The 72089-nt window shown below is 34.1% G+C and overlaps 2 protein-coding genes across 3 annotated transcripts; both read right to left on the bottom strand.

Moving 5' to 3' along the window:
- Window positions 1–33511: 33511 nt before the first annotated feature.
- LOC139872481 (probable E3 ubiquitin-protein ligase RHC1A) lies at window positions 33512–37058 on the bottom strand. 2 transcript variants are annotated; one of them, XM_071860364.1, is made up of 2 exons: window positions 36945–37058; window positions 33512–34654 (listed from the first exon to the last, which is right to left on the bottom strand). In XM_071860364.1, the coding sequence occupies exon 2, from the start codon at window positions 34586–34588 to the stop codon at window positions 33758–33760; it is 831 nt and encodes a 276-aa protein (XP_071716465.1). In that variant the 5' UTR covers window positions 34589–34654; window positions 36945–37058; the 3' UTR covers window positions 33512–33757. The 2 variants fall into 2 exon arrangements, with proteins under 2 accessions (XP_071716465.1, XP_071716466.1); XM_071860365.1 differs by lacking the exon at window positions 36945–37058 and adding an exon at window positions 36712–36787.
- A 906-nt stretch (window positions 37059–37964) lies between these two features.
- On the bottom strand, window positions 37965–44337 carry LOC139871532 (potassium transporter 7-like). Its single transcript, XM_071859233.1, has 10 exons — window positions 43981–44337; window positions 43236–43464; window positions 42833–43081; window positions 42629–42679; window positions 42204–42464; window positions 41939–41991; window positions 41724–41838; window positions 40961–41215; window positions 39780–40302; window positions 37965–38882 (listed from the first exon to the last, which is right to left on the bottom strand). Exons 1-10 carry the CDS (start codon window positions 44284–44286, stop codon window positions 38345–38347), a joined length of 2580 nt encoding a protein of 859 aa, XP_071715334.1. The 5' UTR covers window positions 44287–44337; the 3' UTR covers window positions 37965–38344.
- Between the last annotated feature and the right edge of the window lie 27752 nt (window positions 44338–72089).

Raw genomic sequence — 72089 nt, 5'->3', positions numbered from 1 at the left:
TATTTGGAAACTTTGGTAAAAATTTAATCATTTTCACACAAATCACCCTCAATAATTTAAATTGTTACTAATTTCTTGCAAATGAGGGCATTGCAAGATCTTAAGTGTGGGAAGGGGTTAAATTCTTTCGGATTTTAAAAATTTTTACTTTATACACTTGGTTACCATTAAAAATACTAGTAAAGCAGTAGTTGTATTAGAATCTAGTGCTCTCTGATAAAAAAAGAACAGCCCTAGTCTTATATACTGACTACCCAATTCTAGTAAAATTTTTCAAAATTTTCAATTAAATGAATTCAAAATCATGTTTATACATATTTATGAACGATAAAACTAGGTTTTAACACCGAAATTATTGTTACCTCGGAAAGGACATAAATTAAGAAACAAACTAAAATGTTAAAATTCATTTAAAATGGAATAGAGGACGATAAAAAGGAAAATAAAAGCCAAGTGTGGGAAAATTTACCAAGTTATCTTAAACATATGTCACATATATCTGTAACAAATAACTGAAAATACTTTTGCTTTGGACTAAACTAAACTGTTTTACCCGATGAAAGAAAAGAAGAGATGGATCTACACGATGAATCAATTCCATCATTAAAAGGAAGTAAAGTCTTCCGAAAAAGACACGCGCTTCTTGATTTAGGTCATGAAGTTGTCGTCCAGACCAGCTGTAGGTTGACGAAAAATCTAGAAAAGTCATCACTAAAATCAGCAGGAAATCCACGAACCTCAGCATTAAACAGGGTCGCCATGTGGTCAGATTTATCCTAACCATGAGAAGGATTTATCTCGTACAATGGGGGGGCACCGTGCAAATTAGCTTGATAAGACTAATGAATCAGATCCCCAGAAAGGATAATCTCCTTAAAGATTAAAAATCAGCTTTTAAGACTGATATTACTCAATCCTAGAGATTGACCTTAAAGATTGAGAATTACAAACTCATGGAATTCAATGATATCTAAACTCGAGCTTGAACGAGAAAATATTTTGATCAAAATTACAAACCGATTTGTTTTCTGAAAACCCTATTTTCAATACGTTCATTACCATTGAACATAAAATCCTAGGAATTCACCTGGAATTCATTAGGTCACCTGAACTAAATCGGGTGTCAACCATAAAAACGGTGGTTGCATAGTGGTCAAAGACAGGACCTTGTGCCATACCGAAAAATTATAAGGGTGAGCTTTACTATTGCTCCTACCAAGGATAGTAATTGCGTCCGACACGTTATAGACCATAATTAAAAGCATGTCAGGGGACATTGCCTTAACAGTTGCTTGTTCAACGCTTTCCTTTCAACCGGACGGTAGTTTACCGAAAGGTAATATACGGGACAAGTAAACTGGACGTGTTGCTTTCCAAATACAAGGTTAGCAAGTGGGTGACACAAAACCGCAAGTTTTGAGCTAAAATTTTCAAATCTAAAACCCACCAAACCCACAAAAATATTTTGCAAACACCGGTAAAGGGTTATTCCGGAAAACTTATCTAGGGTAAAAACTAGATTTCAAAAGATCAAATGTTTTCATAAAGATCCAATTTCCTTAATGGATCTAAATTTTATAGTCATGTGGGACTGTAAACCATATCGTTACTACCATTGTTTATACCGCCGTATAGAAATCACTGATGTACAAAGTGTGAAGAATAAAGAAGTGATTCTTGTATTTCAAGACGATATTGCTTGAGGACAAGCAACGCTCAAGTGTGGGAATATTTGATAATGCTAAAAACGAACATATATTTCATAGCATTATTCCTCAAGAAAGACAAGCTTTTAGTTGCAATTGTTCTATTTACAAGTGATATTCGTTTAAATAATAAAAGGTGAAGACAAAAGACATATTCGACGAATTGAAGACGCAAACGACCAAAAAGCTCAAAAGAACAAAAGACAATCAAAGAGGTTCCAATTATTGATAAGAAACGTCTCGAAATTACAAGAGTACAAGATTAAAAACGTAAAGTACAAGATATTAAATTGTACGCAAGGACGTTCGAAAATCCGGAACCGGGACCAGAGTCAACTCTCAACGCTCGACGCAACGGACTAAAAATTACAAGTTAACTAGGTATATAAATATAATATAATATATAATTAATTATATTAATTATATATATATATTATATTTATAAATAAAAACCGTCGGCAGAGAAAGACTCCAAGGACTGAGCTGTAAATTCATTCTCCGCGACCCGCGGAGTTTGAAGAGGATTTTACCGCGAGTCGCGGAGCCCCAAAAATCGAAAATCCCTATAAAGCCAACCGAATTCTGATCACAATTCATAATCTTTTTCTTCTCTTATCATACGTAAACGATATATATATATATATATATATATATATATATATATATATATATATATATATATAATTTATATTTTAATTTTAATTCTAATAATAAGGGTATGTTAGCGAATGTTGTAAGGGTGTAAGTCGAAATTCTGTCCGTGTAACGCTACGCTATTTTTAATCATTGTAAGTTATGTTCAACCTTTTTATATTAATGTCTCGTAGCTAAGTTATTATTATGCTTATTTAAAACGAAGTAATCATGATGTTGGGCTAATTACTAAAATTGGGTAATTGGGCTTTGTACCATAATTGGGGTTTGGACAAAAGAACGACACTTGTGGAAATTAGACTATGGGCTATTAATGGGCTTTATATTTGTTTAACTAAATGATAGTTTGTTAATGTTAATATAAAGATTTACAATTGGGCGTCCCTATAAATTACCATATACACTCAATCGGACACGATGGGCGGGGTATTTATATGTACGAATAATCGTTCATTTAACCGGACACGGGAATGGATTAATAGCCACTAGAATAATTAAAACAGGGGTGAAATTACATTCAAGGGTAATTGGTGTAATTGTTAACAAAGTAGTAAAACCTTGGTTTACACGCAGTCGATAACCTGGTGTATTCATTAAACAAAGTATTAAAACCTTGTTACAATTCGAATCCCCAATTAGTTGGAATATTTAACTTCGGGTATAAGAATAATTTGATGAGGACACTCGCACTTTATATTTATGACTGATGGACTGTTATGGACAAAAACCAGACGGACATATTAAATAATCCAGGACAAAGGACAATTAACCCATGGGCATAAAACTAAAATCAACACGTCAAACATCATGATTACGGAAGTTTAAATAAGCATAATTCTTTTATTTCATATTTAATTTCCTTTATTTTATATTTAATTGCACTTCTAATTATCGCATTTTTTATTGTTATTATATTTAATTGCATTTTTAATTATCGTACTTTTTAATTATCGCAAGTTTATTTTATCGCACTTTTATTATTCGCAATTTCATTATCGTTATTTACTTTACGCTTTAAATTAAGTCTTTTATTTATTTAATATTTTACATTAGGTTTTAACTGCGACTAAAGTTTTAAAATCGACAAACCGGTCATTAAACGGTAAAAACCCCCCTTTATAATAATAATATTACTTATATATATATATATTTGTATTTTTATAAAAGTAAACTAATATAGCGTTACGCTTTGTTTAAAGATTTCCCTGTGGAACGAACCGGACTTACTAAAAACTACACTACTGTACGATTAGGTACACTGCCTATAAGTGTTGTAGCAAGGTTTAAGTATATCCATTCTATAAATAAATAAATATCTTGTGTAAAATTGTATCGTATTTAATAGTTTTTTCTAGTAAAATATAAACTCTTTCGTATACCTTAGCTTTAACATCAGAAGTAAATGACCAAAACACTCAAATGCATAAGTTATATCTGGAGTGGTTTAGTTTATAGATAATTTAAGACTATACTTTGGCAAAAGTACGAGTCACTAAACGTAAAGTACTAGTTTTCTCAGCGTACGAAAATGCGTTCGAAAAACCGGAACCGGGACTTAAGTCGAGTGACGACGTACGACTTATCGGGACAAAAATTACAAGTCAACTATGCACATGAATTTAATATAATATATAATTAATTATATAAATTATATATATTATATATATAATTAAATATTATGTCGACAAACAAGAAAACAAAAGTTTGTGAGCTGGATCAGAGGGCCATGCGATCGCATGGCATATAGGCACAAAACCCATGCGATCGCATGGGGGTCAAAAATCAGAATTCTTCTATAAATAGCCCAGGTTTCTGGCCGAATTTATCCATCTTTCTCTCTATCCTCTCTATTATTATTATTATTATTATTATTATTATTATTATTATTATTATTATTATTATTATTATTATTATTATTATTATTATTAAAATTAATATTATTATTAATAATCTTATGATTATTATTATTAGTATTATTTATACATAAAATATTACGACGGAGTGATGTCCAAATGATTTCAAAACGAGTTTTCGAGCAAGCTAGAGCTAAGGAAATAATGGGTTATTGCCAAGGAGGTTATGAGTAATGTTCGGGGGTATATTTGTGAATCAAACCTAGTGTTTATCATCTCTGTTGCGTCTACGTACTTTCCTACAATATTGAATCTCAATATTGATACGTAAGCACTCATATTTTATCTTTTATATATTAATTGTGTATCCATGTCTAGTGCTCGAGTATATATATATATTTATATATGCTTGTATGCTAAATTTCGTCGTTAAACAGTTTTTAATGAATCACGAATTAAATACATATATTACTAGTAAAAGGTATATGATATACATGTTTTTGGAAAGCTAGCGAAAAATCAATAACTTTTCATTTAGATATCGAATAGTTTCGATGAACGGATTAAAAGTTATGATCAACTGAATTATGATTAATAATAATTGGAATTACTTTTGAAACCGCAATTAAGATTTAAACAACCTGTTTATGAGATTGATAAATTGGATTTTTGAATACTACTAGCCAGGTAAATGAATCCTTATATAAGGCACGTCTCGTTTTGTTGAACTATTATCAAAATTGACTTTTTGAAACGACTTTGGATAACTTTTGTTTGTCGATCTCGAGCATTAGGATTGTGATACACTATGACCTGACCTAGCTTGATAGACATATATTGACCAACATATGTTCTCTAGGTTGAGGACTACGGTTATTTGATATTCCGTGTTTCGATCACATTTTGGTGAACGACTTTATATGCTGCTAAGGTGAGTTTCATATGATCCCTTTTACTCAATATATTTTTGGGCTGAGAATACATGCGACTGTTTATAAATACTGAAAATACTAGATTTATATGCGTGAGTTTCATTGCTCCCTTTTTAATTGCTTTTGCAATCTATATTTTTGGGCTGAGAATACATGCACTTTATTTTAAACGCAATGGATACAAGTACATACTAAATTCTACACCTAGTTTGAACCGAAAATTCCTTAGCTTTGGTAACTAGTAACTGCCAGTTATAAGAACTGGTGGGCGCGAGTAGTTATATATGGATCCATAGGGCTTGACATCCCCGTCTGTTCCAGGTATAGAAAGAAACTCTAGCCTGAACTATAAAACAGACGTATGCTATTTGAAGTTAGTACATGTTGGATTGCGTGTATTGTACATGTTGGTTGCATATTAAATGAGGGGTACTTATTATAGACGTTAAGGCTTGGTTACCAGGGTGCTCATTCTTGTAGAATATTTTGATAAACGTTTCTGGATGAAACAACTGAAATCTTGTGATCCATCTTTATATACAGATTATGTGAAACATACAAACTATGAACTCACCAACCTTTGTGTTGACACTTGTTAGCATGTTTATTCTCAGGTTCCCTAGAAGTCTTCCGCTGTTTGCTTATATGATAGACAAGCTATGTGCATGGAGTCTTACATGACATATTTTTCAAGAAAACGTTGCATTCACCAATTCATCACCATGTACCTTATTTTGACTGCATTGTCAATGAAAGCACTATTGTAAACTATTATATACGATGATTGTCTATATGTAGGAATCATCAAATGTCAAAAACCTTTGATTTAAATATACATTTATGTTGTGCCTTTTCAAAAGAATGCAATGTTTATAAAACGTATCATATAGAGGTCAAATACCTCGCAATGTAATCAATGAATGACGTGTTCGTCCATATGGATTTGGAGCGATCGTCACAAAAAGTTTTCATATCAATAGTTATCATTGTGAAATATATGGAATACAAATGAATTTTTATCCGAAAAAGAAATGAGAAAAATGAAGTTACAAGGTAAAGCTAGATTTGTAACTCAAAACTTCTCTCAAAGACCAGAAATTGATTATAAGAAAACTTATTCTCTTGTTATGGATGAAATTACTTAATCAGCCTGGCAATTTATAAAGATTTAGAAATGCATCTAATGGATGTTATTACTACTTATTTAAATGAATCACTTGATTGTGATATAAACATGAATATACATGAAGGATTTAAGGTATCGGAAGCATCAAATGCAAAATCCAATGAAATTTATTTCATTAAATCACAAAGGTCTTTATATGGGTTGAAACTATTGGATCGCATGTGGTATACCCGATTAAGTGATTACTTGATAAGCAAAGGGTATACAAATAATCTTATTTGCCCATGTGTTTTCATTAAGAAAATAACATCTGGATATGTGATTATAGCTATTTATGTTGATGATCTTAACATCATATGTACAAATAAAGAGATTCATGAAGTCATTCAACTTCTAAAGAAAGAATTTGAAATGAAAGATCTAGGAAAAACCAAGTATTGCTTTGGTTTACAGATTGAGCATATGCCTAATGGTTTACTTGTACATCAAACAAATTATACCAAAAAAGTTTTTTTTAAAACACTTCAATATGGACAAGGCAAAATCATTAAGTACTCCTATGGTGGTTAGATCACTCAATGTTGACACTGATCCATTTCGTCTCCGAGAAGAACATGAAGATATTCTTGGTTCAGAAGTTCCATATCTTAGTGCAATTGGAGCTCTTATGTACCTTACAAATTGTACAAGAACTGACATTTATTTTGCAGTTACTTTGTTGGCAAGGTTTAGCTCAGCTCATACAAAAAGACACTAGAATAGGATCAAATACATATTTCGATACCCTTGAGGAACTGCTGATTTAAAATTATTTTATTCTAACAATTCAAAACAAGATTTGTTTGGTTATATAGATGCAGGTTATTTATCTGATCCACATAAATCAAAATATTAAACTGGATATGTATTCCTAAATTGAGGTACAATAATTTCATGGCGGTTCCAGAAACAAACACTTATTGCTACATCCTCAAATCATACCAAAGTCATTGTATTACATGAAGCTACCTAATAATGTGTTTTGGTTGAGATCAATGACACAAATTGAAATGTTCCGTTCTTATTGATTAAAAACGTTCCATATTAATTGATTTCGTTGCGAGGTTTTGACCTCTATATGAGACGTTTTTCAAAGACTGCATTCATTTTAAAACAAACCATAACCTTTATTTCATCAATAAAGGTTTAAAAAGCTTTACGTAGATTATCAAATAATGATAATCTAAAATATCCTGTTTACACACGACCATTACATAATGGTTTACAATACAAATATGTTACAACAAAATAAGTTTCTTGAATGCAGTTTTTACACAATATCATACAAGCATGGACTCCAAATCTCGTCCTTATTTAAGTATGCGACAGCGGAAGCTCTTAATAATCACCTGAGAATAAACATGCTTAAAACTTCAACAAAAATGTTGGTGAGTTATAGGTCTAACCTATATATATCAAATCATAATAATAGACCACAAGATTTCATATTTCAATACACATCCCATACATAGAGATAAAAATCATTCATATGGTGAACACCTGGTAACCGACATTAACAAGATGCATATATAAGAATATCCCCATCATTCCGGGACACCCTTCGGATATGATATAAATTTCGAAGTACTAAAGCATCTGGTACTTTGGATGGGGTTTGTTAGGCCCAATAGATCTATCTTTAGGATTCGCGTCAATTAGGGTGTCTGTTCCCTAATTCTTAGATTACCAGACTTAATAAAAAGGGGCATATTCGATTTCGATAATTCAACCATAGAATGTAGTTTCACGTACTTGTGTCTATTTTGTAAATCATTTATAAAACCCACATGTATTCTCATCCCAAAAATATTAGATTTTAAAAGTGGGACTATAACTCACTTTCACAGATTTTTACTTCGTCGGGAAGTAAGACTTGGCCACTGGTTGATTCACGAACCTATAACAATATATACATATATATCAAAGTATGTTCAAAATATATTTACAACACTTTTAATATATTTTGATGTTTTAAGTTTATTAAGTCAGCTGTCCTCGTTAGTAACCTACAACTAGTTGTCCACAGTTAGATGTACATAAATAAATCGATAAATATTATCTTGAATTAATCCACGACCCAGTGTATACGTATCTCAGTATTGATCACAACTCAAACTATATATATTTTGGAATCAACCTCAACCCTGTATAGCTAACTCCAACATTCACATATAGAGTGTCTATGGTTGTTCTGAAATATATATAGATGTGTCGACATGATAGGTCAAAACATTGTATACGTGTCTATGGTATCTCAAGATTACATAATATACAATACAAGTTGATTAAGTTATGGTTGGAATAGATTTGTTACCAATTTTCATGTAGCTAAAATGAGAAAAATTATCCAATCTTGTTTTACCCATAACTTCTTCATTTTAAATCCGTTTTGAGTGAATCAAATTGCTATAGTTTCATATTGAACTCTATTTTATGAATCTAAATAGAAAAAGTATAGGTTTATAGTCTGAAAAATAAGTTACAAGTCGTTTTTGTAAAGGTAGTCATTTCAGTCGAAAGAACGACGTCTAGATGAACAATTTAGAAAACATACTTCCACTTTGAGTTTAACCATAATTTTTGGAAATAGTTTCATGTTCATAATAAAAATCATTTTCTCAGAATAACAACTTTTAAATCAAAGTTTATCATAGTTTTTAATTAACTAACCCAAAACAGCCCGCGGTGTAACTACGACGGCGTAAATCCGGTTTTACGGTGTTTTTCGTGTTTCCAGGTTTTAAATCATTAAGTTAGCATATAATATAGATATAGAACATGTGTTTAGTTGATTTTAAAAGTCAAGTTAGAAGGATTAACTTTTGTTTGTGAACAAGTTTAGAATTAACTAAACTATGTTCTAGTGATTACAAGTTTAAACCTTCGAATAAGATAGCTTTATATGTATGAATCGAATGATGTTATGAACATTATTACTACCTTAAGTTCCTTGGATAAACCTACTGGAAAAGAAAAAAATGGATCTAGCTTCAACGGATCCTTGGATGGCTCGAAGTTCTTGAAGCAGAATCATGACACGAAAACAAGTTCAAGTAAGATCATCACTTGAAATAAGATTGTTATAGTTATAGAAATTGAACCAAAGTTTGAATATGATTATTACCTTGTATTATAATGATAACATACTGTAAGAAACAAAGATTTATTGAGGTTGGATGATCACCTTACAAGATTGGAAGTGAGCTAGCAAACTTGAAAGTATTCTTGATTTTATGTAACTAGAACTTTTAGAATTTATAAAGAACACTTAGAACTTGAAGATAGAACTTGAGAGAGATCAATTAGATGAAGAAAATTGAAGAATGAAAGTGTTTGTAGGTGTTTTTGTGTAGCGACCCCGACAAATCGTCAAGTGACGGCGTCGGCTACGTGGGTCCCATTACCTGATTATAAGTCTTTAAGATAACGTTTGACCAAAATATGTCGCCTTCATTTCAAAATAAAGATTGTTTCAAAGTTTACAAGAATTGTTCAACCAAAAGTTAAGTTACAACGTTATAAGTACGATTGAAATCTAGGCGACACGGTTTAAAGTAAAGTCAAAAGACGCTCCATGAAATGCATGTATACTCGACATCGGATGCAAGTATCAAATAGTAAGCGGAAGCGTGTTTCACATATCGTGCAAGACCTGAGAAAAACATAGAAATCTGTCAACGAAAACGTTGGTGAAATCATAGGTTTAAGTAAGTAAGTACAAGTGAACCACAAGATTTGCATCAATGAAATAATAGTAATACATTCCAAAAGTTTGTTTCACGAGCACCCAATTATCAATGCTTAACATTCCTTCCATTGAACCCCATCACTTAGTGCTAGAACATACACTGTTTCTCGAAAATATATTTCATTCGTAAACGGTAGCGAACCGTTTGAATGAGGGTTTGTCAAACCCATATGGATCCATACAACATAAGTTCTCGCTTACACCCAGCAAGTGTAACTAATGATAATCGAATTGAGGATTTTGTTCTAAACTCGTATGTAGAATGTTTGTTTTCCTGTACTTGTGTTCACTTAGTAAAGAAATGTTTATGTTTTCTCATCCCAAATGTAAGTTCAAAAAGAGTAAAAGTGGGACTATGATCTCACCTTTGATTGCAAGAGTGAAATAGTACTTCAACAAGTAAACGTGCAAAGAACAATGCTAGTCTCGACCTAAACAATTAGGTTGTATCAATAACGGTAAACACAAACGGTCAAAGATGTTCAATTAGTCCTATGGCTCGTTGCGAGTTCGGAAAGTGGCTTAGGAGACATCGTCTCACTTAACCCCCAATTGATGATAACCAGAACGGAGGTCGATTTGGAATACACGGGATCCACGCAAATAATCATGAGGTAATGGATACGAGGAAGAGAGTATTGGTTTCCAACCGAAAGTTACTTAGTTCACAATAATCTATACATAAATGTAGGGCAACAATTTCTCCTTAATGAATAGGTTTTGAGTTCCTTAGTTCTATAGGTGTCGAGTCCAATTTCTTAACGCATATCCTCCGATAAAATTTATAGGCACACAATATTTTCCGTCGGTCACTTAAATCGTCTAAGTAGTATCTGGGGGAAAGAGGTGGAATATAAAGAGCACGAGTCAAATCCTTGGTTATAAAACGTCTAACGGTACTCGAATCGAATAAGTATGAAATATACGGTTTGTTGTGAAGAAACGTACCCGTGACTAGTCCATCATCGTCTCGGGCATCCTAGGTGTCGATGTTGTAAGTTCAACGGCGCGCGTTGGTTTTTGCTTTATTCTTTGGGCATTCATTCCTAAAATGACCCGATTGGCCACATTTGTAGCAAATACTCGGCTTTGGTGCGTCGGGCCCTTTTTGAGTGACGGGGGCGGTACTTCCACAATACTTGGCAATATGACCACTACCCTGGCACCGATGGCAAATTAGCTTGCCACATTCACCAAAATGATGCTTGTGGCATTTGTTGCAAAAAGGTCGTGTCCCGGCATAACTTTTCTTGCCGACGGGGGTGAGAGGTTCCTTGGAAAAGTTGTTGTTGTAGTTACTCGATTGGGAGGCTTCCCATTTTCTTTTGTTGTTACCCGGGTGGTTCTCGACCATTCGTACCGGTGCTTCCATTTCATTCACCGTTTCTAAAGTTTGGTGGGCCTTTGTTAAAGCCTCTTGTAGGTTAGTGGGTTGGGATGCCATTACCCCGTGTTGAATGCTCTTAGGGAGGCCATCCATGTAAAGTTCGACTCTTAGGGATTCGGGAGTCATGAGATTTGGACACATCGAGACTAGTTCGGTAAACCGTTGATTATAAGCTCCGAGGTCATTCCCGACCGTTCTTAAATTCCTTAGCCCTTGCTCGAGCCTTCGAGTCTCATCGCGCGGGAAGTATTCGGTGATCATTCTTTCTCTTAATTCGGTCCAAGAGAGTGTAAGGGCTTCATCGATACCCACTGATTGTACATACGTGTTCCACCATGAGAGAGCGATACCGGTAAGAGTGAGGGTGGAAAACTTGACCTTATCTTGGTCCTGACAACCGCTTATGCTAAAAACGGATTCTGTTTGTTCAAACCATCGGGTGAGAGTAACCGGTCCCCCGGTTCCATCGAAAGTGGGAGGATTGTACTTCATGAAGTTCTTGTAGGAGCAACCTTCGATTGAATTACCGGCTTCATGATTGTTGTTGTTAGAAAAGTGATCGGCCACGGCCGTACCCACGGCGGTGGTTATCATTCGTTGAAGAGCTTGTTCTAGAGTTTCGAGAGGAGTATTGTGTTGACCTTGGTGAGCCATTGTTCCTTCATGAGACAAGAATATCGTTGGTTAGTATTTTCAACAATACTAACCGTGGCATGGAATAAGGATAGAGAGAAAATTTCCTTGACTCGCCTTAAATTCTCTATGTCATAATGTCAGAACGTCCATGTGAATCACCGTAATATAATCCCGGAAATTATATTACCCTGATTCTCATGTGCATTTAACATTACCTCATAAAGTCAAGGTGGCGCGTCAACAAAATTTATCAATGTAAGATCAAGATCGAATACGAGTTAGATATGATAGAAGAGTTCGAGTATAAATGCACAAATAGTCAAGTAATTCCTACTTCAGTCTATATGCCGGTTGTAGTCTAGATTCACCTATGTACCCTATGACTCGGGGTGGACACAAATGAACTCTAAATCCCTACAACCAAGGCTCTGATACCACTTGTAGCGACCCCGACAAATCGTCAAGTGACGGCGTCAGCTACGTGGGTCCCATTACCTGATTATAAGTCTTTAAGATAACGTTTGACCAAAATATGTCGCCTTCATTTCAAAATAAAGATTGTTTCAAAGTTTACAAGAATTGTTCAACCAAAAGTTAAGTTACAACGTTATAAGTACGATTGAAATCTAGGCGACACGGTTTAAAGTAAAGTCAAAAGACGCTCCATGAAATGCATGTATACTCGACATCGGATGCAAGTATCAAATAGTAAGCGGAAGCGTGTTTCACATATCGTGCAAGACCTGAGAAAAACATAGAAATCTGTCAACGAAAACGTTGGTGAAATCATAGGTTTAAGTAAGTAAGTACAAGTGAACCACAAGATTTGCATCAATGAAATAATAGTAATACATTCCAAAAGTTTGTTTCACGAGCACCCAATTATCAATGCTTAACATTCCTTCCATTGAACCCCATCACTTAGTGCTAGAACATACACTGTTTCTCAAAAATATATTTCATTCGTAAACGGTAGCGAACCGTTTGAATGAGGGTTTATCAAACCCATATGGATCCATACAACATAAGTTCTCGCTTACACCCGGCAAGTGTAACTAATGATAATCGAATTGAGGATTTTGTTCTAAACTCGTATGTAGAATGTTTGTTTTCCTGTACTTGTGTTCACTTAGTAAAGAAATGTTTATGTTTTCTCATCCCAAATGTAAGTTCAAAAAGAGTAAAAGTGGGACTATGATCTCACCTTTGATTGCAAGAGTGAAATAGTACTTCAACAAGTAAACGTGCAAAGAACAATGCTAGTCTCGACCTAAACAATTAGGTTGTATCAATAACGGTAAACACAAACGGTCAAAGATGTTCAATTAGTCCTATGGCTCGTTACGACTCGATTAATATAGCATGTGAATCAATTTGTCAAGTTTCATGCACGATACAAGTAGTTAAGTATGTTAGAACGATTGTATAATCGTTTGGTTAAGTTTGACTAAAAGTCAAACTTGGTCAAAGTCAAAGTCAACGGGGTCGGGTCGGGTATCCGACAATTTTCCCAAGACGAGAAGTCATATAAGAGCCTAATAGTCAAGTTTCATGTTGAACGGAGTTTTAGTTAAGCGGAAACATTTTTGTGACATTTAAAAACAAAAGAGAGTGGCCTGGGGCTTTTGCGCGGCGCGCACTGGGTTGCGCGGCGCGCACCCAAGTGCAATTTCTGGTCAGAACTCAACCAAGAAGGCAAACATCTGGGATCTCTGATTCTGCGCGGCGCGCGGGTAAATGCGCGGCGCGCAATACCTGGGAATCATGCAGTTTGCAGAAAAATGGTCCAAGTCACGAACCAAAATACAATATAACACATTTCATGCACCGAAAATACTTAAAACGCATAACCTATATCATTAGAAAGGTAATTTGACAAGGAAAACAACTAAGCACATTTCATCAAGCAATTCATCACTAACAACAACCAAAAACCGCATTAAACGTTCATAATCAAAGTTTCAAGTTCTAAAACGCATTTTATGATTCGGGCAACCAATTTACATGTATGATATGCCGTTTCGAAGGTAATCATACACACATTGCAACAAAATTCTTATCTACAATATTTCATAGCATTTGGTGCATCAAAAGTTCATCTAAAGCTTATCAAACCCTAATCCAAGTTCACAAAATCACTAATCATGTTCTTGGAGTTTCCTTAATCAACCTATACATCAAAACGAAGCTAATGATACTAGTAACACTTTTAAAACATGCACTTTAACAATCTAACAACATTTGATCATCCAAAATCAAGGATTTAGCAAGTAATTTTCATATTGAACTAGTTACACCAAAAACAACGAATCGAGCATACAAATTACATACACGACATCACAATGAGCCATAGACACTAATTAACAACTTTATAACTCAAAAATCTCAAGAACACATAAAATTAGTGATTTTAGAAAGTTACCCAAATGAGATGAAGTTGGTATCAAATTGAAGAGGATGAAGAGAGGATCACGAAAATGTAATTTGTTTTGATGTTTGCTTCTCCAATCGGATTTAGATGATGATTTTATGTTTGAGGGTTTTGAGTTCAAAAATGGGAAGTAGAGAGAAAGAGGAGGATGAAGGTGGGAGGTGGAGATGAAATGAATGGATGTGGTAAGTGGGTTGACTAGTTGACCTAGTCAACTAGTTTGCCCATTTGGCAATCTCGGTCCCTCGAGTTTCAAAGCGGGTGCGGGAATTAACCCAACGAATATTTTAAAAACGTTCGAGTAACGGATGACTTTATAATTAGATAACGAGAATATTATGAACGTTAGTTAACGAAAGATACAAATTTGAATAACGAAAGATATTATATAAAAAAAAAAGACGGTTTAAAATAAATTTAACGGAAAATCACGGGATGTTACATTATCCACACCTCAAAATAAATTTCGTCCCGAAATTTAGTTGGAAGTAATAGTCGATGTCTCTTACTCGAGACCTAGTGTAGTAACTCTACGAATGATTGAAGGTACTTTCTTGGACATTCCACGAATCCGGATAGTCGGGGTGTTACGTTGTATTAGGGCTTGGTTTTACGATCCACAAGTTCAGCCGGTTTTCCCTACGAGGAGGAGTTTGTCATCAATAGTTGGTGCATCTAGAAGGATTGCACGTTCCTGTTCCGCAGGACACGTTTCTAAGTTTGTTACACGAAATGTAGGGTAAACGGAAACTTAATTTAGTCGGAAGTTATAAACGATAGGAAGCGGTTCCAATACGCCCCAAGGTTTCAAAAGGTTCGATATTGCGGATATAGCCTTTCTCGATTTTCCAAAAATGGATTACACCTTTCCAAGGTGCGGTTTCTCAATATTACGCGGTTACACACTGGGATTTGTGAGGTTTTCATCTAAGTTTGGTATGACTCTTTTGGGCGACTACGGGTCGTCTCGAGCCCTTCTCGGACTTGGATTATCTCAATTGTTGTTTCTTGGATGAGTTAAGATTCGGTGTTTTGTTTGCCACATGCTTTGGTCCAACGAATAGGGGTATGACATTAGCGGTCATATAGGGTTTCGGAAAGTGCGTGTGAACACACGAGTGGTAACTACTGTTGTAAGAGGGATCTACTAAAAGCGACCATGCAAGTTTGAAACATGTCTTTCGAAGACGTAAATCGTTCGTTTGTTCGGTTCGTCTGTTTGTGGGTGGTACGCGGTACTCATGTCTAAGCGGTCTCCAAGGTTTCTTGTAAAACTAGAAGTGAAACAAGTATTTCGATACGGGATAATTGACAAGGATACACCGTGTTGGAATAGAATCTCTTAAGATATGTTTGAACAAGTCAGTTAGGGTTCACAAAAAAAAAATGTTCGTTAGGACTATTCACCCTCGTGGCGAATACTAATGTAATGTGAGGAGTTTCTCTATCCATGGAGAAATGTTACAAGAAGTTTCTTTAAACGGAAAAGCGAGCGATAAAGATAGGAGTGAAATGAGGACTTAGAATAGGATGAGCTTACATCTCGGGGTTGCCATAACGTGCCTCTAGTTGTCAAAAGTTGAAGTCTGAAAGAGAAACGGGGTAGTACACGTAGTTGTATAGTTCGGGGTTGAATAATAGTTGGACGATTATCAGCAACGCAAGGGCGTTAAGTCAAAGAAGAGTGAAGTATCGTTGGATTGTGTGTTATCTTAAATTCCAGTAATATCAGACGGTAACGGTGAAATAACATAGGTATGTAGTGTGGTACGTGATGACGAGAAAGTTGATCGGATCCACAATTTAGTATTCGAATCCTTCGCGCAAAATAACGAATTTAGCTAGGAAGGTTGGTGTGAAGAATCACGTTCAAGGCTCAGTCATGAAGAGGTTTAAAGTTGTGTAACACAAGAAAAGTCAGAAATGAATCTTCGGTAACAACCGGTGAGATCTAAGATTTTTACGAATACAAGTCTGAGTTGGGAGAGTTTCCTGATTACATGTGGCTTGATTTCGAGATTGATTGTAATGACCTGACCATAAACATCATGGTCTAGAAAATTGGACTTCGTTCAACAGAAATTCTCACTCAGAGACTTTGGTATAGAGTTGCTCTTTTCTCAAAAGTTCGAGCTTAAGATGGTGATGTTGTTCGTTTTCCTTCTTTACTTGAATAAGTTAAGATGTCATCTATAAATACGATAACAAATTAGTCTATATGAATTTGCATACGCGGTTCAAGAGGTTTATGGATACGGGCGAGCCCTAAATAAATCAAACGGTACTAAGAGATATTTACAACTAACATTGCGAGTTCGGAAAGTGGCTTAGGAGACATCGTCTCACTTAACCCCCAATTGATGATAACCAGAACGGAGGTCGATTTGGAATACACGGGATCCACGCAAATAATCATGAGGTAATGGATACGAGGAAGAGAGTATTGGTTTCCAACCGAAAGTTACTTAGTTCACAATAATCTATACATAAATGTAGGGCAACAATTTCTCCTTAATGAATAGGTTTTGAGTTCCTTAGTTCTATAGGTGTCGAGTCCAATTTCTTAACGCATATCCTCCGATAAAATTTATAGGCACACAATATTTTCCGTCGGTCACTTAAATCGTCTAAGTAGTATCTGGGGGAAAGAGGTGGAATATAAAGAGCACGAGTCAAATCCTTGGTTATAAAACGTCTAACGGTACTCGAATCGAATAAGTATGAAATATACGGTTTGTTGTGAAGAAACGTACCCGTGACTAGTCCATCATCGTCTCGGGCATCCTAGGTGTCGATGTTGTAAGTTCAACGGCGCGCGTTGGTTTTTGCTTTATTCTTTGGGCATTCATTCCTAAAATGACCCGATTGGCCACATTTGTAGCAAATACTCGGCTTTGGTGCGTCGGGCCCTTTTTGAGTGATGGGGGCGGTACTTCCACAATACTTGGCAATATGACCACTACCTTGGCACCGATGGCAAATTAGCTTGCCACATTCACCAAAATGATGCTTGTGGCATTTGTTGCAAAAAGGTCGTGTCCCGGCATAACTTTTCTTGCCGACGGGGGTGAGAGGTTCCTTGGAAAAGTTGTTGTTGTAGTTACTCGATTGGGAGGCTTCCCATTTTCTTTTGTTGTTACCCGGGTGGTTCTCGACCATTCGTACCGGTGCTTCCATTTCATTCACCGTTTCTAAAGTTTGGTGGGCCTTTGTTAAAGCCTCTTGTAGGTTAGTGGGTTGGGATGCCATTACCCCGTGTTGAATGCTCTTAGGGAGGCCATCCATGTAAAGTTCGACTCTTAGGGATTCGGGAGTCATGAGATTTGGACACATCGAGACTAGTTCGGTAAACCGTTGATTATAAGCTCCGAGGTCATTCCCGACCGTTCTTAAATTCCTTAGCCCTTGCTCTAGCCTTCGAGTCTCATCGCGCGGGAAGTATTCGGTGATCATTCTTTCTCTTAATTCGGTCCAAGAGAGTGTAAGGGCTTCATCGATACCCACTGATTGTACATACGTGTTCCATCATGAGAGAGCGATACCGGTAAGAGTGAGGGTGGAAAACTTGACCTTATCTTGGTCCTGACAACCGCTTATGCTAAAAACGGATTCTGTTTGTTCAAACCATCGGGTGAGAGTAACCGGTCCCCCGGTTCCATCGAAAGTGGGAGGATTGTACTTCATGAAGTTCTTGTAGGAGCAACCTTCGATTGAATTACCGGCTTCATGATTGTTGTTGTTAGAAAAGTGATCGGCCACGGCCGTACCCACGGCAGTGGTTATCATTCGTTGAAGAGCTTGTTCTAGAGTTTCGAGAGGAGTATTGTGTTGACCTTGGTGAGCCATTGTTCCTTCATGAGACAAGAATATCGTTGGTTAGTATTTTCAACAATACTAACCGTGGCATGGAATAAGGATAGAGAGAAAATTTCCTTGACTCGCCTTAAATTCTCTATGTCATAATGTCAGAACGTCCATGTGAATCACCGTAATATAATCCCGGAAATTATATTACCCTGATTCTCATGTGCATTTAACATTACCTCATAAAGTCAAGGTGGCGCGTCAACAAAATTTATCAACGTAAGATCAAGATCGAATACGAGTTAGATATGATAGAAGAGTTCGAGTATAAATGCACAAATAGTCAAGTAATTCCTACTTCAGTCTATATGCCGGTTGTAGTCTAGATTCACCTATGTACCCTATGACTCGGGGTGGACACAAATGAACTCTAAATCCCTACAACCAAGGCTCTGATACCACTTGTAGCGACCCCGACAAATCGTCAAGTGACAGCGTCGGCTACGTGGGTCCCATTACCTGATTATAAGTCTTTAAGATAACGTTTGACCAAAATATGTCGCCTTCATTTCAAAATAAAGATTGTTTCAAAGTTTACAAGAATTGTTCAACCAAAAGTTAAGTTACAACGTTATAAGTACGATTGAAATCTAGGCGACACGGTTTAAAGTAAAGTCAAAAGACGCTCCATGAAATGCATGTATACTCGACATCGGATGCAAGTATCAAATAGTAAGCGGAAGCGTGTTTCACATATCGTGCAAGACCTGAGAAAAACATAGAAATCTGTCAACGAAAACGTTGGTGAAATCATAGGTTTAAGTAAGTAAGTACAAGTGAACCACAAGATTTGCATCAATGAAATAATAGTAATACATTCCAAAAGTTTGTTTCACGAGCACCCAATTATCAATGCTTAACATTCCTTCCATTGAACCCCATCACTTAGTGCTAGAACATACACTGTTTCTCGAAAATATATTTCATTCGTAAACGGTAGCGAACCGTTTGAATGAGGGTTTGTCAAACCCATATGGATCCATACAACATAAGTTCTCGCTTACACCCGGCAAGTGTAACTAATGATAATCGAATTGAGGATTTTGTTCTAAACTCGTATGTAGAATGTTTGTTTTCCTGTACTTGTGTTCACTTAGTAAAGAAATGTTTATGTTTTCTCATCCCAAATGTAAGTTCAAAAAGAGTAAAAGTGGGACTATGATCTCACCTTTGATTGCAAGAGTGAAATAGTACTTCAACAAGTAAACGTGCAAAGAACAATGCTAGTCTCGACCTAAACAATTAGGTTGTATCAATAACGGTAAACACAAACGGTCAAAGATGTTCAATTAGTCCTATGGCTCGTTACGACTCGATTAATATAGCATGTGAATCAATTTGTCAAGTTTCATGCACGATACAAGTAGTTAAGTATGTTAGAACGATTGTATAATCGTTTGGTTAAGTTTGACTAAAAGTCAAACTTGGTCAAAGTCAAAGTCAACGGGGTCGGGTCGGGTATCCGACAATTTTCCCAAGATGAGAAGTCATATAAGAGCCTAATAGTCAAGTTTCATGTTGAACGGAGTTTTAGTTAAGCGGAAACATTTTTGTGACATTTAAAAACAAAAGAGAGTGGCCTGGGGCTTTTGCGCGGCGCGCACTGGGTTGCGCGGCGCGCACCCAAGTGCAATTTCTGGTCAGAACTCAACCAAGAAGGCAAACATCTGGGATCTCTGATTCTGCGCGGCGCGCGGGTAAATGCGCGGCGCGCAATACCTGGGAATCATGCAGTTTGCAGAAAAATGGTCCAAGTCACGAACCAAAATACAATATAACACATTTCATGCACCGAAAACACTTAAAACGCATAACCTATATCATTAGAAAGGTAATTTGACAAGGAAAACAACTAAGCACATTTCATCAAGCAATTCATCACTAACAACAACCAAAAACCGCATTAAACGTTCATAATCAAAGTTTCAAGTTCTAAAACGTATTTTATGATTCGGGCAACCAATTTACATGTATGATATGCCGTTTCGAAGGTAATCATACACACATTGCAACAAAATTCTTATCTACAATATTTCATAGCATTTGGTGCATCAAAAGTTCATCTAAAGCTTATCAAACCCTAATCCAAGTTCACAAAATCACTAATCATGTTCTTGGAGTTTCCTTAATCAACCTATACATCAAAACGAAGCTAATGATACTAGTAACACTTTTAAAACATGCACTTTAACAATCTAACAACATTTGATCATCCAAAATCAAGGATTTAGCAAGTAATTTTCATATTGAACTAGTTACACCAAAAACAACGAATCGAGCATACAAATTACATACACGACATCACAATGAGCCATAGACACTAATTAACAACTTTATAACTCAAAAATCTCAAGAACACATAAAATTAGTGATTTTAGAAAGTTACCCAAATGAGATGAAGTTGGTATCAAATTGAAGAGGATGAAGAGAGGATCACGAAAATGTAATTTGTTTTGATGTTTGCTTCTCCAATCGGATTTAGATGATGATTTTATGTTTGAGGGTTTTGAGTTCAAAAATGGGAAGTAGAGAGAAAGAGGAGGATGAAGGTGGGAGGTGGAGATGAAATGAATGGATGTGGTAAGTGGGTTGACTAGTTGACCTAGTCAACTAGTTTGCCCATTTGGCAATCTCGGTCCCTCGAGTTTCAAAGCGGGTGCGGGAATTAACCCAACGAATATTTTAAAAACGTTCGAGTAACGGATGACTTTATAATTAGATAACGAGAATATTATGAACGTTAGTTAACGAAAGATACAAATTTGAATAACGAAAGATATTATATAAAAAAAAAGACGGTTTAAAATAAATTTAACGGAAAATCACGGGATGTTACATTTTGTTCGTTAGTGTATGGATTAGATATAAAGGATATGTAATTTTATTTTCATGTAAATAAGTCATGAATGATTACTCATATTTTTGTAATTTTATGAGATATTTCATGCTAGTTGCCAAATGATGGTTCTAACATGTGTTAGGTGACTCACATGGGCTGCTAAGAGCTGATTATTGGAGTGTATATACCAATAGTACATACATCTAAAAGCTGTGTATTGTACGAGTACGAATACGGGTGCATACGAGTAGAATTGTTGATGAAACTGAACGAGGATGTAATTGTAAGCATTTTTGTTAAGTAGAAGTATTTTGATAAGTGTATTGAAGTCTTTCAAAAGTGTATAAATACATATTAAAACACTACATGTATATACATTTTAACTGAGTCGTTAAGTCATCGTTAGTCGTTACATGTAAGTGTTGTTTTGAAACCTTTAGGTTAACGATCTTGTTAAATATTGTTAACCCAATGTTTATAATATCAAATGAGATTTTAAATTATTATATTATCATGATATTATCATGTATGAATATCTCTTAATATGATATATATACATTAAATGTCTTTACAACGATAATCGTTACATATATGTCTCGTTTAAAAATCATTAAGTTAGTAGTCTTGTTTTTACATATGTAGTTCATTGTTAATATACTTAATGATATGTTTACTTATCATAGTATCATTTTAACTATATATATATCCATATATATGTCATCATATAGTTTTTACAAGTTTTAACGTTCATGAATCACCGGTCAACTTGGGTGGTCAATTGTCTATGTGAAACATATTTCAATTAATCAAGTCTTAACAAGTTTGATTGCTTAACATGTTGGAAACATTTAATCATGTAAATATAAATCTCAATTAATATATATATACATGGAAAAGTTCGGGTCACTACAGTACCTACCCGTTAAATAAATTTCGTCCCGAAATTTTAAGCTGTTGAAGGTGTTGACGAATCTTCTGGAAATAGATGCGGGTATTTCTTCTTCATCTAATCTTCACGCTCCCAGGTGAACTTGGGTCCTCTACGATAATTCCATCGAACCTTAACAATTGGTATCTTGTTTTGCTTAAGTCTTTTAACCTCACGATCCATTATTTCGACGGGTTCTTCGATGAATTGAAGTTTTTCGTTGATTTGGATTTCATCTAACGGAATAGTGAGATCTTCTTTAGCAAAACATTTCTTCAAATTCGAGACGTGGAAAGTGTTATGTACAGCCGCAAGTTGTTGAGGTAACTCAAGTCGGTAAGCTACTGGTCCGACACGATCAATAATCTTGAATGGTCCAATATACCTTGGATTTAATTTCCCTCGTCTACCAAATCGAACAACGCCTTTCCAAGGTGCAACTTTAAGCATGACCATCTCTCCAATTTCAAATTCTATATCTTTTCTTTTAATGTCAGCGTAGCTCTTTTGTCGACTTTGGGCGGTTTTCAACCGTTGTTGAATTTGGATGATCTTCTCGGTAGTTTCTTGTATAATCTCCGGACCCGTAATCTGTCTATCCCCCACTTCACTCCAACAAATCGGAGACCTGCACTTTCTACCATAAAGTGCTTCAAACGGTGCCATCTCAATGCTTGAATGGTAGCTGTTGTTGTAGAAAAATTCTGCTAACGGTAGATATCGATCCCAACTGTTTCCGAAATCAATAACACATGCTCGTAGTATGTCTTCAAGCGTTTGTATCGTCCTTTCGCTCTGCCCATCAGTTTGTGGATGATAGGCAGTACTCATGTCTAGACGAGTTCCCAATGCTTGCTGTAATGTCTGCCAGAATCTTGAAATAAATCTGCCATCCCTATCAGAGATAATAGAGATTGGTATTCCATGTCTGGAGACGACTTCCTTCAAATACAGTCGTGCTAACTTCTCCATCTTGTCATATTCTCTTATTGGCAGGAAGTGTGCTGATTTGGTGAGACGATCAACTATTACCCAAATAGTATCAAAACCACTTGCAGTCCTTGGCAATTTAGTGATGAAATCCATGGTAATGTTTTCCCATTTCCATTCCGGGATTTCGGGTTGTTGAAGTAGACCTGATGGTTTCTGATGATCAGCTTTGACCTTAGAACACGTCAAACATTCTCCTACATATTTAGCAACATCGGCTTTCATACCCGGCCACCAAAAATGTTTCTTGAGATCCTTGTACATCTTCCCCGTTCCAGGATGTATTGAGTATCTGGTTTTATGAGCTTCTCTAAGTACCATTTCTCTCATATCTCTAAATTTTGGTACCCAAATCCTTTCAGCCCTATACCGGGTTCCGTCTTCCCGAATATTAAGATGCTTCTCCGATCCTTTGGGTATTTCATCCTTTAAATTTCCCTCTTTTAAAACTCCTTGTTGCGCCTCCTTTATTTGAGTAGTAAGGTTATTATGAATCATTATATTCATAGATTTTACTCGAATGGGTTCTCTGTCCTTCCTGCTCAAGGCATCAGCTACCACATTTGCCTTCCCCGGGTGGTAACGAATCTCAAAGTCGTAATCATTCAACAATTCAATCCACCTACGCTGCCTCATATTCAGTTGTTTCTGATTAAATATGTGTTGAAGACTTTTGTGGTCGGTATATATAATACTTTTGACCCCATATAAGTAGTGCCTCCAAGTCTTTAATGCAAAAACAACCGCGCCTAATTCCAAATCATGTGTCGTATAATTTTGTTCGTGAATCTTCAATTGTCTAGACGCATAAGCAATCACCTTCGTTCGTTGCATTAATACACAACCGAGACCTTGCTTTGATGCGTCACAATAAATCACAAAATCATCATTCCCTTCAGGCAATGACAATATAGGTGCCGTAGTTAGCTTTTTCTTCAATAACTGAAACGCTTTCTCTTGTTCATCATTCCATTCAAATTTCCTCCCTTTATGCGTTAATGCAGTCAAGGGTTTTGCTATTCTGGAAAAGTCTTAGATGAACCTTCTGTAGTAACCAGCTAGTCCTAAAAACTGGCGTATGTGTTTCGGAGTTTTCGGGGTTTCCCACTTTTTAACAGTTTCTATCTTTGCTGGATCCACCTTAATACCTTCTTTGTTCACTATGTGACCGAGGAATTGAACTTCTTCCAACCAAAATGCACACTTTGAAAACTTAGCGTACAATTCTTCCTTCCTCAATACTTCTAACACCTTTCTCAAATGTTCACCGTGTTCTTGGGCATTCTTTGAGTAAATAAGTATGTCATCAATGAAAACAATGACAAACTTGTCAAGGTACGGTCCACACACTCGGTTCATAAGGTCCATGAACACAGCTGGTGTATTAGTTAAACCAAACGGCATGACCATAAACTCGTAATGACCGTAACGTGTTCTGAAAGCAGTCTTTGGAATATCATCTTCTTTCACCCGCATTTGATGATACCCGGAACGTAAGTCAATCCTTGAATAAACAGACGAGCCTTGTAGTTGATCAAATAAGTCGTCGATTCTCGGTAGTGGGTAGCGGTTCTTGATGGTAAGTTTGTTCAACTCTCGGTAGTCGATACACAACCTGAATGTACCATCTTTCTTCTTGACAAACAAAACAGGAGCTCCCCACGGTGATGTGCTTGGCCGAATGAAACCACGCTCTAAAAGTTCTTGTAATTGGCTTTGCAGTTCTTTCATCTCGCTGGGTGCGAGTCTGTAAGGAGCACGAGCTATTGGTGCAGCTCCTGGTACAAGATCTATTTGAAATTCAATGGATCGATGTGGGGGTAATCCCGGTAATTCTTTTGGAAATACATCGGGAAATTTTTTTGCAATGGGAACATCATTATTGCTCTTTTCTTCAGTTTGTACTTTCTCGACGTGTGCTAGAACAGCATAGCAACCTTTTGTTATTAGTTTTTGTGCCTTCAAATTACTAATAAGATGTAGCTTCGTGTTGCCCTTTTCTCCGTACACCATTAAGGGTTTTCCTTTTTCTCGTATAATGCGAATTGCATTTTTGTAACAAACGATCTCTGCTTTCACTTCTTTCAACCAGTCCATACCGATTATCACATCAAAACTCCCTAACTCTACTGGTATCAAATCAATCTTAAATGTTTCGCTAACCAGTTTAATTTCTCGATTCCGACATATATTATCTGCTGAAATTAATTTACCATTTGCTAATTCGAGTAAAAATTTACTATCCAAAGGCGTCAATGGACAACTTAATTTAGCACAAAAATCTCTACTCATATAGCTTCTATCTGCACCCGAATCAAATAAAACGTAAGCAGATTTATTGTCAATAAGAAACGTACCCGTAACAAGCTCCGGGTCTTCCTGTACCTCTGCCGCATTAATATTGAAAACTCTTCCGCGGCCTTATCCATTCGTGTTCTCCTGGTTCGGGCAATTTCTAATAATGTGGCCCGGTTTTCCACATTTATAACAAACTACATTGGCATAACTTGCTCCGACACTACTTGCTCCGCCATTACTCGTTCCGACACCATTTGTTCCTTTCATTCTATTAACCCCTGGTCCGTAGACCTCACACTTCGCCGCGCTATGACCATTTCTTTTACACTTGTTGCAAAATTTGGTGCAGAACCCCGAGTGATACTTTTCACACCTTTGGCATAGCTGCTTCTGATTGTTGTTGTTGTTGAGGTTATTATTGTTGTTGGGATGATTGTTGTAGTTGCTGTTGTTGTTGTTGTTGTTGTTGTTGTTGGGCCGTTTATTGTAGTTGCGATTGATGTTGCGATTGTTGGGATAATTGTTGCGATTTTTGTTGTAATTGCTGTTGTTGTTGTATTGGTGATTCTTATCACCGTTTTCCTCCCACTTTCTTTTGACTTGCTTCACATTAACCTCTTCAGCAGTCTGTTCTTTAATTCTTTCTTCAATCTGGTTCACTAGTTTCTGAGCCATTCTACATGCCTGTTGTATGGAGGCGGGCTCGTGTGAGCTTATATCTTCTTGGATTATTTCCGGTAATCCTTTCACAAACGCGTCGATCTTCTCTTCCTCATCTTCGAATGCTCCCGGACACAATAGGCACAATTCTGTGAATCGTCTTTCGTACGTGGTAATATCAAATCCTTGGGTTCGTAACCCTCTAAGTTCTGTCTTGAGCTTATTGACCTCGGTTCTGGGACGGTACTTCTCGTTCATCAAGTGCTTGAATGCTGACCACGGTAGTGCGTACGCATCGTCTTGTCCCACTTGCTCTAGATAGGTATTCCACCATGTTAACGCAGAACCTGTGAAGGTATGCGTAGCGTACTTCACTTTGTCATCTTCAGTACACTTACTTATGGCAAACACCGATTCGACCTTCTCGGTCCACCGTTTCAATCCGATCGGTCCTTCGGTTCCATCAAATTCCAAAGGTTTGCAGGCAGTGAATTCTTTGTAGGTGCATCCTACACGATTTCCTGTACTGCTAGATCCAAGGTTATTGTTGGTATATAGCGCAGCCTGTACTGCGGCTATATTTGAAGCTAAAAAAGTACGGAATTCCTCTTCATTCATATTCACGGTGTGTCGAGTAGTCGGTGCCATTTCCTTCAAAATAGTCAAATGGAACAAGTTAATCATACAGAATATTAAGAGTAGTTAATAGTATTTCGTAGCATAATATGAACTCATTTATAAAAGCTTTTTCTTCATATTAGCGTTTTATAAGTTTAAATTCGGGTAGTACCTACCCGTTAAGTTCATACTTAGTAGCTAATATACAATTCAACTACTACAATTCTATATGAAAAACTGATTATAGTAATATTTCGCGTTCAAACTTTTACACAATATTTTACAAACTTACAATACCGCTTATTTTACATATAGCATGAAATATAGCACACAATAAATTTGATACAAGATGGTTGTGAAGATAATTCTAGCTAGTGCACAAGTCGTTCAGCAAAGGCAATAAAGATACGTAATTCATACGTCCAGAAACAAGTCATGCATTCTGGTTTTACTAGGATTACTTCCCATCCTTGGTCTTGTGGAACATAACCGTTATGGCCGTTGATAAGACAGCGTGTTGTAACGTCGTCAAAGGGACGAGGGTTACGTAATGTCCAACAGTCCCGTAACAATCTAAAAACCTCATTTCTTACCCCAATTACCGACTCCGTCACTTGTGGGAACGTTTTGTTTAATAGTTGTAGCCCGATGTTCTTGTTCTCACTTTGGTGAGAAGCGAACATTACTAATCCGTAAGCATACCATGCTTCTTTATGTTGCATGTTAGCCGCTTTTTCTAAATCACGAAGTCCAATATTCGGATATATTGAGTCAAAATAATTTTTTAACCCATTGCGTAAAATAGCATTTGGGTTCCCCGCAATATATGCGTCAAAGTAAACACATCGTAACTTATGGATTTCCCAATGTGATATCCCCCATCTTTCGAACGAAAGCCTTTTATAAACCAAGACATTCTTGGAACGTTCTTCGAATGTCTTACAAACTGATCTTGCCTTAAATAGTTGTGCCGAAGAATTCTGACCGACTCTAGACAAGATTTCATCAATCATGTCTCCGGGTAGGTCTCTTAAAATATTGGGTTGTCTATCCATTTTGTGTTTTTATACTGTAAAATAGACAAGAGTTAGATTCATAAAAAAAATACTTATTAATACAAGCAATTTTTACATATATCATAAAGCATAAGCACACTATATTACATATATTACACCACACGAATACAACTATCTTATTCCGACTCGCTTGTTTCTTATTCTTCGGTTTTGGTTCGTTTTGCCAAGTTTCTAGGGATATATGATGTTCCTCTAATACGAGCCGTCGTTTTCCACATTGGTTTAGAAAAACCTGGTGGTTTAGAGGTTCCCGGGTCATTGTTACAACTTAAGGACTTCGGGGGTTGACGATACATATAAAGTTCATCGGGGTTGGAATTAGATTTCTCTATTTTTATGCCCTTTCCCTTATTATTTTCTTTTGCCTTTTTAAATTCAGTTGGGGTAATTTCTATAACATCATCGAAATTCTCTTCAGAATCCGATTCATCGGAGAATTGGTAATCCTCCCAATATTTTGCTTCCTTGGCGGAAACACCATTGACCATAATTAACCTTGGTCGGTTGGTTGAGGATTTTCTTTTACTTAACCGTTTTATTATTTCCCCCACCGGTTCTGATTCTTCTTCCGGTTCCGATTCTTCTTCCGGTTCCGATTCTTCTTCCGGTTCCGACTCTTCTTCCGGTTCCTCTTCGGGAACTTGTGAATCAGTCCACGAATCATTCCAATTTACATTTGACTCTTCATTATTATTAGGTGAGTCAATGGGACTTGTTCTAGAGGTAGACATCTATCACATAATATCAAACGCGTTAAGAGATTAATATATCACATAATATTCACATGTTAAAAATATATAGTTTCCAACAAAATTTGTTAAGCAATCATTTTTCAAGTAAACACGGTCGAAGTCCAGACTCACTAATGCATCCTAACAAACTCGATAAGACACACTAATGCAAAATTCTGGTTCTCTAAGACCAACGCTCGGATACCAACTGAAATGTCCCGTTCTTATTGATTAAAAACGTTCCATATTAATTGATTTCGTTGCGAGGTTTTGACCTCTATATGAGACATTTTTCAAAGACTGCATTCATTTTAAAACAAACCATAACCTTTATTTCATCAATAAAGGTTTAAAAAGCTTTACGTAGATTATCAAATAATGATAATCTAAAATATCCTGTTTACACACGACCATTACATAATGGTTTACAATACAAATATGTTACAACAAAATAAGTTTCTTGAATGCAGATTTTACACAATATCATACAAGCATGGACTCCAAATCTCGTCCTTATTTAAGTATGCGACAGCGGAAGCTCTTAATAATCACCTGAGAATAAACATGCTTAAAACGTCAACAAAAATGTTGGTGAGTTATAGGTTTAACCTATATATATCAAATCATAATAATAGACCACAAGATTTCATATTTCAATACACATCCCATACATAGAGATAAAAATCATTCATATGGTGAACACCTGGTAACCGACATTAACAAGATGCATATATAAGAATATCCCCATCATTCCGGGACACCCTTCGGATATGATATAAATTTTGAAGTACTAAAGCATCCGGTACTTTGGATGGGGTTTGTTAGGCCCAATAGATCTATCTTTAGGATTCGCGTCAATTAGGATGTATGTTCCCTAATTCTTAGATTACCAGACTTAATAAAAAGGGGCATATTCGATTTCGATAATTCAACCATAGAATGTAGTTTCACGTACTTGTGTCTATTTTGTAAATCGTTTATAAAACCTGCATGTATTCTCATCCCAAAAATATTAGATTTTAAAAGTGGGACTATAACTCACTTTCACAGATTTTTACTTCGTCGAAAAGTAAGACTTGGCCACTGGTTGATTCACGAACCTATAACAATTTATACATATATATCAAAGTATGTTCAAAATATATTTACAACACTTTTAATATATTTTGATGTTTTAAGTTTATTAAGTCAGCTGTCCTCGTTAGTAACCTACAACTAGTTATCCACAGTTAGATGTACAGAAATAAATCATTCAATATTATCTTGAATCAATCCACGACCCGGTGTATACGTATCTCAGTATTGATCACAACTCAAACTATATATATTTTGGAATCAACCTCAACCCTGTATAGCTAACTCCAACATTCACATATAGAGTGTCTATGGTTGTTCCGAAATATATATAGATGTGTCGACATGATAGGTCGAAACATTGTATACGTGTCTATGGTATCTCAAGATTACATAATATACAATACAAGTTGATTAAGTTATGGTTGGAATAGATTTGTTACCAATTTTCACGTAGCTAAAATGAGAAAAATTATCCAATCTTGTTTTACCCATAACTTCTTCATTTTAAATCCGTTTTGAGTGAATCAAATTGCTATGGTTTCATATTGAAATCTATTTTATGAATCTAAACAGAAAAAGTATAGGTTTATAGTCGAAAAAATAAGTTACAAGTCGTTTTTGTAAAGGTAGTCATTTCAGTCGAAAGAACGACGTCTAGATGACCATTTTAGAAAACATACTTCCACTTTGAGTTTAACCATAATTTTTGGAAATAGTTTCATGTTCATAATAAAAATCATTTTCTCAGAATAAAAACTTTTAAATCAAAGTTTATCATAGTTTTTAATTAACTAACCCAAAACAGCCCGCGGTGTTACTACGACGGCGTAAATCCGGTTTTACGGTATTTTTCGTGTTTCCAGGTTTTAAATCATTAAGTTAGCATATCATATAGATATAGAACATGTGTTTAGTTGATTTTAAAAGTCAAGTTAGAAGGATTAACTTTTGTTTGCGAACAAGTTTAGAATTAACTAAACTATGTTCTAGTGATTACAAGTTTAAACCTTCGAATAAGATAGCTTTATATGTATGAATCGAATGATGTTATAAACATCATTACTACCTTAAGTTCCTTGGATAAACCTACTGGAAAATAGAAAAATGGATCTAGCTTCAACGGATCCTTGGATGGCTCGAAGTTCTTGAAGCAGAATCATGACACGAAAACAAGTTCAAGTAAGATCATCACTTGAAATAAGATTGTTATAGTTATAGAAATTGAACCAAAGTTTGAATATGATTATTACCTTATATTATAATGATAACCTACTGTAAGAAACAAAGATTTCTTGAGGTTGGATGATCACCTTACAAGATTGGAAGTGAGCTAGCAAACTTGAAAGTATTCTTGATTTTATGTAACTAGAACTTGTAGAATTTATGAAGAACACTTAGAACTTAAAGATAGAACTTGAGAGAGATCAATTAGATGAAGAAAATTGAAGAATGAAAGTGTTTGTAGGTGTTTTTGGTCGTTGGTGTATGGATTAGATATAAAGGATATGTAATTTTGTTTTCATGTAAATAAGTCATGAATGATTACTCATATTTTTGTAATTTTATGAGATATTTCATGCTAGTTGCCAAATGATGGTTCCCACATGTGTTAGGTGACTCACATGGGCTGCTAAGAGCTGATCATTGGAGTGTATATACCAATAGTACATACATCTAAAAGTTGTGTATTGTACGAGTATGAATACGGGTGCATACGAGTAGAATTGTTGATGAAACTGAACGAGGATGTAATTGTAAGCATTTTTGTTAAGTAGAAGTATTTTGATAAGTGTATTGAAGTCTTTCAAAAGTGTATAAATACATATTAAAACACTACATGTATATACATTTTAACTGAGTCGTTAAGTCATCGTTAGTCGTTACATGTAAGTGTTGTTTTGAAACCTTTAGGTTAACGATCTTGTTAAATGTTGTTAACCCAATGTTTATAATATCAAAATTGATTTTAAATTATTATATTATCATGATATTATTATGTATGAATATCTCTTAATATGATATATATACATTAAATGTCTTTACAACGATAATCGTTACATATATGTCTCGTTTAAAAATCATTAAGTTAGTAGTCTTGTTTTTATATATGTAGTTCATTGTTAATATACTTAATGATATGTTTACTTATCATAGTATCATGTTAACTATATATATATCCATATATATGTCATCATATAGTTTTTACAAGTTTTAACGTTCGTGAATCACCGGTCAACTTGGGTGGTCAATTGTCTATGTGAAACATATTTCAATTAATCAAGTCTTAACAAGTTTGATTGCTTAACATGTTGGAAACATTTAATCATGTAAATATCAATCTCAATTAATATATATATACATGGAAAAGTTCGGGTCACTACACAAATCATTATTGATTCTTGTGGACTAGAACGCTATAAAAGCCCAACAACTATCTATGAAGATAATTCAGCTTGCATAGTACAAATGAAAGAAGAGTATCAAAAGTGACAGAACAAAACATAAATGCTGACGAGGCGCTAAAACCATAGACGGTCTTAAAGGTCATAAGTTTGATGGAAAAGAATGGTATGTTGGTAAGGCTCAGAAAAGGACTGAAAGGGAATAGGAATTGAAACAACGGTTTGAGCAAACTATGGAGGAGGCTGTAGACAAATCACAGGGGCTAAACTTGTACATAAAAGATTTAGATGATATAGTTTCAGATGAAAACCTTAGATTCTTTTATATACTCAAGATCTCATAAAAGACAACTAGATTAAAATGAGATACGTTCAATTAACAACTCTGCTGATCTTTATACCAAAGCACTGTCAACTGCTGTCTTCAGAACACACGTTCACAATATTGGCATGAGGCAAGTTCAAAAGATGTGAGGACTCAACAATATCTACTTGCAACTTTATGCTGCACTCTTTTTCCCTTGGCTAAAGTTTTTATCCCACTGGGTTTTTCTTTAGCAAGGCAGTACTAGTTGTTTTTTTCAATAAAATTGTCATCCAAGGGAGAGTGTTGTGAAAAGATGTTATCCCAAAAGTCAAAAGTGGATGACAACTTTTACATATCACTATTTCACATGCTTCATAATTGAAGAATCTCAAATGTACAGATAATTTTAGTAGTATATATATCGAGTAAATGTAACCATATGAGGTGCACCATTCTTACATATATATGAAATATATACTCCTCTCTCTCTCCATTACTACTCTTTAATATTTAAGTATTGTATAAGCTTAGGCAAATGGTAGTAATAAACTACTAAATTACAACACTTTGTTCATTTTAGAGAACAATACCCATAACATCTCATTTTAGGAACTGTACGTATGTTATTGTTGCACTTAGATGTCCATTAGTTGACTAAATTTTCTATTTACAAATTGTCTTTTAAAAAGGATTTGACGAATGTCTACTCATTTGTATTTTGCACTTTTTATTTTGCAAAATTATATTGACCACCACATCAGTTCAAAGGAGCAAATTACTCTTCGAGATACTTTGTATGGTGTTGTGTTTTCTACATTCAAACCATAGGGACATACAACACCAATTGTAATATTTTTCTTGGATTCATTCCACTCTATATGCATATTAGCAGCATAGTATCAGTTTCAACACTCGCTTTGCATAAACAGGAAGTCAAGACATCCGCCGCAACCAAACTAGTTATGACTTATCACCATCTCATACATTTTTAAGGATTGTTACTTTTATTAATAATCTTTCTTTAAATATTAATTTTAATAAAATTTATTTTTACAAATAATCGATGCAATGACAAAGTTCTCGAGGTTGTTTAACACTGATTTAATCATTTTATTACCAAGTGAAACATGTCTTTGAGCCTTTGGACGAGTGAATGTGAGATAACCATCCTACAATCACCAATTGTTAACGTACCAATAAAATGTTGTAGATTAAGTTTTTTACCTCTACTCTCTAGAAAGGAAAATGCTCATATGAGTTACAACCATTTACATGGGTTACAAATATGATTATAATTTAAATTATATATATAAAAACATACAGATGATCAAAGCCTAACCAAAACCAAAACCAAAACCAAACCAACTTCAAAGATTCAATTTTTATGTCACTGGCCAACAGATAAGTACAGACCCAAAGCATCTATTGTAATTACTTGCTGCATCTAGTTTTAATTCACGAGCGAAAAGGCCACAAAAACGACAACGGGCTCCTCCTCCCCCTACTCGGTCCGCTACTCTCTTCACCGCCACCATCACCACCGCTACTGCTTCCCCTAGTTGTACCCTGAGATGGCAGCTCGAGCCGACACACGGGGCAAGAATTATGCTGAACTAACCACGGCTCGATGCAGCCTGAATGGTAGATATGATCGCACGGCATTTGCCTAGCCTCAGATCCCAATTCAAATTTATCTTTACAAACCGGACAATGAGAATCGGTATTAAGGTGTCTATTCGAGATCTTAATAGTGGGCATAGAATCGATTGCCGAACGCGTTGCTGGTGGTGGGCCCTGCCTACTATCGTTCACCGTAAGTTGTTCGATCAGTTCTTGTAACCCAGGGCCCATTAAAATGTTGCTTACATTAGACCGCCTTGGACCTGGCGGTGCACCATTGAAGAAGAACTCAAATCTATCATTGGCTGACATTTGACCTGGGGTTTGACCGTCAAAAATGAACCATGGAACCACACCATGTTCAGGAACGAGCCCGGACCGTCTTCTTATATCAAAATTAGGGTTTCTTCCAGCCATTCTTTGTCTTATTAACTCGGCAAAAGCATCCATGATTCTATTTCTTGGGTCTGGAAACGGTTCCATGAACCCGTAATCGGAAGGCTCGTGTGCATGAGCAGGCCCAATGTCTTGATGCTCAGGTTCAATCACCTCACTTAGTTCTTGCACGAATCCTCCAGAGCAATACGAGCAAACAGGATTACGACCCCGAAGACGGACTGGTCGCTGGCATCGGTAGCACCAATGTGTATTACCGCCACTTGACATTTTTTGTTAGTGGCGGGTGTTCACATACAAGGTTCAAAATCTCAGACCTAAAGACTAAAATGTATCCTGCATTGAAGGAAAAAAGGGTTGTTAATATTTTATTATCGAAATTTCAAAGCAAAGGCGCACATAAACCAAAGTTGGACCATTTTAAACGATTCCAGTTCCGGTTTAGACCTGGTATGGCAACCAGATCGTAAACTTGATACAGACTTTAGGTTTCATAGTTGAAACAAATGGATCCTAGACGCTGGCTTATTATCATTGAAATAAGAAATTTATTATGGACAAAAGTCTTAATAAACTATGTTTCCTGTATGGCCTTTCGGCCTGTAATAGGTAGTATAATATTCAACTAATTATAAGCATATGAGACGAGGGAGAAAGAACCTATAACCGTTATGCCCATATGTTAGTCAACTTGAATTATAATTACTAGTACTAGTGGCATATATATATCCAGATATCAGAAAAATGAAGGCACTGTACTCATTCTGGAACAGAACGAATATCATATATCTGAATATATGCCTTTATCAACTTGACCAACATGGCCAGATAAATAGTGCTCATTGCATTTCATATAAATTACTAATAATACTTGACACATTATGCCTAATACTAATACCGAAAATCCACATAATTAATAACAGAATAAAAACAGCTTATAATTATCACATGTACAAACATCAAACCAAGATATCCCCAAACAAGAAGAGAGTTAGACTAATAAGCGTTGCATCTTTATGCCCTAATGAAGGACCATTAACTTATAGAAAGTTTTGTAGATCATTATCGATTTACTCGAGCCATCTTTTTAAAAATTAATCCCGAAAAAGAAACAGACATGCTAGGTGATAAACATGAAGAAGAACAGTTAAGAGTGGTATCTTTATACCCGATATAGGAATCATATAGTGCTTGAAAAATTATATTAATCGCTAACCCAAAATATGAATTACAGATAATATATCACAGCCTGTCAGCCTCTTACTTAAACTGGAGGAGAAGAAGAAAAGTTGTTGCCAAACATAGTGATTTATGGGCCACCAGAGAGACTTTATATAAAGAGATAAATGAATATATGAGGAATAAAAGAGAGTAAAAAGAAAAGTTATCAACGAGATGATAGCGAACGAGAATGATGGGATTTATGGAAAGGGCCCTCCTTCCATGATACATGTATTTCTGTTCTTGAATAAGACAGAAACAAGCCATTATGACAGAAATGAGAGATAAAGTGAGATTCCCTTGTCTCCAATTTATAAGATATAAGAGAAAAAGAATATTTGAGCACTTTCTTTCTATAATTACTACCTAAAACAAACACTAGATTGTGCATTAGGCATTTCTTTCATTAAGTAAGGATAAGTTTGGTGTACTTCGGTCCTCGACTAAAATATTCTTCACTTCCCTACCTATAAACATGTTAAAAGAAAGGAATCTAACTCTGTCCTAAACCCTTGTCCAAGAGAGAAGAAACCTCAGAAATCCATTATGCAAGTTTCTTATCAGTATAATTCATGTCGTCCACATCTAAAAGAAATATTACATAGCTCAATCCCTTCTGCCAAATCACATGTAAAAAATTCCGTTACAGTCATATAAAGCGAAGACCGTCACAAACAGCACATCACCTCAACACATAGACGGGAGATTAATAACAATTGCAAGCCTCACACGAGCAACAAGTTACCAACACAACAAGTAACTTATACTACGTATAAAATTAGACCTAATCTCTCAACCATGTCTAATAAAGTTAAAATTCAGATACTGTACAAATTAATCTAAACTTCTAAACACACCAGCAAATCAAATGTCATCCATCATAAACAAACACAGTGTATATATATGTGTGTGCGTGTGCGTGTGCGCGTGTGTGTGTGACACCAATCTAATCATGCGCCTTTCAGGTTTCAGCTAAAAGGTACTCCAATTCGAGAGAGATGAAATGTTTTATATACAAATCCATCTTAACTCCAAATCTAATTTTAGTCTAAACTTACTCGAGCATACAAAACTGTAAGCACAATCACACCTATACAAAACAAAATTACAAAGAAGTAGTAATAAATAATTTAAAAAAAAAAAATTAAATAAACAGTGACAGAAACACTCACGTCCACATATTTGAGATCAAATTCACATTCACAATTTCATCTATACATCATCACGCTTACTTTTGATTTTATAAAACCTAAAATTGAGTAAAGAATCTACAGATCCGCATACATAACCGTCAACGATCAGTCAATCACTGAAATCAAGATTCAATCAATGAAATACAAGAACAAATCTTTTGGAAAAACTGATAATAAGGAAACTAAAATTCGTGGTTGAAGTGGCGTGTTACCTAACAGGATGATGACGATGGATGACGATGGCGGATTGGCGGTAGAGAATTAGAATGGGCGGAAGGTCACGCAGAAAGTGAGTGAGTATATACTATATATACACACAGAATTTTGTTCGACTGAAAATAATAAATACAGTAATATTGTTCAATAAGGATCTGATTTAACCCGCCCGAACAATCCGGGTCAACAACCTACCGACCACTAGTATTATTTCTTTCAATTTTGAAATTTATTCTTCCACCATTATTTCATACTTTGTTTTCAAAAGTATCCCTTATCCCTTATTTGAGTATAGCAAGAAATTCATGTAACGCTTCTCACTCTTTTGTAACCAGAAACAAGTATAAAAGTCAACTTTTCATAGCGATTACTACTGTAATTAATAGTTTGGATTTCGCTAACGTATAGGTTAAGGCGTATACTAGTTCAATCTATAACATATTTATGCATGTATATTAATAATAAAATTCGATAGTGAGAGTTACTTAAATATTTAATTATATTATACGACATTTTTAAAACTTATCATTAAGAAAGTTTAACCATTCATGCCATGACACCCGGGTTCAATTCCTGACTATGCCAAATTGTTCAAAAAGGGAATGTGACTAGAGGGTGCGCATAATGCACAATTCACCCGGTACCAGGTCTCGCGCTCGGGAGGCTTGATTACCCGAGGTTTTACCTTCTAGGGGAAGCCAATGTGCTCGTTCATAGGAGGGTTTCCTTGGTTACCAAAAAAAAAAGTTTTGTTGTATATTGATATATATTTCGGTTATATAATCGTCAAGTATTTAATTTTTGTTATTTCTTAAGAATATTTTTTTTTGTAAATTTAAATAATTAAAAAGTGAAACAAAAGTAGAGTTTTTGAAAATGAAAATACGTTTCAAACATCTGAAAAACAATTAATTTAAAATTATCATTATTCAATTTAGCATCACATTTCAAGTAATCAAACAAACTTCGAATTTTCAACTGTTTGATTCATAATAAGAATTGTTCATATACTGCGGATAACATGTTTAAAGACTTGTCATAAACTAAATACCAAGTATAACTTTTGAGTTTATCAAAATAACTACAAACAAATCTCTTTTGTGGGTTTTAGCCCCTCAGTTGACCTTTACTAAAACAACCTAAAACTAGTACACACAGTGTGAAAACCAAACTACACAGCATCCATTTCTTTACCCTATGCTTTGATCTTTATCAAAAGTCAAAAAATACACACAAGTTAAATAAGCAAACATATGAATGTACAAAGAATCCACATTTCAAATGAATTTCGTCCTTCCGGCAAGAAACGCCCACATAGATCAAAACCAGCAGAACCAAAACTGTTAAACCAATGCATCCGAATCCATCTTGTCGGCTCAAGCCCACACCCAGTGACTCAAACCATGTGGGTGATGGCCACTTCCATCAATCGTGTGTGTGGTACGCTCAATGTAGCGATCCCTCTCCTGCAATTTTTCCTCAGAAAAGCATAAAAGTAATTTATGACCAATTTTTTACCGAACCATGAGTCTTTTCGTGCCCTGATAGATACATGACCAAGAAGGTAAACGACCCCTGATTCCTTAGCCATACGTAGGACCGCAAGCTCATTCTCAAGACTCTTGTCTTGACCCGAGTTGCTATTACTTTGGTCCTTATGAGGCTCGTGTGAGGTGCTTGCTTCTGATATTATAACTGGTTGTTTATTGGTTTTGCTTTTGTATTTTGATAAAAGAGGGGCACCAAGGGAATAAACGGTCCCTTTTGGATCGATGAGTACGTGTGACGATTCATCTTCGGATGCAGTATCGTCATCACCGTCACTCTCTAATGACCTTTCTTTTGCTTCTCGACGAATAAATTTTTCGAGACTTTCAATCAGAAGTTGCTCAAATATTTGATGATTTTCTCTGTGAACATCCTTGTAGCCATATCTGTAGGGATCCCATGTGTTAGACTAGACCAAAGACAATATGTTAATCAAGTCAAACGATCTATATCAATAGAGGTGACCAATTGAACTGGTCATGTGGAGCTGACTGGCGTGTCAAAATAGGTAATTCAAAATTTTGGATAATTTGGGTCGGATTGACCCATAACATTTGTTATTCGATGAAGAATTAGTTGTGCTTTATTCAAGGTTGCAAAACTCGCTACTCGGGGAGCACTCGGTCGGGACTTTGGAGAGAGTAATCGGCAACTCGGGGATTATTTGGGGGTTAATCGGATTGGACTATTATACATTTAAAAAATAAATTTCAAACTTATATTATGTAAATATAGAAGAAAACCATAAACATAAATATAACCTTTAACATAATGTCTAGAAAAACATAAGCATAATCGTTCAATTGTTCAAAAATACTAAAATTCCAGTTTAAATTTAAATTCGTATTAGAGTGTTGATCAACTTTGGCTTTGACCGATTTTGGCTCACTAAATCCTACGTTTTGGATAACAAATCTGATTTTGACTTATTAACCGACGTCAACCGATTAATTAAACGGATTCTGAAAAATCGGATCGGCATGTTCTCAAATAGGAGTAATCGAGGATTCACAGGAGTAATCGGGGATTTTACAATATTGGCCATATACGATACGATTACAATTTTCCTTTAGAATTTTTTTTTTAAATGAGAATATACTTTTTGAAAGAGAATAAGAAAAGTGATTTAGTTACATTGAAGGTATACTTTAGGAGTCTCTTAACCAGTTTAGATTTCGACCCTTTTGACTCATTCCTGTTTGATATAAACCATAACCCGTTTTGCAAGTAAATGGGCCAAAAGCCCAAAATATGCCGCCTCAATATGAAATAAGGAAATTTACCTGGCAATACAACGAAAAATGTGGTAGCTTTTTGGACATACACGTCTGAACAAGAATCTCTCACTTGGAGGCACAAAAGGAACGGGTACATATTTTATGCACACGAAAATAATCATCGAATGTACAGCTGGCAGAGTAGCCAAAAATTGCCCAAATATCGTAGGCACGCCATTCGCAAGCTCGTTATAAAGTAATCCAATACCTGGAGCTCTAACAGTTCCAAGATTGCTACCAAGTTGACGCATTACATCCATTGACATTTTTTTCTTGACTTCTGTTTCGTATTTGAGTTTGCTACCGTAATTCCATACGTACATTATCGAGAATACGATTACTGCAAATACTAATATGAGCCAGCTTCCATCTCTGATACCGTATAGAACTGATGAGAGGAATAGTAGTTCTAACCCGAGGAAAAGTGTGGAAAAACATAGTACTAGAATGATGTTTATCTGCCATATAAGAAGCATTACGAGGATTACTAAGATAGTACTCATCATCATCACTCCAATCTCGGCAATGCCTGTATTGTTTATGCAAATTTACGTTAGACAAGACTAGAGAAATGTAAGATGTCTGTTGCACATTCAAAGATGAGTTATAGAAGATGAACTATAGGTAGACGTCATTTACAAAATTAGGGGTGTCAATTGCAACCCATTTCCTTCTTAATGGATCATTCAAATTATGTTTTATCCCTAATAAGTCAGATAGTTAAAATAAAAAATAGCTAAGAACAAAGCAGGTCAAGTGGGTCGAAAGTTGCCCAATGTGCATTATGACACATAAAACCTCCTACATCATTTTAGTCCAAAATTTAGTCTTTTTAATTTAACTTCTAGATATAATATTGTGATCATATTTTACAGAATTGTTTTACATGAAACACTAACATTATGCTTACGGAGGCCATATACCTAAACGGCTAAACCTATTCAAAGCAAATGAAAGCATCAACAAAAGATTCTGAAAGTTTCTTTCACAAGATTACTATTAGGAAGAACATATAAACCAACAGGTCGATGAAATATTTGTACACTTTGATTTTGTAGATTCAATTGGCTATCGAGTCTCAGGGGTAAGAGAAAACAAAGAAACTGCATGCGTCCAGTGAACAAACTACTACCTTATTAAATAGATATTTTAAATTTAAAAAAGAAAAGAAAAAAAGGAAGGAGTACCGTATGCATTTCCAATCTCGTCAGAGCTAGCAATGAAGCAGACGAGAAGAAGAGCAGAGGCCAGCAGAAACCAGTTCATCATTGGAATATAAATCTGACCCATGAATTTTCGTGAAGTATGTATAATTTTTAGGCGAGGAAAACAACCAAGTGCTATTGACTGTTTCACACATGAGAAAGTTGCTGTTGTCATTGTTCTACTGGCAATTAATGCAGCAATATTAGCAATGAGGAAAATCGGCCAAAAAATACCACCTGCGCGCATAACAGAAAATTAACCAAATATAAACCATACATACATACCTATGCACCAAAAACGAATAGAAGTATCAAAATGGGTGGGTTGCATAAAAGAAAAAAAGAGATCATTTCTCACTACAAGTTGAAATGGACTGGGTCTGGTTGGGATGACACACTAACCCTCTTTTTCCTTCTTGTATAGATTTATCAATGTTATAGTTCTAAATACAAGTACCAAACAATGTTATTACAATATAATAATCAAAACCCGTAACTAAAATTGGTTTAGATTGACATGTGCATCAAAAACCACTTTTAATAAAATATAATATGTTTGAAACGCTCAGCCCATTTGATTTATTCCCCTTTGAGCTGAAAATTTGAATTTGAACCGTGTGATACTTTCATGATAAACACGCGCTGAATCAAAATATTAAAAAACAGATGGGTCGAATTGCCACCTCTATAATAATATACTAACAAGTTTGACGTGGCCAGGCAATTAGAGAAAAAGGAGGCTCACTTGGGATAGAAGAAAAGAAAGGCTGTTCTGCATCACCATTGTTATCCATAAGGTAAGCAGCTTGACCCAGGTAACCCAACAAAAGGCATGGAAGTACAAGGAAAGCAAAAATAAGCTGCAAGATACAGACCCCAACTAAAGCAAGTAAGATGAAAACAACAGAAAGAAGAAACAAAACCTTGCAATAAAACATTGACAACATATTTCGGTCTTACCTGGATAGCTCCAACAGAAAAGTAACAAAGATCTGCAAACATTGCTTCTGAACCTGGAATCCACGAGCGGAATAATTGTGTTACTGTTTTTGAAGTGATAATAATTACACAAACCAGCTTACAAAAACAACAGTTAAATTCACTGGTTCTTGTTGGTTGCTTGTCTCTTATAACTTAATACTGGTGAAAATTGAATATATTTATTACTAACCGATACATGATATCACAGACCTACTTAAGTACTAATTGATATAGAAAAATTTACCAGTTACACACAGTATACAGCCACCCAGGGAGTACCAAGCCTTAGTTGAGGATCTATTAAAATAGTAATATATGTGAACAGGATTAAACGCCTTCAAGACACTGCTGTCATGTTTCACAAGGTTGTAGATGCCAATTCCCCCAAGGGAGCAAAACCACAAGAATAAGGTGGGCCCAATGGCAAGCCCGATCTTACTTGTTCCAATTCTTTGTACACTGAACAAAACTATAAGATATGCAACTGAAATCATCACCACATGATCTGCAGTAGAGGCAAAAACAAGATACCAAAACTAGTCAAAAGAATATTATAATACCTTCAACCCAAAGGAACACTAGAGTGAAAACATAGCAAGTATGCATGGACCATGTTATATATAGATTGAAAACATAAGGTTTAGTTGTAGTGATGTACTATCATATTACCTTCCTCAACCAAAGGAAGTCCAACTTTCAAGCCACGAACAGCCGACATGACTGTGACACATAGAAAATGATTTCAGATTTAGATCAAAAAGACATCTGCAAAATTTCTCGAATAAAGAGAAGACATAAGTTGATATGTTTTAAAGCTTGTGTATCAAACTTTTAAAAGCGAAAAGAAAAGCATCAAGTAAGGTAGTAGAAAACCTGACATTGCAGGTGTAACAACCCCATCAGCTATCACCATTGAAGTACCAGCAAGTACTAACATTAAAAGAAGCTTTTTCAGCCCAATTGAAGATTCAAGGCGCTCCTTTATTTTCAATGACCTTTCAAGTTCTGCAGATGGAACCTTCAACTTGAAACTGGATATACGTGTATCAGAAGCAAGCTGGTTTGGTAGTAGACTGACCTTAGCATGTCTACATATAAGTGAGTACAAAGCAAATGTGCCACCTGCAACATACACCAAAAAAAAAAGCAAACACCATTATCAACATATAGAGATCAAGATACATTTATTAGCTACAAGTTTTTATAAATAAATATAAATATTTCATATAAGGTCATAAGATTAAAATGGTGTAAGATATCTTCAGTTAAAACTCACCTTCACCATCGTCATTTGCCCAAAGAACAATGAGTACATATTTAATAAGTGGTATCAAAATCAGTGTATATATAACAAGAGATAAAGCTCCAATAATATCTTCATTTCCTTCTATTGGAGCCTTGCTGAACATCACACTAAAAGTATATAGTGGACTAGTTCCAACATCTCCAAAAACAACCCCGAGTGTTTGAAATGCTAGCTTAATGATCTTCCCTAAAGGTATATCCTGCCAACACAATTTAGGAAGTTAGACTGGTAGACGCAAATCCTTAAAGTTCATCTGTAACTTTTGTCAAATTCAAATTTTAGATACTTCAATAAGCCCTAATCTATATCTATTTCGAATATAGTAAGAAATTAAAAGAACGAAAACAAATGAGCTCATACTACAAAACAAATTAGTTACAAATGCAATATACTACGCCAACTTCAATCTATATGAACTCATACATCAACTTTTATTCAAGTTCAACCAATTTATGCCTGGAACTACCTAATTGAAGTTTCCAAAAACTTAACTAAAATTATAATATCCAATCAATTCAATATATATATATATATATATATATATATATATATATATATATATATATATATATATATATATATATATATATATATATATATATATATATATATATATATATATATATATATCCAAGTAAATCATATCCAGTTTCTACACACTTCAACTACTCGAAATTATCAATTATGACAGATTATTAGGTCCAATAAAGCATACCTCAAAATCAGTCCGTTGACCACCAGATACTTCTAGGGTTTCAACATCTAACGAATCGAGCCTCGGTCCAGTTCGAATCAACTTATTGTCAGCTGCATTATCTTCGTCTTCCGAATCCAAACCATTTCGTAACGGCAAATCCTCGTCTCGATCAACATCGATATCCGAATCATCAACATCTTGAAACACCCAACGATATGATTCAATTGACTCCACTGAAGTTGATCTACCGTTCCTAGTACTCGATCCATCCTCTTCTGCTGAAATTCCGTAATAGCTTCCATTGTTGTGTTGTGATGTTTCCATTGCAGTTTATTAATTAGGATAGTGATGATCAAAGTGTTGTTGTAGCTCCATTTTGTGTTTAGCTGGTGGATTTAATATTGTCAAAACCCTGACTTTGGTGTCTAAACTAAGTGAAAGATGTGTTGACGTGGCTTAATTTGAGTGGATGGTCTCTAATTAATTTAATTCAATCAATAACTAATTGGATGGATTTGGTGTGGGTGTATCCGGACCAGTTGGACGTGGGCGAACACTTTATTGGCCAAAATGGTTAAAGGTCACCGTGTATCATGTGTGCTTGCACGACTACAAAAACTAAATCAAAAACGGACAAAAGTGATTGAACTTTTTTTTTTCTTCCTTTTTTGACAAAAAAAACTGGAATAAAATAAATAATATGATTTTTTCACGTAAAAGTAAAAAAAAAAAAAAAAAAAAAAAAAAAAAAAAAAAAAACTTACACTTGCATGAGCAATTCATAATGGACTTACAACACTTTAGTTGTCCATTTGATAAACGACATTAAAAACACCTACGTGTAGAATACAAGACATTAACAACACTTCACAAATAAACTTTACACTATATTCCGGGCAATTAAAAGTAGCCATGATGAATACAACAGCTTCCATACATATAGATGATGACTTTCGTACTTCATCGTATTAACCTTTAAAATGACACTAGCTACAAAAGTGAACAAAGACGTATACGAACCATTACCTCATCTCTAGCCAACCAAATTGCCTACAAAGTGTCGGGACCAATTAACCTCCAAGCCCCGCCTTAAGACCCAAACCATTAGAGCATTCAATCGAAAATTCTAAGTATCTAAAGATTTGACGTGCTTCAACCTTTCATAAGAACATAAGACACTTTGTCCAAATAATTATCCCTAAAACAATTAGAAACATATTTTGTAACACACCATATTTAACCAATCTAACTCTAAATGAACGTTTGCCAGTAAAATTGAAATTGATTATCTTCAAACCAATTCATATGGAACTCGATCCCTCCCAAGCCATATGTCCATCCTCCGTTATAACCCCTATATCCACAATAAACACATTCTTTTTAGAGCTTGTAGGAACTAGAGGGGGGTGAATAGTTCTAAAAATCGATTTATTAAAACTTTTTCGGTTTAGGATATCCTACGGTCGACCATGGATGTTGTGTTCAACAATGATATTGTTTTCAAGTCCAAGGAACTGCTTTTAACAAAATAGTATGTGTGACGACCCGGAAATTTTCGACCAAATTTAAACTTAATCTTTATATGATTTCGACATGATAAGCAAAGTCTATATTATCGAGTCTCAAAAAGTTTGAATTGTTTCATATATTCAATTGACCTTCGACTGCTCTTGACGATTCACGAACAATTATTTGTAAATAGATATGTGTGTATGTGTATATAAATAATAATTCGAAATATAATTTGAAGTATTATATGTTGTTGTTATTAAAAATTAATAAAATAAAAATAGGATATTATAATAATTTTTATTTAAAATATATCTATATATATAAATAAAGTATATTAAAAATAAATATTAAATAATTTGTAATACTATTATTAATAACATTATTGTTATACATTTTATAATTACTATCATTATCATTAATACTACTATTATACCTGTATTACTATTAGTTATAATAATAAGGGCATTATTAAATCATATTTATTAAAAGATTTATTAAAATCTATAAATACAAATTTGATATATATATATATATATATATATATATATATATATATATATATATATATATATATATATATATATATATATATATATATATATATAAAGTGTTATAATTACTAATATTATTATTATCATTAAAAATATTAGTATTATTATTATAATTACAATTATTATAAATTTTATAGCTATTATTATCAATATCATTAATAATAATATTATTACTATTACTATTATTATCATTATTATAAATATGATTTTTGTTATTACTATAATTATTATTATTATTTATATCATTTACATTATTATTGTTACTATTATTATTAAATATTAATAGTATTATTATTAATATAATTATTAATAGTAATATTAATTAAAATTAATTTATAAAATCAGATGGATAAAAACAAATTAGTTACACATCGTAGTCTTCTTTATCTTTATTTACTTATTTTATTTTTCTTTCCTGATTCGATTTTTATGCTCGTACGATCCTGTATAAACAGTCAAGCTACACAACAAATTTTAATCACATCATCCTCGCTGTATTACCCTCATTTACCTTCTGTATAACCCTATACTACTACAATTGATAGGAAACACATAATTATATTAAGAAAAATAAAACGAGTAACTCTGTTCTTGTATCAGTTTTTCAAAAAGTTGAATTCGAGCAAAATTTAAAAATGTAAGAGTGCAGAAGTGTTAGGAATCACTCGTTTGATTTATCTGCAAACTTTTAACTTCTAATTCTTCAAACTGATTAGTAATTTCAGAGTAAAAGTTTGAATATCAAAAAGTCAAAGGATTTTTCATCATAAAATTTGATCCTGTTTTGACTTTTCCGGATCAATTGACGATGCAAGAAGTTTATATGAACGATTTACAACCTATTTTATGTAGAAATCATGTGCCAAACCATTTGAATTTCAAAATCAATGATGGAGTCCTTGTGTTCTTCGCGTATGCAGATATTTGTTTTATTTCTTTTCTTTTTCTTTGCTTCTGTCAATTAAATTATATCACAGGCGAATGATTCTGTTCCATTTGCAAATTAAATCACTCCTAATTAGATGTTAGGATTGTACTTTGGTAGATTAGAGAATGGAAGAAACAGAAGGTATATTAAATAGAAATCTAGCGGGTTAAGTATTTTGGGGAAAAGGATATAAGCAGAAAAATAGAATAGCGTGGATGGTTAGGGTGCATGTTGTATGAGTGAGTGGTCACGGGTTCGAGCCCGGCTATGGGCATTTTTTATAAGGAAGGATTTAGAGGTAGTTTTTCCTTTCTTATAATAATAATAATTATAATTATTATTATTATTATTATTATTATTATTATTATTATTATTATTATTATTATTATTATTATTATTATTATTATTGTTATTATTGTTATTATTATTATTATTGTTATTACTATGATTGTAATTATTATTATGATTGTTATTATTAGAAATATAGTAATTATTATTAATATCATAGTTATAAGTATTATAAGTATTACTAATGTTATTATTATTATTATTATTATTATTATTATTATTATTATTATTATTATTATTATTATTATTATTATTAATTGTTATGAATATTATGATTATTATTATTATTATTATCATTAAATATTAGAATTATAATTATTAGTCGTAGTATTATTATAGTATTATTATTGCGAATATTATTATTGTGATTCCAAGAATATAAAACATGTTAATAACAAAAATATATAGTAAATGATGATATGATAAAGATTGTGAAATTGGTTGTAATTATATGAATATATGTACAAATATGAATTTGACTAAGAAATTAAGTTATAGAAATTGTAGTTATAAACTGAGAAATTAAAAATGAAGTTATGATAAACTTGATTATTATTATTACCACTGATATAATTATTATCATAATAATATTAAAGCAAAGTATCATTTTATCATTATTATTAGAATTAGTAACATTATTATTATTATTATCATAATTTTCACCATTAGAATTAAAATTTACAAAATTATCATTTTCTTAAGATTTAACATTACTAGTAAAGTTGTTATTTTATTAAAGTTATCATTATCAAAATTAACATTTATTATTACTAATATTATCATTATTATTATTATCCTTAATCTAGTATATTTACAACTATTAATAAATGATCTTTACATAAAAATATATTTAATACACATAACATAACAAAATTTATATTTTATATATAAAAAATGGATATATAATAATAATGAAATATAAAAGTTATTAATATAAAAATTATATTACCAATAATAATATATACAATATTGTTCGATTACAAGTATATGTTTTAATATATATACGAACGATATAGGTTCGTGAATCCGATGCCAACCCTGCATTGTTCAATGTCATCATATGTATTTTTACTACAAAATACAGTATTGTGAGTTCATTTTATTCCCTTTTACTCTTTACATTTTTGGGACTGAGAATACATGCGCTGTTTTTATAACTGTTTCCTAAATGTTTTTGAGATATATTTTTGAACTGAGAATACATGAACTGCTTTTATAAATGATTGAAGAAATAGACACAAATATTCAAAACTACATTCTATGATAGAATTATTTTGATTCAGAGGTTCGATTTAGTAGTTAACGGAGAGATGATTTTGCATTGCGTACGCATTAGCTCCCGTTTTAACTACCATCGGCGGGATGATTTTGCATTTCACGCACGCACTAGCCCCCGATGTATTGTATTGTATTGTATTATAGTCGACTTTGTAGTTAGTAACGGAGAGATGATTTTGCATTGCGTACGCATTAGCTCCCGTTTCAGCTACCCTCGGAGGGATGATTTTGTAACATCCCGCCTTTTTTCATTTACTTTTTCGTTTACTTATTTAAAGTTCGTTTTATATTTATAACATCTTCCGTTAATACGCGTTTTAAATTATATCGTTTAGGTAATTCACGCACCCGAATGAAACTAGAGGGACCAAACTTGCCAAATGACCAAACCTTTGACTAGGTCAAAGGGTCAGCACTTCACTCTCATCTATTTATTTCTTCTCTTTCACTTTTTACTACTTCCTTTTTCTCTCAAGAACACCAAAAAGAATTCATCATCTAAATTCGGATTAGGAAGCTAGCAACAAAACAAATTGCATATTTGAAATCCTTGCAACTTCCTCTTCGATTCCATACCGATTTCATTACATTTGGGTAACTTTCTAAAATCACTAGATTTTGTGTTCTTGATGTTTTTAACTTATAAAGTTGTTAATTAGTGTCTATGGCTCAAGTCTAACATGAAAATATGATTTATATGCTTGATCTCGTGGTTTTAGTGTAACTAGCATGAACATGAGAAGTGTGTGTTTGAATTTGAGTTATGGATGATTTAATGTTGTTGTAGTGATAAAGTGCAAGTATTAAATGTGTTCCTAGTATCACTAGCTCCAATTTGATGTGTAGGTTGCTTTAGAAAACTTCACAAACTTGATTATTGATTTTGATGAATTTGAGTTAGGGTTTGATGAACTTGAAATGAACTTTTCATGCTTTGAATGACATGATATAATAACCCTCACATTTCCATACTTGAATTGATTAATTTGCCCCTAGGGTTGTTATCCATACGTAATATATGATTAAATTCGACGTTGATTAAATATTTATTTTTAGTCGACACGTTTTGTTAACTAAAGTTTACACTAATTATATAAAATAGCTTTAGTTAATATTAATATTAATGTGTATTATATATAAAACTATAAGTAACATAATAATTAATTAAATGATAAGTTATTTTTATCATTTTTTATATTTTTAACTTATAAAAAAATAAGATTTTTTTTTATAAATTAAATAATGAGCCCATGAATTTTGACTAAAATATTTTCAAAGACAAAAACTTATTAAAAACATTTTTAACATGTTTTCTTTTTTTTTTCAAAATTGGCACCTTTATTTTATTATATTTTTTTCTTTTCACCAACCATTTTTACCTATAAATACCAACCTAAAACTCATATATTTTTCACACAACCCCTAAATATTTCTCTCCAAATTTTGAAGAAATTTGAGGTACTTTCTTTTCCTTCTTTTTATTTTATTTTTTTCTTTCGGTTTACATAAAATAATATATAAATCAGATTAAATAGTTATAAATCATTAAAATTAGTAAAAATAATTTTTACGGATTCTATTAATCACATATAAGTTATTAAATTCGAAATATTAATTTATATCTTGTGCTATATATTTATTTTTATTTTTGTTTCGGTTAGTATATATATACTATAAATCAATAAAAATTAGTATATGTACTTAAAAACTGGAAAAAATATTTTCATAACTTTAAATTAACATAAAAAGAATATTAGAATTGAAATAAAAATTTATTTACTATTTTATATATATATTCTATATTTTAATCAAAACCGCTATATATATATATATATATATATATATATATATATATATATATATGTATAAAAATGATATAAAATATTAAGATCAGTAAGTATTGTATAAAAATTAGTTGGAACTGTTAAGGAACATGTGAAAATGATTTTTAGAATTTTTGGAATATTATTTATATTTAATTACGAATTACTTATTAATTAAACACGAAAACTATAAAAAAATTCGTAATAAAATATTAAAAAGTAATAAAAATAATTATAATTTTTTTTATAGATTACTATATTTTTATAAACAAGCCAAAATTATAAAAATTAAATAAATGGGTCGATTATTATTTAAATAGAATTTACTTTTGCATTATTCTAAACCGAGAGAAATAATAAAGAAAATACAAAATAAATACAAATGTGTATTAAATCTATTTTTATAAAAATTTTATATGATTAGTAGCATCAATAAATACTGTAAAAAAAATATAAAAATTAATTTTAAATTGTTTTTCCTATTTATTTAATTATAGGCCGATTAAAATGGTTAAATAATTAGAAAACATTAAATAAATAATATTTTGATATAAAATTTGATTTAATAATTTTTATAATATTTTTACAGAATATAGAACCTGTAAAAAATATAAAATTATTTATTTAGGTCGATTTGATATTTATTACCTGATTAACTTTGATTTAATCTAAACCGAGAACATATGCAAAGAAAAATGGAAATAAATATAAAAACTTGGAAAAATTATTTTTGTAAAGGTTTCTACTGATTCATATACCTAACTATAGTTATAAAAATTATGAACATAATTTTTAGGTGACTAATGAAATTAATCAACAAATTAAATCGTATATGTATATAATTCGGCTAAACTAATTAAATACATTAATATTATATTGTTACTATTATTATAAAACATCAAAATAATACTTATAATAACTAATTAATTCCTTTCCCTATTATACATACATATACTTTATTAATTCATAAAATACAATAATATATATAATAATAAACCTAAACTTATATACACTTAAATAAATAATAAAGATAATCGAATTATTAATACGATAACAATAAACTTATTAATATCATATTATTAATACATAAACATGTCGTATTTCTATACTCACATAATGGGTGAAGGTTATGATCAAAAGATAACGTATGACTTATACGAACTCACCGCTATTTACGATAAAGTGGATGATGTCTAGGTTGCCATAATGGGAATAAGGTTTTGGATTAAACGAAAGGTTGTAGACTTATAGTCCAACTGAAAGTTCCTGACCCCCGGTTACATCTGGTCATCCCGACTTACTTAATAGCAACGAAGTTTGAACGAAGTTGTACAACGTCTTAATATGGAGGATTATAACCCAAACGTTCTAAAACTATAAACCTGCTTTAAATAGAAACTTTTCAAAAGTAGAAACTCTTACTATAAATTGTCACTATTAATATAATCCTTATATTAATAAACATACTTTTTGTCTGTTAGAACATAACTGACTAAACGTTATATCTCTAGGTTGAGATCTCCGTTACTTACTTCCGTCATTTCTTTTCTTTGTGGATTATCTTCAACTGCTATTTAAGGTGAACTTTATAGCCCCACTTTTTACTGTTTTACAACTTTTGGGGTGAGACACATGCTTGCTTTATAACTGTTTTACGCTTAGACACAAGTACTAAATTGTTAACTATGTTGTCATGCTTTGATTCATGCTAAATCCCTACCGTAATATCGTTAATTGCTATGTTTAAATGCAAACTTAATTATTGTGAGTAGGCCTATTGAGAGTAACGTCTCTAACCATTCGACCGTTGGTCTTTGGTTACATAATAATGATTCCACGACACTGACAGTACAAGGTGTCATAGGGTAAATTGTTTAGTAGCGATATTACAAACTACATCAACACTTTTAGATTGATATATCTATATTGATCAACTTTAAACTAAATCTTATGGTCTAAAACTTTGGATATTATTTATAAACCTATGAATTTCACTCAACCTTTTTAGTTGACACTTTAAGCATGTTTTGTCTCAGGTGATGATTGAGCTAGCTGCTACTTGCTTCTAGATGATTGATGTATGCTTTGCTGCTTGCATGGAGTCCATCATTCATATTTATCATGTTATTTAGACATTTCCCATTTACTGTACTCTTATGATGTAAAACTTTGAATAATGCTTCCGCTGTTTATTTAATAAATAAAACGTCTCATTTAGAGTCGTTCTCGCTTATACACTTGTGTTATGATATTAGTTAGTCACAGTTACCCCCGGTTCCATTTAGGGTGGGTGTGACAGATTGGTATCAGAGCAGGATTGTTATAGAGAACCAGGATTGCATTTTATGTGTACCTTATGTGCTAGTTAGGGTACCTTAGCAATCTTTAGGACTATAAGCTTTCATGCCTTAGTTTTAAGTGTTTTTCCCTTATATCTTACCTCGTGCTTTTATGTCATCCTTAGAATCATTCTAGTTCTCTTTCCTTCTTTCTTTTAGGATGCCTAACCATAATCCGATCATCATCTCTGACTTCGAAACTGAAGGATCAGTCAAACGTAATCCGATCATCATCTCTGATTCTGAAACTGAAGGATCAGGCAACTCACCAACTTACGCACCTACTACTCCACTTGCATCACCAGTTTATGTTCCGACTACACCGCCTGCATCACCAGTCTATATGCCTGCTACTCCACCATATTCACCACCTGCTGGAGAATCCCAAATTGATGCTGACTATGATGGGGATGATGATGATGAAGAAATCATGGAGGAAATTATTGAAGAAGAAGAAGAATCTGAACTCGAGAAGGAGTCTGAGCCCACTGTTGTCTTAGCTCCCTCTCAAAAGAGGAAGGAACCTGAGACACCTATTGTTAAAACCCCTAGTCCCTCCAAGAGACTTAAACACAACTAACTTAGTTATAAAAAAAAAGTCAAGTGTTTTTCATATAAAGGCTTTGCCTACTCATCGTTTTATGTGTAATAAGGATAATTTATCCATTCGTTATTAATAAAAGTCAAGTGTTTGTTTTTAAAAATCTTGTCTTATCTCACCATATCTATATGTGTGTGTTGTGTGATTATTATGAATCATAATTGCAAACTTATATTTATAGCACCATAACTCTTCAATTAATACTTTATTTACGTATTGAAGAAAATGACTAGTGGTGCGCAAACAAACGACAACAAAACTATTCCCAACATCACTCTCTCTGCCGAGCAATTTCAGATACTTTTAGCTGCCGCCCAGGGCAACCACAGCAATGGCAACAACGGTCAACAGAATCTCCCTAAAACTTGTTCATACAAGGATTTCTCAAACTGCAAACCTCCAAGCTATAAAGGAACTGAGGGACCGGTTGAACTAACTCGGTGGTTCGAAAAACTTGAATCTATTTTCCGAATGTGCAATTTTGCCGATGTTGATCGCGTTAAGTTTGCTACAGGATCTTTATCTGGCGGTGCACTGACTTGGTGGACCGCATACTCTCAAACTGTGGGACTTGATGCTGCAAATGCCATTCCATGGACTGTCCTAAAAAGAATGATGACGGACAAGTATTGTCCGAGAAATCAGGTCCAAAAAATGGAAAGTGAGTTCTGGGAACTCAAGGTGAAGGGTACTGCCATTGAGGCTTATACCAACCGTTTCTTAGAGTTGGCTACATTGTGCCCTGACATGGTACCTACATAACACAAGAAGATTGAACGTTATGTTGAAGGTCTGTGATGTGTGAAATCTAGTATATAATTTATCTCTGGAAAATGCCGGTTTAAAGATTACTACACACTAACGGGCAGTGTACCCGATCGTGTAATAGTATAAAATTGGTAATTCCGAAATCGTTCCAAGGACAGTTTAAACGTGAGAATTAAGATTGTACTAATAAAATAAACTAAGTTAATCTATGAAAATCGAAAGTACGAGATAGTTTGTTTTGGTAGCTATTTAACGATTAGCCAAATCAAAGATTGATTAAAAGTAAAAGACGATATTTTTGTATTTTTAAGTTTATAAAAATAAATGCTGACTCAACAAAAAGTAAAGATATTTGAATTCAATAGATAGAAGAATGTTCGCCTAGATCTCCTATTCGCAGTGTTGGATGATTTGTTATTAAGCACTAGTTCTATTTATCAATGCACGCAATTACAGAGTCGGTTTACCCAGAGTTCTCTTTTAGCAAACACGTCAAACTAGGATTTATTGGCTTAGGGTTCCCTTTCACCAAAGACCTCTTTCGTTTGTGACTTAGTAATTAACTAATTATAAGATTAAGATTCAATTGGTTACGCGTTCGCTCCACACAATTCACCCCTATTTCGTTCAATCAATGTTACCCGGTTTACCCCTTGGTCCAGTAAGCACCCAATTAGTTAAGACAAATCAATTGGAAATTAGATCACTAAATTGAAACAGGGTTCCCTTTGTTCAAACAAGATTCACTAATCAACCTAGTAACAATAATCAACACCCACAAGAATGGTTCTTAATCAAAACTCATAATTATCATTCATTAATTAATAAAACTACAAAGTATCATCCAAACACATGCAAATATTCAATCTAGACAAACATTAAAAGTTTAGCCAAAAATCATGGCTAGAACAAAAATCACAATCAAAGTAATAGAAGAATTCATTGTTTTAAACAAAGAGATTAACCTAATTAATGATTGAATCTTGAATGATAAACGGATCGAGACTTGTTTCCGGAATGATTGATGTGTAAGAATGACCTTGAGAAACCCCAAAAATCACCTAAGTTCATCAAAAAGCTGCTGGAAATCGTCTGGATGCGAAAAAGTCAAGTTAGGGTATTTTTCGGGCTTTAAATAGGAAACAAAAACTGAACCGAACTCAAAGTGGCGCGGCGCGCCAGGAACTCGCGCGGCGCGCCATTACCTTGAGCGGCGCGCCATTACCTTGCGTGGCGCGCCATATGCTGTGATTTTGACTTCTGGTTTCCTGAAAACTGTCGAACTGATTTTCATGCCCATTGGAGCGGCGCGCCACCTTTTGGAGCGGCGCTCCAAACCTCTTTTTGCTGAATCGGAGCTGAAAACTCACTAAAATCACCTGTTTTCGAACCAAACTCGAATCAAACCAATCCCTTTCACTTGCTTTCATATAAAATCACTAAAAACCATCAAATATCTTCAAAATTCATTTCTTTGGTCTTAGGACTCGAACTTTCACAACTCTTATCAAAATAACACCAAATCGTATCCAAAAGGATCAAAATGTATCCGATATCGCTAAGGAAAACGCGTACGAAATATGCGATATCAAACAACCCCACACTAGAGTTTTGCTTGTCCTCAAGCAATTAAACTCGATAATAATCTTCTACCATATGATAACTTCTTCAAACATGTATGTAGAACCAAATGAACAAGAAATCAAACCAACAACTAGCATGGGCACGATTTGGAGTAAATAACCACCATGGTTCCCACTTGCATTCCCCCGAAGTAACTTCCTAAACCACGACAATATGTAACAATTATAGTAACCAAAGTTAACCTCGAATTACGTACCATAACGATGAAGTAGAGATTCTCGAAAAATAAGTCTTCAAAGTAAACGGGAATCAAGTGGGAACCGAGCACCAAAAAGTATAGCAATCGAACAAATGTGCCAAAAGAACGCACGGGCTACCCCGCAATTGGTCAAGCCAAGCCTCCCACAGTACCTAACATCGCGAGATATCGGTAAGAAAATAATGTGCTTAGGAGGATACACATTACGTCCAGATATCATCAATAATCATGAGGTGATCATCTAATCCGTTAAGTCAACCATAAAGATTGAGATTCATCAGGCTTAAAAGCTGATATCTTACCTTTCCGGAGGTTATCCACTGGGAATCTGATCAATCACTGACATTTTGTGTATCATGGTGCGCTTCCCATTTGGCTAGCAAATCTCCCTCATTGAGATAAGCTTTGACTACCAGCTTCCCTGTTTGACGTTGAGGCCTGGTAGATTTCCAGTCGATTTTAGCAATGACTTTTCAAGACTTTTCGTCACCCTACAACTGGTCTGGACTACATCTTCTGAAACAAATCAGCAAGTGTGTCGTTCGGGAGACTTGACTCCCTTAAGGATGGAAAAGATACATCCTGTGTGGTTAAATAAGGTGGTCGGGTGCAACATTGTCCTTGTTAGGAGAAACAATGAGGATCGCCCTGTTTAAGTTTTCGATCTAGCGAATGGTCCGGTTTCGACTATACGCCACTATCACCGTTCATACGGTTGACACCCGTTTTTTTTAAAAGTGACCTACGTATGAACTTTCATGTTCATGTAGGATTTCACATTCAAAATAATGAACATGTTTTTAAAGTTCAAGACTTTCCCCTCTAACAGTACCTCATCGTGAAATGATGGGTAATGAAATGGCATGCTTAAGAGGTATACGTACCAAGTGAAACGGTCGGAAGACTTTACTTCCTTAATGAGTGGATCTGAGCCACTCGGAAGTGCCAATCTGTTTCAATTGACACCGGTTTGCCTACTTCCCACATTACAAGCTTTTCTGCTTGTTTTAAGAAAGGTAAGAAGTAGATACTACCCTTCCAATAAATCCCAAAAACCTTTGGGTGCCATAGCTTTTGGCTATGGGTTGTGTTGCCTAAGCAAACACAAGCACGTAGCTATTGCTCCTAAAAAGAACAGCACTGGTGAAACTCAAGGCTCCTCTTCCCACAGTATCACACCATTAAATGATGTAATAATAAAATGATATAGTTTCAGAAGTCTGCTATACCAAGTAACCAAAAGTTTTTGATCTGGCACGTGATTCGGTCACAATCACGCTATGCAATCACCGCTCTCTCACAGTTTACACCCGTTTTGGTACAGGTGACCTACTATTAAGTTCGTCAAACTCGTAGGATTTCATGTCCAAAATAATGAACACGTGAAACACTTTTGGCTTCTTTGAAAACACGAATTATACCATAAACTACCAAGCCAATTTTCAAAATTAAGGTTTTGGCCGAATTTTCAATTGTTTTTCTACTTTTTATTTTTGAACTTTCTGTTTTTTTTTTATATTTTACCCTAAATTTTTCAATTTTTTTTACGACCAAAACTCGTGAAACGTCAAGTCTTTTAATATCAAAACTAGTATGATGATGACTTCATTAACAACCAACCCGAGAGATTTTACATCCCCACCCCACACTTGAGATCAAGCAATGTCCCCATTACTTGAGATCAAAAATAGATTAAAATCGAAAGGGTAAGAAAAATAAAAACTTATCGAGGTAACCACTGATCGTGGAATGACAGTGACAGATGGCGCTGAACTTACTGCCAGCATAAGAACATCGTCCATTCCTAATCCTCACACCAATATCATCACTCAAGTAGTTTTGCTGAACTTAATTCCAGACTTGAAAAAAAATTGTTTCACCAACATACCTAAGAAAAGAAAAAAACACGAACTACATAAATGGGACAAGGTGGCACCACCCGGTACCGAAACGCCTTGTCCCCAAATAAATCCACAGTACATAAGCAAAATATAAAATTATCCAAGTACAAACCAACGAAACGGAAATAGTTTAAAACAAATTACAACATAATCACGCGCAACAATCAATCACTTCCCGGCCAAAAATCTCTGGTAGGGTCCCAGTTCACACCATACGTATCCTGACAAGCTTGGTACGGGTCATATGAAGGATCCGGTCTCGGAGGAGTAACAGACGTATAATCGGGAATGGTAGTTCGCGTCGGAATATACGCCTCCGGGTTATGACGCATCTGACGCTGAATTTGTCGCTGATGGATCTCCCACTGATTGTGGGCCCTAATTCCCCTAACATCGTACTCAACCCTGTCAACACACTCTCCCAAATGACCCAACTCTGTTCCAAACTGTCCTAGTGTTGTGTTAATCGACCCATAATTTTGTTGGTGCCAAGTCATCAAATCCTCATTATGCCTACGCTGCTCTGCCAACATCCGCTGATTATGCTCCACCTGAGCATCATATGCTGACCTGCTATCCCTGTACTCTAAATGAAGACCGTCCACACTGTTCACCAAAGAATTCCAACTCTCTTCACCCATTGACCACGTACCCTGTACGTTCGCACCACTCGAGCTCCCAGCCTCATACGTGGATCGACTAGCTCCACGTCCACGTCCTCGACCTGCACCGTCACCTGGCTGTTGCTGTTGCTCTTCATTAGACCACAAAACTCATCCTGCTGGACCACGACGGATAAACTCAGCCTTAGAGAAAAACAGAATATTGGTGGGCATCGCCTCAACTCCCACCACATCACATCGACTCGTCGGGACCGAAAACGCCCGAGCTAACCTAGTAACAAAATGCCCACCTAACAATGGGCATTCCGCGCGGTTGTCCATTCCAATTTTCTGCAACCATACCCCTAACATACATGGGACATCGATCGGCTCCCTCAGTTTAATTTGTTGTAGGATCCAAAGATCCCTTCGCTGAATTTTGTTTGCGTTTCTCCTTGCCATAAACATAGTAGCTATCATCTTAAAAATTATTCGATCCTCCGGAAGTCTAAGCATCGACTGAACACTTCGACTCGAACTAAACGGACCAGCACTAGCAGTTGCTACAGTCGGCCAATAATCACTTTCACTGAAAACTTGCTCCCCAAACACTCTGCAATTCATCAAATGCCACTTCAAATCATTATCAGTCAACTCAGGATATAGATCTAATGCCCGAGCCAGCTCAATCTTAGACATACGACGCTCTAACCCACCAAGCCTAAACGATAAGAAATCTGCCTCGGTCGGAGAGACTGGAGGTCGACAACTAACAGTTGAGAAAAACTCTATAGTTATCTGCTCATAAATATCCTCATTAATCTCAAATAACCTTTCATAAGGTCTCAACTCATTGCCCGCATAGACTACCCACAAGTAACGATGCAACTCCCGAACAATATTAGGACCCGCTGATGAAAGATGCTTCCAATCTAAATAATAAGTTCGCTCAATCGGACGAGCGCTATTTGTTGTGAACCTTTCCTCCAAATCCTCATCATTCGAGATATGAGATAACCATAATTCAGGATTATTCGGTGGTTGCCTTGGTTGTTCCTGGGATCCTCTTGATCTCTACATTCATGAAACAAGTAAAGAAAACAAAACAACAAACTCAAAAGTTAGTGTTAGTCATAATAATAGACACCAAGTACCATTCACAACCAAACCATGTTTCATGCCAATCCACTTTTGAAAACAATCTCCAAGTTAACAAATAATACTTGTAAAACAATGCCAAGATCACAATCTATCTCATATCATACTATCATTTGAACCAATTCATCATAGCAACTACACTCACTTAACATCATCACCAAAATATTAGCAAACACAACTTTTCATAACACTTCTTACTTCCAAAAATCTAGAAAAGTTCATCATGTGTGCCAATCTTAACCAATGCCAATTACTACCACCAACATGCTCAACACAACTCAAAAATACATGTTTCATCTTCACTAGCATGGCATCATACATAACTAAACCAATTTTTGCATTAAGTCAATCAAACCATTATGACCCGCCCATATGAACACAACCCCACACTAGTTCAAAAACACATAAACAATTCAAAAACTACATCAATTTCAAGCATAGAACACCTTAATCACCTACAAATTCGCAAGTCTCAAATATACAAACCCTAGATTTAATTACAACTTCTAATAACACAAATTTAGTTATTAATTCAAAGCATATAATCTTTATCTAACCAAACCCATCAATAATTAGAACAAATAACCCTAATTAAAGAAACCCCACACTAATTCATCATGTAAATCAAAAATTAAGCAAGTAATTACATATAAGAAGATGAAATTAGTAAGATAAGAAATAAATTCGGACCTTTGGGTTAACCATTCTTGAAAGATTGGAAGTTAATTGCACAAGAAACTTAAGACTTGAAAATTAGGGTTTGTAGGATCTATGTGTTTGTAGGTGTAAAAGAGGTGTTGTGAATGAAAAGAAAGAAGGAATGGAGAGTAAATACCGCTGGTACCCGGTTTTTATTTTGTATGGTGGAGAAAATTCGTTTTTATATCAATTAAAAGGCAAAACAGTCTGACCGACAGCAAACGGCGCGGCGCGCCAAAAGGCCTCGCGGCGCTCCATATAACTAAAAATCGAGTTCGAGAGTTTTCAAATATCTGGCACATCAGGCTTTTTTATGTGGAGCGGCGCGCACAAATACGGAGCGGCACCCCAAATGCTGTTTTCTCAAAAATTCGCATTTTTAAGCCATTTTAACCCATTTTCTCAACCTAAAAACCCCCAAACAACCCCAACAAAAATCCGAGCATGATCACATTGCACATATCATCAAACAAGCACAAAATATACAAACTATACAACAATGTGAAGTTTATTACCAAGTCATTCACAAGACTCGTTTCCAACTTCAAGTAACCTTAGGATCGGGTTCAACGTGAACCCCATCATCAATCTCCAATGGACCATCAAAATATTTCTTCACACGATGTCCATTAACCTTAAAGGTCGTACCACTAGCATTTTTCAACTCAATTGCACCATAAGGGTACACCTTAACAACCTCAAATGGTCCCGTCCACCGGAACTTAAGTTTTTCGTGTAGAAGCTTTAATCTAGAGTTAAATAAAAGAACTTGATCGCCTTCATTAAACTCTTTTGGACCCTTTAACCTCCTATCATGCCATAGCTTGGTTTTCCCTTTATAAATTAAAGAATTTTCGTACGCATCAAGGCGTAATTCACCAAGCTCATTCAATTGCCCCGCCCTTAGGCGTCCGGCTTCCTTCAAATCTAAATTGCACTTTTTAAGTGCCCACATAGCCTTATGCTCAATCTCCAATGGGAGATGGCAAGCTTTCCCATAAACCAACCGATAAAGAGTGGTACCAATTGGCATTTTGTAGGCGGTTCGAAATGCCCACAAAGCTTCATCGAGCTTGTTCGCCCACTCCTTCGGATTCGAACCCACTGTTTTCTCAAGAATCCCTTTAAGAGCTCGATTGGTGTTCTCAACCTGTCCGCTCGTTTGGGGATGGTATGAAGTAGAAACTTTATGGAGAACTCCATATCGCTTCAATACCTTCTCCATTTGAGTGTTACAAAAATGAGTACCCCTATCGCTAATTAAAGCTTTAGGAGTTCCAAATCGAGAAAATAAACGCTTAAGAAAGGAAATCACAACTCGTGCATCGTTTGTGGGCAAAGCTTGAGCTTCGGCCCATTTAGACACGTAGTCAATAGCAACGAGTATGTAACTATAATTCTGAGATTTCGGAAATGGCCCCATAAAGTCAATTCCCCAAACGTCAAATATTTCGCAAACTTGGATGCTTTGTTGAGGCATCTCATCCCATTTGGTGACTTTACCGGCCCTTTGACAAGAATCGCACGACTTGCAAACTGTCACGACCCGGAAAATTTTGACTACTTTTAAACCAAACTCTCGATACGATATTATATTTTTGACAAGATAAGCCGAGTCTGTAATGTTGAGCCTCGAAAATTTTGAACTGTTTCATATATTCATTTGACCTTCGACTAATCCCGACAATTCACGGACCTTTACGTGTAAATAAAGATATATATATATATATATATATATATATATATATATTAATTATTATAAATTAAAATATTAGATGAATTAATTAATTATATATGATATTAAAATAAATCTATATGTATATGTAAAATATATTGTATATATATTTATATGGTTTCGAATTCATTTAGTACACTATAATAGCATTCGTTTGTCAGTCGATCGATATTAAGCAAGTTTAACTTAAACTTATATGAATTTAAAATAAACGGTGATCCGAAAATGAGTTATATAAGTTATAGGTTTATTAAAAGTATATTTAGGATCTAATTATTTAATTTTAACACTTTTTATATTTTACTCATAAATGAGAAGGACAGTTGATGTAATTTTTATTTATTAAATTAATGATTAAATTTTATACCATAATGACAAAAATAAATAAATATAGTTAATGTAAAAATTTGGGATTTTCTGAAGACTTTTATTCGACACTAATTATCAGTGGAGCACGAATTAATACCCGGGTGTCGGCAAGACTAACAGTGATTACATCCGTGATATTAATTTTATGATTCTAAAAGTTACTGTTTTTGTTTTTTTTTTCCTAACCACTCTTATCATTTCTATATTTACATTAATATATTCATAGGTTATGTGATATACAAGAGATAGATAATAAACAACCCACATCACAGGTGGCCATCACAACTGGGACATCACCACCGGTTACAGCCCCACCATATCACCACTATCACCAAACAATCCTCTTCAACTCTTGTTTGATATAAAACCCACCACTATTGTGTTATCTTCTTTATTCGGCAACCCATCACCTCGCGGCCACCTTCACTTCCACCACTTCCACCGTGAACCACACCATCACCGCTACCACCTTATAAACCCTCGGCATCCACCAAGCTCACCATGACAACCACCACAACCATAGCTCTCTCTCTATCTCTTCCCTCTTATCTCTTCTCTCTTATCTGATTGAAACAATCACCACACGCCATCGTCACCTTAAACCAAAACCCACTCGATATTGTCATTGTTCAACCGCCACCCTATTCACCACCACCACGATGATCTCCATCATCGCCATAAAATCACATCAACAACAACCGCCATTTTTTTCCTGTTTTGTTCACGTTAAAATCACCACAAACATCACCAAAACAAACTACTACAGCTTTTATGGTTCTCAGATCAACTTGAACACCACAACTCATGAAACCACCTTTCTTCATCATTTCAAAACCGTCGTCTATGTCATCGTAAACAAACCGCCATCACCACCCATTTCTATTTCTGTTTCTGTCGATAAAACCAAAACCACACACCACGTATGTATCACCATGAGCTGCTTTTACATACTCATTGTTTCTGTTTTAAGCCACTATAATACCCTTCATGAAACCCACAAAAACTTCTCCTATATTTCCTGTTTGTATAGTCAACGTATGGGCTGCAAATCCTTTTGTTTCATGCTCCAACGAATGCTATGACCGTTGCATGCTATCTTGTCCATTTAAGTGATATTATACTTATGGACAAACTTTTGGGTTATAGTAAAAAAATTAGGAAAGGCACTTTTGAATTGATTAATGGATTGATTAAGAAGTGGCAGACAAAGAATTGGTTGTCTTATTAATAAATTAGATGGAAAATGATTTAGAGGGTCACGATATTGCCTGCTGCTTGTCTGTTTCTTTTGAACACCGAAAACCCCACATAAGATGCTACCTTTTGTTACTAATTCAATTTCCATATTGGACTGACAAAAATCTTGGACCGTGAAATGATAATTAAGTTGGGCCGAAGGGATGTTGGGCCATTTAAATTCTAGAATGACTTGAAACATTAGACCATAATTATTTATGTTATTAGACCGAGGAACTAGGCTTACTAATGAAATAGTTTTGACGAGCTGTGGAAGTAATAAATTATAACAAGATAGCTTAAGATGATAATGATCGAATTATGATAGTCAAGTAATGACAAACGAAAATGGTAGCAAGTTTGGTTGATGAGGAAACATAAAAATGTAAACGATATACGATAAGATGATGAGTTATTAGATGATAAATAGTGATGATGACGTTCGAATGATATTCGAATAATACTTGAATTATGATGATGATGATGATTTGGGTGACATCAAATACTAGTAAATGATGATGAGGATCCATTAATGTATGGTAACAGTTTATGATGAAAACAATGAACGTGAGCGATTGAATTTTTGGTGAAGAAGAATAAAATGAAACAGATTAAAATGGGTAATCAAGAGGTCTTGGGTTCGAGCATCGTCCTTGGCAAATCTTTTTAGGAAAGCCTTTAAGGTAGTTTTATAATATTTACTATTATTATTATTATTATTATTATTATTATTATTATTATTATTACTATTATTATTATTATTATTATTATTATTATTATTACTATTATTATTATTATTAGTATTTTTACTATTATTATTATTATTATTATTATTATTATTATTATTATTATTATTATTTTCATTATTAGTATTGTTATTAAGTAAAAGTACTGTTATTTTTATTATCATTACTATTTTTTTTTGTATTATTATAATTATTATTTTTAACAAACAAATGTATCTATATAAAAATATATTACAAGACAACTAATATTACATACTAATATGTTTTTTTAACTAATATATTACTATTTATAATGATAAAACTTTAATTAAACTATATATTATATATTTATTATAAGTATAATTATATTTAAAGATACTAATTTTAATAAATTATAAAATACAAGTAAACATAGTTGATTAAATGGGATATGTGTTAATAAATATGCAACTGATATAGGTTCGTGAATCCAAGGCCAATCCTATACTTGTTCAATGTCGTCATATGTATTTTTACTACAAAATACAATATTGTGAGTTTCATTTGCTCCCTTTTTAATTGCTTTGCAATTTACATTTTTGGGGCTGAGAATACATGCGATGCTTTTATAAATGCTTTACGATATAGAGACAAGTGATTAAAAATGATATTCTGCGGATTGATGTGCTAGGTAATTTAGTTACATGTTATAAGAATATGTAAGCGCGAACCCTAAAGATAGATCTATCGGGCTTAACACCCCCATCCTGTAGGCTGCACTAGACATAAGAGCTAGTGGGCGGATGTTTAGTACTTCGAGGATTATTTATACACTTGCAAGTGTACATATCCATCTTTGCGAAGATGACTTATTATATTATTGTTAAGGTTGGTTACTGAGGCCTCAACATAAGCAGAACAGTTTTATACACTTGCGAGTGTACATATATTTATAAATGGAAATCTTGTGGTCTATTAATATATTAAAATGATTGTTTACGATAAACCTATGAACTCACCAACCTTTTGGTTGACACTTTTAAGCATGTTTATTCTCAGGTACGAATTAAGTCTTCTGCTGTGCAATTGCTCATTTTAAGGACATTATTTGGAGTCGATCATCGCAATGGGACCAAATGTTGAAGATTTCGTCCAGGAGGATAAGGACGGGTCTTTACAGGTGGTATCAGAGCGTTGGTCTTAGCGAACCAGGTCTTGCATTAGTGTGTCTAACTAATAGTTATTAGGATACATTAGCGAGTCTGGACTTCGACCTTAGCTGCATATTATAAGAATTGTTTATCATTCCTAGTGGAAAGTTACCTGCTAATCATTCCTAAGTCTAGACACAACTTCCTGCACTTATTTGATAGATAGTGTACAAATAAATTCATATCTTAGCGTATCTGTTACTGTAGACTTTATCTGACACGTTTCCTTAATTCTCTCCGTAATCTACGAGATCTTCTGTACTATACATAGATATTCTAAGTAATTAGAATATCATCTGATATCCGAAATTCATTTCATACCAAAAACTCTTTATCTAACCGAGCAAAATGGAACGCACCACTAGTTCAAGTCTCTCGGATTCCGATATGGAGTCCCACTCCAGCTCCGAAAGCAGCGTCACCAGAATGAATCAACCAATCATCCATCCCCATTTCATCTGTTGGGTTCGTAGTCAACTTAACCAATGGAGACAAGAAGAACGCGATCCTTTTCACCCACCAACCTGCACTCTCGGCGAAGAACCTGAAGCACATACCGACGAACCTATCCGAAACACCATTTTTCACCCTCATTTCCAGAATAGCTCACAACGATTACATAATCTCTACAACTCTAAACCTTATTCATCCGCTCGTTTCGACCGACAATCATCCCGGAGTAATAGAAGAAGTCAATGAGCTTCGCGCTCGAGTAGTGGCATTGGAGAATATGGTGCAAAACTTAACAGTTTCAGCAATATCACCGACACCAACAGTACCACCAGCATCGGCACCAGTACCACCAATAACACAAGCTTCAACATCACATGCCTCAACATCTCATTTTATACCTCGAGCATAATCATCATTCTACGTATCATTCTATCTACTTTATCTTCGATCTACGTATCATTCTACCTCATTTATATTCGTTCGACATGGCTATTATGTAATCTCTAATGTTTTAGAGATTATGTACACTAGTTCTAACCGTAAATCAGATGAGTTTGATATCATATTAACTCATTAAATCCATGATTACATCTGGAGAAAATATATATGTAAGTATATTTTTATAAAGATTGGAATTAAAGATTCTTTTGTACAAACTATTAATGGTGAAAATATTTTAACGGGTAGGTAATACCCGAGGAATATTTAGATTTCACATTAATAAGTTACACTGTACATTCTTCAATTCCGATTCAATAGTCATTTACTATCCTACTTACATCCACAAAGATACGAATCCGTTCACCGCAGAATAACCATTTTCATTCAATTTTATATTTGGATTTTGACCTATCAGAATCCAACAAGTGGCATAATGAAGAAAACATTGGACAAATAAAATTTGTTAGAAACAAACGAATTAACTAATTGAAATATTGTTAAGAATCCACGCTAACTGTTCCTAGCTAACTGTTCCTAGCTAACTGATTACATTTTATTTATCGCAATTTACATTATCGCAATTTACATTATCGCAATTTACATTCTCGCAATTTTATTTATCGTCATTTAATTTCTGTTATTTACTTTTACGCACTTTAAATCGGGACACATGTACACAATACATCGGATTAATTCTGAGACAATACGTTGTACACGGGTCATGATACGTATTTATTAATTCGAATATTTGGTATGTCCTAACACAATAAGTATACAATACGTTTTGATAAATCCTAAGACAATACGTACACAATACGTCTTAGTAAATTCTAAGACAATACGTCTACAATACGTCTCTGGGTTGATGCAAAGACAATACGTATACAATACGTCGTGGGATAATTCTAAGATTATATATTTAACTATATATGTACTATTAACTGTGGACTACTAACTGTGGACTGCTAACATTGGACAATTAAAATGAATTAAAATATTGATTATAATATACGAAACTAAACATTTCTTCAAGTTTACCACTTGATTTCATCTTAAACCTCATTTGTAACTTGACAACTATGATCTGTGTTCAAACCTTTCATGATTCTTGAAAACACCTCGATCGAGAGGATGAACCAGCCGCACTTCATCTACGGAAGAAAAGATTGATGCATATAGTTATGCACCTAAAAACTCTCGGAAACTGAATAAACGTTTAACACATAGCCGTGTTAATTCCTTTAGTATTTTTATTACCCAAAATAACTTTGCAATCCCTTTTCAAGGTAGCCAAATTTTGTCACAGCTCCAGAAAATCAACTTTGACTTTTCGTTCGAAACAACCTTATTATAACTTCGATATATATGTGTGCTCTTTATTGTTACCGGAGAACCTTTTATATTCCACCATACTACTATTAGCGTTTAATCATTTAAAAACACAATTCTCCTGAAAACCCCTCGGTTTGATAACCAATGACCCATATCCGTTAACTTTGAAAATGCTAACGAAACAGAATGTTGTAGATGGTCTTAATGGCCAAAAGTTGATGATAAAGAAGGAAGTGTTAGGAACGCTCGATAGAAAATTTGGTATTGAAAAACGGATTGAGCTAACCATGAAGGAGACCATGGACAAATACAAGGACTAAACTCTATATTCAAAGAACCCAGATAAATCTGGACCCGATGAAATCTTTAGAGAATATCTTGCTCCGTACCCACGTTAAAATCTTGCGAAAAATCTTTTCCATCAACCTTCGATCTTAGAAATTCCAAAATATCGTCATAAATATCTTCGATATTTCTGAAGATATATTCATAAATATTCTTGTCCAAAATTATCTATCTCTTTGTGCTATCTGTGTTACATCATAAAAGAAACTGTTTTAGTTTCTATCTTTCTTTAAAATTCGAGTTTAAATTATGAATGATTTCCTAGAGAAGTGTTGGGAATTGAAGCATGAGTTAGTATAATATAATGACGTCAGGCCAACGTGGTTATATTACCATAAGTCATGCTAAATTTCTAATGGGATGTGATGATTCATAGTACCATCATCATGTGCCATGTTACACGACTCTTTCATTCTACTTAAGCTCTAAGCATATCACGGAAATATTTCCGTGATATTTCTGTTCTTCCGTAATTCCAAAAGTTTGCTAATAAATAGTGCTATTTCATTTTCTTCCGATTAAAAGATTTCTTTAAATTCCTTGAATTCCGGAATTCAACAGTGACTAGGTCAAAAGTTAAGATGAACCCCTATTCACTTCATCTCACTATTTTGTGATAGCTTCATTCGTACGCTTCAAGTAATCGAATCGTTTTATCTATAATGATAAAACACTATTTATCAACTCATATTCGTCATGAAAATATTTTTATTGTTAGCCATGACGACCTCACTCAAATTTCGGGACGAAATTTCTTTAACGGGTGGGTACTGTCACGACCCGAAAATTTTTGACTACTTTTAAACCAAACTCTCGATACGATATTATATTTTTGACAAGATAAGCCGAGTCTGTAATGTTGAGCCTCGAAAATTTTGAACTGTTTCATATATTCATTTGACCTTCGACTAATCCCGACGATTCACGAACCTTTACGTGTAAATAAAGATATATATATATATATATATATATATATATATATATATATATATATATATATATATATATATATATATATATATTAATTATTATAAATTAAAATATTAGATGAATTAATTAATTATATATGATATTAAAATAAATCTATTTGTATATGTAAAATATATTGTATATATATTTATATGGTTTCGAATTCATTTAGTATACTATAATAGCATTCGTTTGTCAGTCGATCGATATTAAGCAAGTTTAACTTAAACTTATATGAATTTAAAATAAACAGTGATCCAAAAATGAGTTATATAAGTTATAGGTTTATTAAAAGTATATTTAGGATCTAATTATTTAATTTTAACACTTTTTATATTTTACTCATAAATGAGAGGGACAGTTGATGTAATTTTTATTTATTAAATTAATGATTAAATTTTATACCATAATGACAAAAATAAATAAATATAGTTAATGTAAAAATTTGGGATTTTCTGAAGACTTTTATTCGACACTAATTATCAGTGGAGCACGAATTAATACCCGGGTGTCGGCAAGACTAACAGTGATTACATCCGTGATATTAATTTTATGATTCTAAAAGTTACTGTTTTTGTTTTTTTTTTCCTAACCACTCTTATCATTTCTATATTTACATTAATATATTCATAGGTTATGTGATATACAAGAGATAGATAATAAACAACCAACATCACAGGTGGCCATCACAACCGGGACATCACCACCGGTTACAGCCCCACCATATCACCACTATCACCAAACAATCCTCTTCAACTCTTGTTTGATATAAAACCCACCACTATTGTGTTATCTTCTTTATCCGGCAACCCATCACCTCGCGGCCACCTTCACTTCCACCACTTCCACCGTGAACCACACCATCACCGCTACCACCTTATAAACCCTCGGCATCCACCAAGCTCACCATGACAACCACCACAACCATAGCTCTCTCTCTATCTATTCCCTCTTCTCTCTTATCTGATTAAAACAATCACCACACGCCATCGTCACCTTAAACCAAAACCCACTCGATATTATCATTGTTCAACCACCACCCTATTCACCACCACCACAACGATCTCTATCATCGCCATAAAATCTCATCAACTACAACCGCCATTTTTTTTTTCTATTTTGTTCACGTTAAAATCACCACAAACATCACCAAAACAAACTACTACAGCTTTTATGGTTCTCGGATCAACTTGAACACCACAACCCATGAAACCACCTTTCTTCATCATTTCAAAACCGTTGTCTATGTCACCGTAAACAAACCGCCATCACCACCCATTTCTATTTCTGTTTTTGTCGATAAAACCAAAACCACACACCACGTATGTATCACCATGAGCTGCTTTTACATACTCATTGTTTCTGTTTTAAACCACTATAATACCCTTCATGAAACCCACAAAAACTTCTCCTATATTTCCTATTTGTATAGTCAACGTATGGGCTGCAAATCCTTTTGTTTCATGCTCCAACGAATGCTATGACCGTTGCATGCTATCTTGTCCATTTAAGTGATATTATACTTATGGACAAACTTTTGGGTTATAGTAAACAAATTAGGAAAGGCACTTTTGAATTGATTAATGGATTGATTAAGAAGTGGCAGACAAAGAATTGGTTGTCTTGAAAGTGATACATTAATAAATTAGTTGGAAAATGATTTAGAGGGTCACGATATTGCCCGCTGCTTGTCTGTTTCTTTTGAACACCGAAAACCCCACATAAGATGCTACCTTTCGTTACTAATTCAATTTCCATATTGGACTGACAAAAATCTTAGACCGTGAAATGATAATTAAGTTGGGCCGAAGGGATGTTGGGCCATTTAAATTCTAGAATGACTTGAAACATTGGACCATAATTATTTATGTTATTAGACCGAGGAACTAGGCTTACTAATGAAATAGTTTTGACGAGCTGTGGAAGTAATAAATTATAACAAGATAGCTTAAGATGATAATGATCGAATTATGATAGTCGAGTAATGACAAACGAAAATGGTAGCAAGTTTGGTTGATGAGGAAACATAAAAATGTAAACGATATACGATAAGATGATGAGTTATTAGATGATAAATAGTGATGACGACGTTCGAATGATATTCGAATAATACTTGAATTATGATGATGATGATGATTTGGGTGACATCAAATACTAGTAAATGATGATGAGGATCCATTAATGTATGGTAACAGTTTATGATGAAAACAATGAACGTGAGCGATTGAATTTTTGGTGAAGAAGAATAAAATGAAACAGATTAAAATGGGTAATCAAGAGGTCTTGGGTTCGAGCATCGTCCTTGGCAAATCTTTTTAGGAAAGCCTTTAAGGTAGTTTTATAATATTTACTATTATTATTATTATTATTATTATTATTATTATTATTATTATTATTATTATTATTATTATTATTATTATTATTATTGTTATTATTATTATTATTATTATTATTATTATTATTATTATTTTTACTATTATTATTATTATTATTATTATTATTATTATTATTATTATTATTATTATTATTATTATTATTATTATTATTTTTTTCGTTATTAGTATTGTTATTAAGTAAAAGTACTATTATTTTTATTATCATTACTATTATTTTTTTTTGTTTGTATTATTATAATTATTATTTTTAACAAACAAATGTATCTATATAAAAATATATTACAAGACAACTAATATTACATACTAATATGTTTTTTAACTAATATTTTACTATTTATATTGATAAAACTTTAATTAAACTATATATTATATATTTATTATAGGTATAATTATATTTAAAGATACTAATTTTAATAAATTATAAAATACAAGTAAACATAGTTGATTAAATGGGATATGTGTTAATAAATATGCAACTGATATAGGTTCGTGAATCCAAGGCCAATCCTATACTTGTTCAATGTCGTCATATGTATTTTTACTACAAAATACAATATTGTGAGTTTCATTTGCTCCCTTTTTAAT

Source organism: Rutidosis leptorrhynchoides, chromosome 10, assembly GCF_046630445.1.
Source record: "Rutidosis leptorrhynchoides isolate AG116_Rl617_1_P2 chromosome 10, CSIRO_AGI_Rlap_v1, whole genome shotgun sequence".
Classification (NCBI taxonomy): domain Eukaryota; kingdom Viridiplantae; phylum Streptophyta; class Magnoliopsida; order Asterales; family Asteraceae; genus Rutidosis; species Rutidosis leptorrhynchoides.
The sequence above is the reverse complement of the archived record's forward strand: the minus strand, read 5'-3'. Positions and strand labels throughout refer to the sequence as shown.

Bases quoted from the DNA above. Each gene is read 5' to 3' on its own strand.
- LOC139871532 (XM_071859233.1), bottom strand. From the start codon at position 44,286: ATGGAAACATCACAACACAACAATGGAAGCTATTACGGAATTTCAGCA. The intron at 42,680-42,832 runs GTTTTCTACTAC...TATGTGTCACAG, and splicing joins TGTTACACCTGCAATGTCAG to TCATGTCGGCTGTTCGTGGC. The intron at 41,992-42,203 runs GTAAATTTTTCT...CGTGGATTCCAG, and splicing joins CTGTATACTGTGTGTAACTG to GTTCAGAAGCAATGTTTGCA.
- LOC139872481 (XM_071860364.1), bottom strand. From the start codon at position 34,588: ATGTCAAGTGGCGGTAATACACATTGGTGCTACCGATGCCAGCGACCA.